Source organism: Octopus bimaculoides, chromosome 1 (genome assembly GCF_046866305.1).
Source record: "Octopus bimaculoides isolate indiv1 chromosome 1, ASM4686630v1, whole genome shotgun sequence".
In the NCBI taxonomy this organism is placed as follows: Eukaryota; Metazoa; Mollusca; class Cephalopoda; order Octopoda; family Octopodidae; genus Octopus; species Octopus bimaculoides.
This window is the reverse complement of record NC_142928.1, coordinates 128,448,725-128,520,813: the sequence shown is the minus strand read 5'-3', so window position 1 is coordinate 128,520,813 and position 72,089 is coordinate 128,448,725. Positions and strand designations below refer to the sequence as shown.

General features: G+C 36.0%; 2 protein-coding genes across 8 annotated transcripts in view; both read right to left on the bottom strand.

The window, feature by feature from the left end:
- The window catches only part of LOC106882197 (transmembrane protein 17B), a 17,458-nt gene extending 3,366 nt beyond the window's left edge, over positions 1–14,092 (bottom strand). Inside the window, exons 1-3 of one of the 2 annotated variants that reach the window (XM_014932789.3) lie at positions 13,513–14,078; positions 5,442–5,545; positions 1,169–1,282 (exon numbers count right to left, since the gene is read on the bottom strand). In XM_014932789.3, the coding sequence (XP_014788275.1) occupies positions 1,169–1,282; positions 5,442–5,545; positions 13,513–13,627 (333 nt within the window). In that variant the 5' untranslated portion in view covers positions 13,628–14,078. Of the gene's footprint in view, positions 1–1,168; positions 1,283–5,441; positions 5,546–13,512 lie in introns of both variants that reach the window. The other variant, XM_014932790.3, reaches the window with a different exon arrangement.
- Positions 14,093–33,715: 19,623 nt separating this feature from the next.
- Positions 33,716–64,454, bottom strand: LOC106882196 (uncharacterized). Of its 6 annotated transcripts, XR_016243200.1 has the most exons (16): positions 64,299–64,443; positions 61,952–62,066; positions 59,444–59,492; positions 56,381–56,525; positions 51,740–52,423; positions 51,003–51,268; positions 50,333–50,423; positions 48,570–48,650; positions 47,884–47,967; positions 46,384–46,518; positions 44,182–44,254; positions 40,194–40,272; positions 39,208–39,376; positions 36,096–36,229; positions 34,881–35,015; positions 33,716–34,425 (listed from the first exon to the last, which is right to left on the bottom strand). XR_016243200.1 is itself a non-coding variant. In XM_089357853.1 (14 exons), the coding sequence occupies exons 2-13, from the start codon at positions 56,522–56,524 to the stop codon at positions 34,937–34,939; spliced, it is 2,019 nt and encodes a 672-aa protein (XP_089213979.1). In that variant the 5' UTR covers position 56,525; positions 64,299–64,454; the 3' UTR covers positions 33,716–34,425; positions 34,926–34,936. The 6 variants fall into 6 exon arrangements, 1 of the variants encoding a protein (XP_089213979.1); XR_008264767.2 differs by lacking the exon at positions 61,952–62,066 and having other exon boundaries at positions 64,299–64,444; XR_016243202.1 differs by lacking the exon at positions 59,444–59,492.
- Positions 64,455–72,089: the final 7,635 nt, after the last annotated feature.

Sequence of the window (72,089 nt, the reverse complement as noted above, 5' to 3'; positions counted from 1 at the left end):
CATATGAGATCATCATCATCATCGTTTAACGTCCGCTTTCCATGCTAGCATGGGTTGGACGATTTGACTGAGGACTGGTGAAACCAGATGGCTACACCAGGCTCCAATCTGATTTGGCAGAGTTTCTACAGCTGGATGCCATTCCTAACGCCAACCACTCTGAGAGTGTAGTGAGTGCTTTTACGTGCCACCAGCACGAAGGCCAGTCAGGCGGAACTGGCAACAGCCACGAGATGTTGTGTAAAACATCACTCTCTACATCCCAACTTTAATCATGAAAAAATACACTAGTTGTGAACTCACAATAATTGTGTTCTTTGTTATACAATTGATATTTCTTTTATTGAAATCTGTGGCAATTAATAAATAGAGAGACTTTAAAAATTATAAACTGAGATAAAGGTGATAATGATGATGATTAAGTTGATAATAATTGTTTCTAACATAGGCAGAAGGCCTGAAGTTTGAAGAAGGGGTTTAGTTGATTACATTGATCTCAGTTTGTGACTTTGATTTGTACCTTATTTTATGGAACTGAAAAGGATGAAAAGCAAAGTAGACCTTGGCAGGATCTGAACTTTGAGCATAAAAGCGAGAACAAATAATGCCAAGCATTTTTTCTGAGATTCTTACAAATAATCTTTTATCTTTTACTTGTTTCAGTCATTTGACTGCAGCTATGCTGGGGAACTACCTTGAAGGGTTTTAGTCAAACAAATCAACTCCAGGGCTCATTTTTTAAAAGCTTATTACTTATTCTATCGGTCTCTTTTTGCCTAACCACTAAGTTACAAGAACTTAGACATATCAACACTGGTTGTCAAGTGGTGGTGGGGGACAAATACAGACACACACACATAGATATATACATATATGTATGATGGGCTTCTTTCAGTTTCTATCTACCAAATCCACTCACAAGGCTTTGGTCAGTCCAACAGTGAAAATGACAAAATTGCTTGGTAAAGATGTGTGTTGTTTACAGTTTAATAGCTTCATCTTACGTAGACTCTTTTACTCACTCTCTGTAAGTATTCTCATGCCACTAAGGTTTCCCTCTATCAAGAAGGATAAGCAAAACTAAGTAAAAGGCAAATTGAAAAAAGAGAAAACAAAACAACAAGGAATCCTCAGAACCATTGTTGTTGTTGCTGTAGTGATTACATACTCTTTCCATTAAGTTTCCAATGTAACCCAAATAAAGCCGGATAATCTCAATAATACCAAACATGATGTAAGCAGCAACCAGGAGGATCTGGTAGACAATACTGAGTTTGGAAAACTGGAAATAGGAAAACAAATGATTAAGAACAATCTGTGCTTGGGCAGCAAATCAACCCCCATAATGCATAAATTATCAATATGCAGAAAAAATTATTACCAAGTCTAAAAAACATGACAGAAAATGTTGCAGCAATTGCTAGGTGTTATAATTGTTTGTATGCACTGATGTCGTCTGAATGTAAAGAAATCTTTAGAGCTCATCTTAATTTTCAATTTTGCCATTGTCTTCCCATAAAAGTTTAGTCTTTTTTTGAAGTGTCAAGAAAGAATTAACAAGAAATTTAAAAGAATGATATGTTATACCAAATACCTTCTGAAATTGAGAAATAATATAGACAAGTTGATTCATTTAACTTCATTATTTCTATTGTAAAAATAGTCTTGTACAGTATTGAATGAAATTTAATATTTCTACTTCTATTTTGTGAGCTCATAGCTAAACTAAAATACCGAGTCCTGCCCAGTCTACTTCCATCTTCTCTCTTCATCCCTATGATGTTTTGTCCTGCAAATCCTATATTAAACATTTCACTTAATCTTCCCTCCCTAGAACTATGGTGTCCTCTAGAACTCCATCCCTACCTACATTTTCCTTACAAGCATGAACTTATAGAAGTTCAAATATCAACCTCACAAGTCTGGAAGGCTGTTTCACTTTCTTGGACTAATTAATAAAAAAAAAAAAACTAGTCCAACAGAACCTCAAAATATTTTCATATAATTTGCCATATTTCACAGTAGTTGTGGTTGTCATTCTATATATTTAAAATCCCCTGATCTGAATCCCTAGACCTATTCCTCTTCTTTTTAACATATGACTTAGCCAGGAGAAGGAATAAGAGCATTGCCCATGGCTTATTTTATAGGACCTACAAGAGTGCTGAGAGAAAGTTATCCTCAGACTGAAGACCTACTCTAAAAATTTGCAAAAGAGTGGACTCTGATGAAGGGCACCCAAGAGACAGGTAGTTGTGTTTAAATTAGGCACACTAACATTCAAAGCCACAATTTCCCAATTTCCTCCTTACTCTCTAAACTAATAAATGCTAATGCTACTTTATATTTTATTATAATAGAAATCGCTATCAAGGCGATTGGTAGCAGAATCATCAGAACATTGGACAAAATGTTTTCTGGATACATTTGGCTGTTTAGGGAGTCAAAGCATCATTCAGATACTGGGGTTGATATAATTGATCATTATCATCTCCTAAATTTCTGATTTTATGTCTATATAAGAAATTATTATCATTGTTATTAACAATAATAATAATAATAATAATAAGGTGGTGAGCTGAAGACTCATTAGTATGCTGGGTGAAATGCTTAGCAGCTTTTCGTCTGTCTGCACATTCTGAGTTCAAATTCCGCTGAGGTAGACTTTACCTGTCATTCTTTCAGGGTCGATAAATTAAGTACTAGTTGAGTACTGGGGTTGATGTAATCAACTTACCCCCTCCACCAAAATTTCAGGCCTTGTGCCTATAGTAGAAAGGATTATTATTATCATTATATTATTTTAAAAGAATTGATGTAACTCTTCACAAAGGTAAATAGACAATACAGAGAGCATGACACTCTTCGTATTGTTTATTATTACTGCTATCACTCTTTGCTTTGCCTAACCATACCACAGTAAGCATGTCCCACGCCTCTTTTTCTTATTCCATCCTGGACCTACATAACCTCTCTTCACCATGGACGTGAAATCCTTGTACATCAGTGGTTTTCAACCATTTTTATCTATGGACTCCTTTGATTACTATTTTATTCTGGTGGACCTTCATAGCCATTTGATATTTAAATTCACTTCCATCGGCATTCTAGATATTCCTGTTATTACTGTTTTTTGTCATAAATACATCCAAAGTAACATTTTTTTCATGGACCCTTCAAATATTACTGTGGATTCCCAATTTACTATTTTGCTTGCATGGACTCCATAAGTTACTTGTGTAGGTTGAACTATTTATACACTCACACACACATGTATATCATCATTATCATTTAACATCTGTTTCCCATGCTGGCATGGGTTTGATGGTTTGACAGGATCCAGCAAGCTGCACGGTTGTGCCAAATTCTAGTGTCAGTTTTGGTATGGTTTCTGTGGCTGGATTGCATTCCTAATGCCAATTACATTACAGTGTGTACTGAGTGCTTTTTTTCCATGCCACCACCACTAGTGAGGTTGCTAAGTAACTTGTAAGATAAAAAGAAAAGGAAACACTTTTCCTACTGAGTGGGTGGTGTGAGTATTTGAGAGGGTGGGGTGGCTTTATATCAGGTGTTGATAGAAAGGACATGCACAGATGTCTTGCTATAAAGGAGATACATGGCTACTCTACATTTTATAGGGGTGGGTAGGAATAATAGAGAGGGAGGTAAAAGAAAGTTGTGATGCAGAGCCAGAGAAAACTCTCAAGATACAAGAAGGTGAGCATACGAGAGGTTAAGGACAGTGGGACATGGGAGGGGCAGAGAGAGAGTGGATACTTTCATAAGAGTGTGAAAGGAGAGTAACAGATGGTTAGAGAGGGGGTGGGGGATAGAGGTGAATGTAGTGAGTGAAGAACAAAGGTGGATGTAATGTTGATGGGGAAATATCAGTATGGAGAGATGTAATGTGGGAGAGATGGAAGTGGCTCAATAAAGATAGATCTGAAGGTAGGGAGGAGCTGAAGTGAAGAAGTGGTGTAGAGGGAGATATAGGGTACAGAAGGGTGGTTAGAGAGAGTGGAGTGTGATGACAGATATGGGAGGGTACTGAGAAAGATAGTGTGTGATATGTTACAATGAGTATGGCAGAGAAGATAACTGAAGGCACAGGTAGGAGGTGACTGCAAAAAAATAGTGAGTGATGAAGCAAGGATAATGGGAATAAGGGATGGAAGTGGCTCCAGCAAGGAGGCTGTAACTGGGGTTGCAAAAAAAGGAGGAGGAATAACATGTGCCAATACCCACCTCAAGTGATTACAGCCACCAAATAGTGCCATGGATAGAGGAGTGATGGAGAGCTGGATGTTAGGGAATGAGATGTGGGACAGAATGGATTACAACCAATCAGAATGCTTTTAGGATATCAGTTTGCTGTTGTGGGTAGGTCTTCTCAAAAACAGCACAACACCTATCATCTTGGTCCTATATCACCTATTCTGTAAGGCTCAGTGTCTTTAGATCAGCCTGCACTACATCATCCCATGTCTTCCTAGGCCTCCCTCTTCCACAAGTTCCATTTACTTTAAGCAACCAGTACTTCTTTTATGCAGCTGTCCTCATCCAAATGCATCACATGACCAAACCAGTGCAGTCTTCTTTCTTTTATACTGCATCTAGTTCCACTTATACCTAACTTTTCTCTCAATACACTAGCACTCTGTTGCACATGTACACTAACTTTACATTAACATTACATCCAGCAGAACATACAAGCTTCATTCCTTCTAGTCTTCCCATGTCCTCTGCATTTAGGGTCCATGTCTTACTACCATGTAGCATTGCAGTTTGTACACAGGCATCATACAGTCTAATTTACCTTTCATTCAGAGAAAGAGAGACCTTTTGTTACCAACAGAGTAGACAACAGACAACAGCTTTTTTTCCATATATATATATATATATATATATATATATATACGCACACACACATACATGCTAGCTATTGTAAATCTATAATCAACTATAACTAAGCTATTTTTCACAAAATGTATGATAATTTATGTCTCAATATACATATATCTGTCTGTCTAGATGGATGGATAGATAGATAGATAGATAAACTTATATATTTATTTCAAAGGGAGGAGGGATTGACCCCATTACTTCATGGTACTTTGTTTTATCAACCCTAAAATGATGAAAGCCAACATTGACTTCATTGGAGTTTGAAATCAGAACAAAAAAAGAATCAGAAGAAATATTGCAACGCATTTCCCCCCAATATTCCAATGCAATGATTCAGCCAATCTGCTGTTTTCATGCATATGTATGTATATATATTCATCAATACATAATAATATATAATGTATATATGTTTATTAATATGCATTCTAAACTCCTCGTTAATGTTTAATTGTAGAAAAAAATTTCAGTAATTCCTGTTTACTTTCCTCAGGAACATCTGGCAAAAAATGTACAATGCTGAGAACAATACCTACCTTGAAAGTAAGAGCTGCAATAACAGAAACAAGCCAAAATGGGAAGAACCAGACATTGAAGTACAGTTCCATCTGGAAAGGTAAGCTGGTTACGTATTCATGACCTGAGAAAAAAAAAATGTATACATCTCTATGGTCGCACACACAGATACGTGCGTATGTATGTATGTGCATGTGTGTGTGTATGTATGTATGTATGCATGGATGGATGGATGCATGCATGTTACATTTACAGTCCTTGGACTGCGACCATGTTAGAGCACCATTTTGAAGGGTTTAGTCAAACAAATCAATCTCAGTACTTACTTTTTAAGCCTGGTACTTATTCTATCAGTTTCTTTTGCCAAACTACTAAGTTATGGGGACATAAACAAACCAACACTAGTTGTCAAGCAGGGATGGGGGACAAACACAAACAGAAAGCACCATGCCGATATACATATATATAATTGTTAAAGAGGACAACAAACGTTTAACGTTTGTCCTCTTTAACAATTATGTATCTGCTATATCAGAAGTCTGCAATGGCTCCATAACTACCGTCTTGGATACAACCTTGGAGCCCTAGTAATCCGTTACAGCACTTACCTAGCGTACCTAATCTTCTAGATCACTTGTGAACTAAACCCCCATAATTTGTATGTATATATATATATATATATATATATATATATATATATATATATTGGTGATTGAGGTAGTCAGAGTGATAGGATTAATAAGTTAAGAATAGTCTTGTATAATATAACAGTGACATTTATCTCTGCATATGCTCCATATGCTGGAATAGCAGATGAACAGATGGACTGTTTCTGTGAGTCTCTTCTGTAGACTACGTCAACAACGAAGGACAATTACCTTATTATTGTAGCTGGTGACTTCAATGGTCATGTTAGGCAGCAAATCAATGGAATTTCATGGTGTACATGAAAGTTTCTGCTTTGGCACTAGAAATGAGGAGAGGACAAGAGTCCTGAAGTTCTGTGATGCAAATAACTTTTTGGTTTGAAACACTAATTTCAGGAAACCAGCCAACCATCTTATCACTTATCAGTCTAGTGGACACTCAAGCCAGATTAACTGTATTCTCACCAGAAACAGGAATAGACAGATGTTTATAAATACAGAGTCCTTTCCCAGTGAGGAATGTACAGCTCAACACAAGTTAGTAGTTAGCAACGTCAGATTTAGGGCTAGATGGATACAGAGATGTAAACCAGTTTGGAAAAGGAAATTATGGAAGCTCAAAGATCCATTAAACCATCAGAGATTTAGAGACATTCTGATTAATGTGTTTGATGAGAAAGAGGAGGAGGTTGGTGACATATAATATAGAGGACAACTGGAAGTTCATACAAGACAACCTACTGAAGGCTGCAGACCAAATCTATGGTTGGGGCAAAGTCTCTACCAGACAGAGAGTAACTTGGTGGCAGAACAGTGTGATAGATAAGGTTATAAAAGTGAAGAGACAAACTTGGAAAGAATGGAGAAAATGGAGGTGGCAAAGAGCTATATCAGGTATACAAGAGGGAAGTTAGGCAACAGGTTTATCTAGCAAGGGCAGAAGTAGAAAGGAGGTGGTTTGCCAATGTTTCACAACGTGAAGATCGGAGGCTTGAAGTGTTCCAGCTCTCTAGACAGTGTGTCAGAGAGAATCAAGATATTGTGGGAGAGAAGTGTGTACAGATAGATAATGGTATGCTTGCACTCAGTGACTCTGAAAAGAAAGAGGTGTGGAAGTGCTATTATGAAAGACTATTAAATGTGGAGAATGAAAGTGAACCTAACAGAATGACTGGGTGTTCATGTCAACAACAGTATGATAAATAAAGCAATTAAGGATATGAAGACAAGGAAAGACCCTTATCCATCAGCAGTAATCACTGAGATGCTTAGGATACAGATTATATATCAATAAAGAACTCATGTATTTTTTCAGTGGTTTAAATAGTTAAAAGGATCACAGGATACATCTGTTATCTTTTACTTTTGCTTGTTTCAGTCATGGACTGTGGCCATACTGGAGCGCTGCCTTGAAGGGCTTTAGTCGACTAAATCAACCCCAGTACTAATTTTTTTTCATTTTTTTTAAAGTCTGGTATTTATTCTGTTGGTCTCCTTGTGCCAAATTGCTAAGTTACAAGGATGTAAACAAACCACCACCGTTTGTCAAGCATTGTGAAGGGGGAGGGAAAAACACAAACACACACATATATGTGTGTGTGTGTGTGTGTGTATGACAGTATGATGCTACCCTGCTGACTAGGTGAGGAGCAGGCCAACATTGCACCTGATCAGAAGGTCAGTGCATCACAGGGGTTACCCATTTACAGCTGAGTGTACTAGAGCAACATGAAATAAATTGTTTTGATCAAGAACACAACACACAACTGGTTTGAGAATTGAAATCATGATATCATGATCGAGAGTGCAACACCTCTAACCACTAGGTCACATGCCTTCACACACACACACACAAATCTCTGTTGATTTACCAGAAATTACAGGACTCAATACAAACGTAGAGTATTTTTTAATGCATAATAACTGAAAGGCTTCATACAGTTTCTAACAACCGAATTCACTCATATGGCTTTGATTAGCTTGGGGCTACAGAAGTTACTTGCTCATGGTGCTGCACAGTGGAACTTAAACCCGAAGCCATGTGTTAGCAAAGCAAGCTTCTTAACCACACAGCTTTCCCTGTTCCTATGAAAAAAAAAATTCTGAAATAACCCCAAAAAACTGGGAAATTGGTTTATAAAATATTTAATTACATCATCTAATACATTTGTAGGAGCTCACTTAGCCTTACCTAACTGAGATTTGAAACTGTGTCTGCACACTTGTTGTTTGTCAGATGACTGTCTGATTCCATTGTGTTTTATTTCCATGCTAGAAGATTAATGAGAAACATCTGGCCTCCTAGGATCTTTTGCTGGTCATTGAAGGGTCAGTCCATTGAGTTTCTTTTCTACTTTAGGCACAAGGCTCAAAATTTTGGGGAGGGGGACCAGTCAATTAGATCGACTCCAGTACGCAACTGGTACTTAATTTATCGACCCTGAAAGGCAAAGTTGACCTTGGCAGAATTTGAACTCAGAACATTAAGATAGATGAAATACTACAAAGCATTGCGCCCGGCATGCTAACGTTTCTCCCAGCATGGAGACAAAGCACAATGGAATCAGACAGTCGTCTGACAAGCAACAAGGGTGTAGATTTGGTTTCAAATCTGTTAGGCAGAGCTAAGCGAGCTCCTACACATGTTTCAGTGAAGATACACACTGGCTGAATTATGCAATCTCGGTCAGGTTAGTTTTCTAGGTTTTCACGTGTCACAGATTCCTACCAAATATGGCAGTATGACTCTCTGACAAGTGAAGACCCAGAAAAGTAACCCAGCCCAGACTGCATAATTCTGCCAACCAGTATCTTCACTGACACAAGCGAACATGAATTCAATAATTCATGATCTGACTCTCCATTTTTCTTCATCATCATCATCGCTTAACATCTGCCTTCCATGCTGGCAGAGAGAAAAGGACATATATACTTTAAACAGGTATTGTTTCCTGTTGTTTCTTTCTTACCCTACTTTGATAAAGGGTTCACCCAAAATGTCTGTCTAGTTCTTTTCCTTTTCTGTACAGTGTACAATTCACTGTGCACAACTCTTTATGTTAAATCGTTTTGTGTTTATATTTTGTCTGCCTTTTGAATTTCTGTCAACAGCAAGGCACCTGTTTGTCCTCTGTCACACACTAACCTCTCATCACCTAACACAAGGCCACCTCCTCCAATAAACCCACCCCACTCAAATGATCTTTGTCTTGCGAGCATCTCCATCAGTGCTGGTGCCACATAAAAAGCATCCAGTTCACACTGTAAAGTTGTTGGCATTTGGAAGGGCATCCAGCTATAAAAACCATGCCAAAACAGACCTTGCTGGTGTTGGTGCCATGTAACAAGCACTGTCCCACTATGTAAGGTGGTTAGTGTTAGGAAGGTCATCCAGCCAATAATAACTATGCCAAAACAGACAGTGAAGCTTGGTAGTCTTCTGGTTCGCCAGCGCCTTGTCAAACCATCCACCCCATGCTGGCATGGAAAATGGATGCTAAATGGTGATGATAATGATGATGTTGTGACTTCTTATGCTGACCAACAATCTGTCTCTTATTCCCCTTGCTCCTTTTGAGTTGTATGTATTTATTCATTCTTCCTTTCACAGATGTACTGTTGTGAATCAGTATGTTTTGGGCATTTTGAATTTAGTAGAGCCTATCCCCCTGTATGGCTGAGAACCATGAGAAAAGAATCAACTCCAGTACAAGAGTGTTACTGCATTTATTAACTCTAAAAGGATGAAAGGCAGGATTTGAATTCATAGCATTGTGAACCAGAACAAATAACATATACATTCTATCTGATGATCTAATGACTTTGTAAACTATATACATGTATGTGAGTGCATGTGCATACACTTGTGTGTGTGTAATCTGCAGGGTGATTCAGAATTCTCTTTACCATTGAAATATTTTAGCCAGCTCACTGACTAATCATGACACCAATACCTGTTCTGGCACTGTTTTTCTATATATCGCTAACCAGGAGATGAATTGCTGCTATCTCTAGCAGTTGAGCGTCCATCATTGACCAGACCAAGAAAGGTCAAAATTATGTGATCTGGTGGTCTTGTCGCTGGAGGTGGCAGGGATTTATCTCCCCACTAGTGCTATAAACAAGAGGGTATTTTGCACCAATAGCCAATATGAGAGTTTCTTTCATGGTATCTACTGCAGTATAGTTTGTTTTAACAGAACATCTACATTTAAGTGAGGATAAATATTACCTTATGGCATCAGTACAGCCTCTGTTGCTTATATACATATTTTAAATGATATGATATAAAGCTTATATTAATTTTGACTTATAAATTTTTAATGTTATCTATGCTATTTCATTGTGAATATCTTTTAACATTATACATGTCATTATTAAACATTTATGTTCTCTGCTGGCATGGGATGGATGGTTTGATAGAATCCAATAGATCCAAGGACTGCATCATGCACCAATGTCTGTTTTGGCATGGATTCTATAACTGGATGCACTTTACAAGGTATACTGGGAGTTTTTTTTCATGCCACCAGTTCAGTTGAGATCACCATGCAGCATGTAAGACTAAGAATTCCAGAGTGGGGATGGCTTTATGCTCAAAGACGAGAGAGAGTTAAAGTATGAGGGAAGGAGGAAAAGCAGGTTTTTATGTTGTAGAAGAACTACATTTAAAAGAGAGGGCGAGAATGATCAGGTGAGCTGGAAAGAGATACATAGTGGTGATAAAGTGTCTAGGTGGCCCCTCAAAGTACAATGTGAGTAGAAAAGGATGGGGACAGAGGAACTAGAAATGTGGGAGAGGGGGGCTGCAAGAGTACATGGGAACATGAACGAAGGATAAAAAGTAGGTAACAACTGTATAGATAGGGTAAGGTTGAAGGGTGGATGTAAGGAATAGTGGATAAAGGCTGGAGTGGGGATGACCAATGATGGTTCAGTTGGGGAAGATAGAGATGTAGAAGAGAGTGGGGGAGAGCAGTAGGATAGTTACACTGATAGTAATGATACAGATTACAGGGAGAAGACAAGAGAGAAATTATGTTTGGTTGAGTAGGCTGCAGGAGTGGAGAAGGAGAGGCAAGTATAGTGCATGATGAGATAATTTGAAGGTTCAGTAGACAGGGGTAACCAATGCAATGTGAGTGGAGAGAACAATGGGTGAAGAATGGCCAACAAGTGAAATAATTGGAGGTAACAAGAAAAATATGTGGGCATCGAGAGAGCTGGAGTGATAGAGATGACAGGTGGAGGGAGTGATAAGAGGAATAGATAGGGTGAAGGGCCTATTTTTGTAAACATATATATATATATATATATATATATATATATATATATATATTATATACATACATACATACACACACACAGTGCTTTCAGAATTCAAGATCTGTGAATAACCATCTGAAATGAGCTTAAGACCTTGTTCAAAGATGTGAGGAAGAATTCTGGCATGCAGACACAGAGTGCTTACTGTGTCCCTTCTTGCCGACCATGGCTTTATAGTTTCTGTAGCAGCTGTCCATGTCATATCTTACAGCCTTTACAGTGTTCACATTGCATGGAGAAGCAGTCTTGATGTTGGCATTTTGATACCTGGTGTGAATCATCAGGATACAAGTAACTCTTTTCCAATAACCAGATGACTTCCAGTCCTCCATTTCATCTAACTTATTCTCAACTACAACTTTAATCTTTATACTCTCCAATGCCATTGACTGTTCACCAATACACCAAGCTGTTCCTGAAAAAATGTGATAAAAAAAAAATCATCAAATTTAGCCCGAACACCCTGTATATATCATCATCATTTAATGTCTATGTTGCCATGGGCTGGACAGTTTGACAAAGATCCAATGAGTTCAGGTACTGCATAATACTCCACTGGCTGCTCTGGCATGATTTCTACAGCTCGATGCCTTTCCTAATCCCAACCATTTTACAGTGTGTACTGGGTGCTTTTTTCATGCCACCAAAACTACTGAGGTCACCATGTAGTCCATAAATCTGCAAACCTGAAGAGATTCTGCATCCTTATGTTAGATGGAGTTTAAAATACGAGTGAAGGGATTGGGGGCAGAGCTGGTTCTTGTCAAAGAGCTACATGGTTGCTCGCATTTAGGAGAGAGAGTGAGAATGAACTAATGGTATCTTTCTTTATGTGTATATTAATGGCAATTTGCTTTAGACAACAAATCAGACAAGTGACTTGGACAAATTCCAAGCGAAACTGATGGTCATATGATGGTGGAATGACATGGCTGATAGGGTTGTAAAAACTAAAAGAAAGGGTTGGAAAACTTGGAAGAGAGGTAGTAGTAAGGGGCATTATCAAATGGCTGGGAGAGCAGTTAGATGACAAGTACACTTGGCTAAGAATGAGACAGAAAGGAAGAGATTTGCACATGTTTTACAATGTGACAATCAGAGGCATGAAGTGCTCAGGATTGCAAGACATGTGAGAGAGAACCAGGACATCATTATAAGAAGTGTATTTGGAAAGTTGAAGGCATAGTCACCATCGGTATGGAAGACAAGAAAGTAGCATGGAAATACTATTATGAGAGGCTGTTATATGTGGAGAATACATAGGATAAAGAGGAGTTACCTTATGCTAAATCTGGAGCAGAACCAGGATTTCAAGTTGACCAGAGCATGGTAGATAATGTGATGAAAAACATGAAAGTTATGAGTCCATCAGGGATAGTTGCAAAGATACTCAAAATATCTGATGAGGTAGGATACATGACAATGGCCTGGATAATTAATCATATTATAGAAAAAAAGTCATACCCAATGACTGGTTAGCAATATCATCATAAACTGCTACAAAGACAAAGGAAAGTCTCTTAAAGAGAAGCAATTATAGATGAATCAAACTACTGGATCAGGTTATGAAGGTTATAGGGAGAGTCATAGCATAACTTATCCATGTCAGAGTAGCGTTAGATGAGATACAATTTGGCTTCATGTACAAAAAAGATACCACAGATGCAATCTTTCTTGTGAGGCAACTGTAGAAAATAATTGCTCAAAGTACTGAGCTGTGAAATTGTACACGGTTGAGAAGTGAACTTCTTAAGCACATAATCATGGATCAACTGGGAGACAGATTTTCTACAGCTTGATGCTCTTCCTATCGCCAACCCTCACCTGTTCCCATGCAAGGTAATCTTTTTCTTCTGCTCTGGACATGTTCATTACAAGAGATCTTAAACCAACAGCACCGCTTCATGACGGTAATATATGTTAGCAAATAAGCGCGCTATTTCAAGACAAGCTGACAGAAACACACCTACGCACACATATATATACGATATGACGTCTGTGTACACACACACACACACATGCAATAACGTAAATTTGTGTGACTGGTGGAAGGGCAAAATATTGTGCGTATATACACACACAGGAAAAAAAGAGAGAGAAAGAAAAAACAACAACCAACCAGAACGTAAAATATTGTGTTGATTCTTTTTGATGTCTTCTCTGGAAACTGGGAATAAGAAATCCGTCATAGTGCTAACAGTCTTACGTAGCGTGGCTTCCACATTAGAAGCCATTGTGCAAAATAAAATGTAGCGAGTTTCAACAAAAGGAATAAGTTCGCAGCGATATTAAAATAAATCGCAGCATTGAAATAAAACACATTTCATTAGCGAATCATTACATTTCCCTTCTTCGATCGGGAACAGACATCATCCTTACAACGGAGAACTGTTTCGTGTGACAACTACTTTAGTTTGACTCCATGTTGCTTGTTGCCATAGTGTATTTGTAAACAACAATAGTTTCGCAAAAAGTAAATAAATAAATAAATAATTAATTAATTAACGAGTGAAAATAAAAATATTCTTATCGCTTAGAACTTAATTTAATATGTATTATATATATATGTGCGAACTTTAGGTTAGTTAAAGTACGGTTGTGACTTATTTCAACTTTTGTAACTACGGAGAATTTGCTTTTAGAAGTTGAAATATGTCACAAATATTTTAACTAACCTAAAGTTTGCATATGCCTAATCACCTGCTTGGCGCTAACACTGTTGAATATATAGATATACTGAAATTATATATATATATATATATATATATATATATATATATATATATGACATTGCATACAACTGTCTAAATTATATATATATATATATAATTTAGACAGTTGTATGCAATGTGTTACCAAAAGGAAAACTATAATTGTCACTAAATATGACTAGGGTGTTAGAACACTTACATTGCTACGAATAAGCTCTTATTTCTAGCAATGTCTGTGTTCTGAGCATTGTATACAATAATTTCATTATTATTATTATTATTATTATTATTATATATATATATATATATATATATATATATATATATATATATATATATATATATATATATATATAATCGGGATTTAGAATATTCAAAAATATAAAGCTTAGAGAAAGTCGTCGCTTAACTCAGTAGTTTCCAAACTTATTTTGTTGTGGAATCCTCTTTCTGATTTTCCAAAGATCACAGACCCCGTTCCTTTATTTAGCATTCCTACACAAGTGTCTCTGCCGATTTTGTTTAGTCATAACTTTCAGCAAAATGGGTATTTTCTATGAAATTTTTCGGTGGAGATGGAGTATATGTAATCTGGGTATACCCCCCCCCCTTTTAAATTTTGTTTTTTTTTTACGGAGTCCTATGTTTCAGACCATGGAGAATGCGATTCTGGAAAAATTTTTTTCAAAAATCTCAATTTCAAAATTTCGGTCATCCCCCCCTCCCCCCGGTTTTTATATAGATCCACAGGGTAAACCTAACCCTAACTCAAACCCTAACACTAGTTTTGTGAGATTTGGCTGTTATTTCTAGCATGTAAATAGCCTGCTTGGGGGGGGGGGAATTAAAATTTTTCAAAAGTTTTTTTTTCAGAATCGGAATCTCCATAGCCTAAAACGTGGGATTCCGTAAAAGAATTAATAAATAAGGGGGGGGGGGTTCAGATTACATATAGCCCATCTCTACCGATTTTTCTACAAATAACTTTAAGGTTTAGTAGATTACGAGTGTATTGGAAGTAATGTGAAAAAAGAACAAAACTGGTTGACGCGCACATACTGTGAAAACATTGTGATATGTGTATACGAATGAGTATACACACAACTATTTTATGTGTGTGAGGTGGGTAGTTTCCACAACATGTTTCTCTATAATCGGAATCTCCGCCATCTGAAAGATTTTTGTAGAAAATTTCACTAAAAAAATATTCATTTTCCCGAAAGCTATAAGGAAGCAAAATCGGTGGGGCACACTTGTGTAGGTCAGCTCTGTTTTTTACGGAACGCTTCCTCTCAGCTACTCCAATTTTAGACATTGTTTCATTATTGGTCTTGAAGTCAACTGATCCAAGCCAGCTGATTGTTCGGCAATTTCCGTAAAGAATTTTTATTTATTTACTTACGTTTTCATATCCTGTTGAAGCCGACATTTGCTTTGAAGTCGGTGAGGGAAGTGAAAAATGAAACACGCGCTTGCAAGCGCTCGCGCGCGTACACCCGCGCCTATTGACTTTCATGTCGATGAGTTGAATAGTGAAACACTCGCACAATGTATGTATGTATATATGTACGTACGCGTATGGTCGGGTTGCTGGCGACTAAACTGGCACCCCCACCAGGCTACCCTGGTGAGGAGGGTTGCTAGAAACCCAGCAGGATTAAAAACAAGACCTGTTGAAAGCTCGGATGGTCCTTATGCAGGCTCAACGGCTATCTAGCAATAGCACGGGTACGCAGAAATTCCGGGATGGTATCCGGCGTGCTGAACGACCACTGGGAGTGAGGCGCCCCTCAGCTTTTGTTGAAGTATGTCTCTAGGAGAAGGTCACTCTGATATAAAACCAGATATGCAGGGAATGGCATTGGACATTTTGGCGATCTTTGGTTTGTGCTAGAGATCAAGGCGCTCCCACATCCCTGAGCCTGCGACTTATATTGGCACCAGACATCTTGCTCCGGCTTGTCTCTGGATAATGTCAATAAAGTGGAGAGGGTCTACGAGGTGTTGCAGAAGCTTTATTGGACCTAAAACTCTGCACTGGCATTGCCAACCTCTGCTCGATGTGTGCGTTTTTTTGCTGTTTTTTTTCCCCCTATTCTTATTTTTAGTATATATATATATATATATATGTATATATATTTTTTTTTTTCGGAAGTCCTGTGGCGATGGGTGGTGACGCATGCAGACCTGACGGGTTGGAAGCATGTAGTCAGCGACCTGCACATAGGCGGCCCATGCTAGATATAAAGTCGTCTCCTTGTCGCCCAAGACAGCGGTAGGATCCGGTTGCTGCATGGGTGTCTGAGCAGCTCCATTTGGAGAGGGCACTGCTCATCCAGAGGCTGAGGAGGTTCTAGAAAAGGTGAACCAAAAATTGCCTGTCTTTCCATATCTGGTCAGTTTAGCGTGACTGATGGATCTCCACCCTGCACTCGAAAAACAAAGAGTCTTTTATTTATAAAATCCGGACGGAACTTAAACATTTCATGTTGGAATGTGCGCACTCTGTTGGACAACAAGAGTGATTGTAGGCCTGAAAGATGCACTGCACTTGTTGCTTGTGAGCTGAACAGTTATAAAATTGATATAGCTGCACTCTCAGAGACTCATAGCTTGAGGAAGTAGGAGGTGGATACACCTTTTTTTGGAAAGGAAGGCAGAAGGAGGAGCGCAGAGAGGCTGGTGTTGGTTTTGCAGTTTGATCTGATATCCTTAAGAAGTTGGAAGAGCTCCCTGTTCCTATAAATGAACGTATAATGACGCTACAGTTGCACTTGAAAGGTAAGTGGTTTGCTACTCTAATATAGTGCCTATGCACCTACTTTGACTAGCTGTGATGAAGATAAAACAACCTTTTATACCCAGCTGAGAGCCATACTTAGAAAAATCCCCAATTCTGATAAAGTCATTCTACTGGGGGATTTTAATGCCAGAGTTGGAACAGACTGGCAAACATGGAACTCTCTAGGACGTTTTGGAGTAGGGAAAATGAATAGCAATGGTCTCATGCTACTGGATCTTTGCGAAGAACATGGACTTTACATCGCAAGCACTCATTTTATGCACAAAGGTGATCACACAACAACATGGATGCATCCAAGGTCCAAAGTTTGGCACTTGCTGGATTATGTCATCATCCGCAAGTGCAACATTTATGACATTTGTAATGTCAAGTCCTTCCATGGATCAGAATGCTGGACAGACCACAGTCTGGTGCAAGCAAAGTTCCAAATGGTAATTAGAGTGAAAGAGAGAAGAGAACCAGTTAGCATTTCCTTGCCGTCTAAATGTCCACAAGGTATATGATGTTGTGGTTAGGAAAGAACTTCAGACTCGCTTGTCCAGCATTGAAATTGCTGCAGCATGGGAGGATTTTCGAGACCAGGTTCTACAATGTGCAGCTAAAACATTGGGATATGTTACTGCAAGACACAGAGACTGGTTTGATGAGAATGATGCTGAAGTTCAGTGACTATTGGTGGTAAAGTGCCATGCTCACAGTGTATTGCTACACAGAGAACTGTCTACTGTGCAACAAAGTCTAGCACTTGCCCACTATAACAGTGTAAAATCACTACTGCAGCAATCTCTCAGGAAGATGCAGAACACTTGGTGGGAGGATCTTGCTCGTGGTGTTCAGGCTGCTGCTGATGCAAATGACAGCAAGAAGCTTTACCATCTTATCAAGCGAGCTTATGGACCTAAGAGCTCCACATCAGCTCCTTTGTTTTCCAAGGAGTCTTCCACTCTGTTTACTAAATCAATAGAAATCACAGGTCGCTAGATCAAACACTTCTCTGAACTCCTAAACCATGAGTCAGTTGTGGATGAAACAGTGATTGATACTATGCAACAAAGACCTATCATTGGCTCCTTAGACTCCTCGCCCTCAATAGATGAAGTAATGACATCAATAAGTAAATTGAATCTTGGTAGGGCATCTGGAAAGGATGGAATTTGTGCTGAGGTCTTGCGATTTGGTGGTGATTGCATCACACAGTCCCTTCATGAACTTATTAGTGCAGTCTAGAGGGATAGTGCAATCCCTAAGGACTGGAAGGATGCAATTATTCTTCCCCTCTATAAAGGAAAAGGAGCCAGAACAATGTGTGGCAACTACAGAGGTATTGCTCTACTATCAGCTGCTGGCAAGGTCCTGGCAAATATTCTTCTTACCCGCCTGAATGGATGTCTCGTAAATGATGTCCTATCTGAATCTCAATGTGGCTTCCAATCTGGTAGAGGGACAATGGATATGATTTTCACAGCAAGACAGATGCAGGAGAAGTGCTATGAGCAGAATATGGATCTTGTCCAAGTATTCATTGATTTAACAAAGGCCTTTGACACTGTAAATAGGGCCTTTCTATGGAAAATACTTGGCATACTTGGATGTCCAGATCACTTTATATCTATAATTAAATCATTTCATGATGGGATGGAGGCTTGGGTCAATGTTGGTGGTGGCATGGCAGGACCCATTCCTGTAGAGAATGGTGCCAAGCAGTATGACATCCTTGCCCCAACTCTCTTTTCTTTGTACTTTGCTGCTGCTTTTACTCATGCTTTTGATAAGGTTAGCTCTCTGGGAATATATGTCAGATATCGATCTTCTGGCTGCCTCTTTAATCTTCGCAGATTTGCTGTCAATTCAAAGGTTCTCCAGTCTATTATTCATGACCTCCTTTATGCAGATGACTGTGACTTAGTCACTCATACAGTGGATGACATGCAAATACTCATGAATTGCATTTCTGCTTCTTGCAAGGCATTTGGACTCAGCCTGGACAAGACTGTTGTAATGTTCCAGCCTGCACCAGGAAATCCATATGTGAAACCAGCTATCTTGGTTGAAGGAACAATTCTGAAGGTAGTAGACAAGTTTGTCTACCTGGGCAGCACACTCAGCCGTTCTTGCTCCCTGGATGAGGAAATATCTTTCAGGTTGCAGAGAGCAACTAATTCCTTCCGGTCTCTTCAGTCTCATGTCTGGTCCCAGCATGGCATTGCAAGGCAAACAAAAGTTGCTGTGTACCTTGCATGTGTACTGACATCGCTCCTCTATTCATGTGAGACATGGACTCTGTACAAACGTCAGGTAAGGGTCTTTAAACGCTTTCATCAGAGATGTCTCAGACACATTCTCAATGTTGGCTGGACGTCAAAAATTCCAGACACACAAGTCCTGAGGACAGCTGATATCTTGAGTATTGAGGCGATGGTGCACAAGCACTGGTTACGTTGAACTGGACACCTTATTAGAATGAAGGATAGCAAGATTCCTAAGCAGATGCTATATGGAGAACTTGTGAATGGAAGGAGACTCCGGCAGAAACCAATGCTGCAATTTAAGGACTGTGTCAAGTCCTCATTAAAGGCCTGTGATATGCAGGACACTGACTGGGAGAACAATGCCTGTCATCGCCACAAATGGAGGAAGCAGGTTAAGGAGGGGATCGACACTTTTGAGAGAGCACATATCCAGCATGAAGAACTTAAGCGAGCTGTGCGAAAGCGCACGGCTCATATAGTGAATGGGGAAAGCTTGGTCTGCAATGTTTGCAGTCGTGTATGCTTGTCAAGAGCAGAGCTCATTAGCCACCAACGGAGCCGCAAATGCAAAATATAAGTTAGTCCTAGAGCGCACAATGTTCTTGAAGGTCGGCAATGGTCTTCCTCGGTCACAAGTGGACGGCCATCATGTACGTGTATATGAAAGATAATGGGGGTATCTGTTTTGCCTGTATTTGTGTGCAAGCATGTTCAGCTTTATGTATTTGTATTCACTCACACACACACACATACATACAAGCAATTATTGGGATAAGCAAATTAGACACATTAATAGTTGCTTCTAAAATCAGCTCACCCTGATCCCTCTTATTGACTTTCTTTACCGTGTGGAATGATCCCCTGTAATGTTATCGGAATCTAAGTTTGAATCTTTTGAGCACTACTGTCTTCTATACAGAGAATATCTGGATCTCATTTGTGAACTATATACATACACACATACAAAAAGATGCATGTGTATGTATATGTACGTGTATATCAAAGAATGGGTGTACTTGTGTTTTTGTGAGTACTAATACATAAAGCTGAACATGCTCGCACATGCACATGCACATACGTACACCCATTATCCTTCATATACATTTACATACTTAAATACACACATACATTGTGCAAGTGTGGTTTCGGGTCTTCGTATGTGTGTGCGTGTGTATGAATACAAATACATGAAGCTGAGCACACTCGTGCACACACACTTTCATATACACGTACATACATAAATACTAAGATACATGCATACATAATGTATGTGTGTGTGGCTGTGTGCGCACATTTGCTAGCATGTTTTTCACTTTTCACCGATTTCGAAGCAAATGTCAGCTTCAACAGGACATGAAAACAAAAGTAAATAAATATTCACCCGCACTATTGTATCTTGAGGGTATGTCCTGAAACATATCCACTACCAACTTTCCCATTCTAAATCTTGTATCTCTTCAACAAAATACTCATCACTATCTCTCGTCAAAAGCCACCTCTCTCAACACTTTGTTTTGTAAGTTACTTCGTGACACTGGTGGTGCTGGTGTCAAATGAAAGCAATCAGTACACTTTGTGAAGTGGTTGGTTTATGAAGGGCTTCCAACTGTAGAAACTATGCCAAAACAGACAATAAAGCTTGGCACAGCCCTCTGGCTCACCAGCATCTGTTAAACCAGCTAACCCATGTCAGCATAGAGAACAGACGTTAAATGATGCTGATGAGGACGATATATTAGAAAAGTAAGTCATCCAATTTTTCATGAGCAGGAAAATGAAGGTACTCCTCTATTTGAAAATAGAGTGGTTATACTATTAAGTATTATGTCATGCCAGCTAATTAATGATGTTATCTGTGTTTAAAACAATTTAAAATATTCAAACAAAATCTTACAGCTGGTTGTTTACTTCAGAATGGTGTAGAAGGAAGAGTAAAACAAAGAAAATTGTAAAACATATTCTCAGAGAGCTAACCTTAGTAAAACAAAGAAAAGTTTTTTTTTTTTTTTTACTTTCATCTATTTATTTTTGTAGAATTATAATCTCCAGAGTGTCTCTGAATTTATGTTCCAAAACAGAAAATTTTCAAAATAATCCCACTCATTTTGTGTTTTGCACATGAACTAAAAAAAAAAAAAAAAAATGAGTTATGTATAAAGAAATTTCAAAACTAAACTAGTTTTCCAACTGTGATCATTCCATTTTTTAAATCCCAACTCGTAACCAAATCCTAACTCATAGCTAAAACCTAACTAGCAATGCATTTATAGTATACTAAATTTTATTCAAAATGTACTGCACATTTGACTGTGTGGTAAGAAGTTTGCTTCTCAACCATATGCTTCTGGGTTCAGTCCTACTGCATGGCACCTTGGGCAAGTGTCTATTATAGGACAAGGCTGACCAAAGCTTTGAGAATGGATTTGTTAGACAGAAATTGAAATAAGTCCATCACATGCACACACACACACACACACACACACACGTGTGTCTTGTCTTGATATCACATGGTAGTTGTAAACGAGTGTCACTGTCATACAAGCAGTGTCAGTCACTTCCAATATTCTGCAAGAACTTGTCTGGCCATGAGAAAACATTACCTTTCTTGGAAAGAGGAATGGGTTGGTGATAGGAAGGACGTCGAATCAGAGAATCTGCCTCATATAAACTCTCTAATCCATGCAAGATAGAAAAATTGGATGTTAAAATGATGTACTGCAAAATGAATCAGATCTTCAGCTATTTGATTTCGAAAAATTTGTTTCAGGCCATAAAATTTGAGATCCCCAATCTTTGGAACAAATTCAAAGAGCATTTAAAATAAGGTTATGGATGAAATTCATAAGGTTATTCTGCTTCATATTTTTGCATAATTTTTTGCTCATGAATTTGCACTTCCCCTAATATAAAATTGCTTGATTTCCTGTAAATGATAGTGGTAGAATTTAGCTAAAATGATTGCTAATACAATTTCATTCTACTATAAGCACAAAACCTGAAATTTTGGTGGAAGGTGGCTAGTTGATTACATTGACATCAATGCTTAACTGGTACTTGTTTTATTGACCCCAAAAGGATGAAAGGTAAAGTTGACCTTGATGGAATTTGAACTCAGAAGAAATGCCACAAAGCATTTTATCCAGCACAGTTATGAGTCTGCTAGCTCGTTACCTTTTGATGTTATAAGGGCTATAGATTATCAGTCAATAGAACATTGAACAAAAAGCCTTGCATCATTTGTTTAAACATTATGTTCAGAGTTCAAATTTGGTCATGATCAATTTTCCCTCAAGAGTTAATAAAATAATGTATCAGGCAAGTACTGGGGTTGATATAATTTGAACTTCCCCACCAAATGTTTGGCATTGTGTCATTAACTCAATAATTTCAATTATTTTACTTCATGACGAAGCCTTGATGTGATTGCTCAATCTACTAGAAACCACAACCAAATTGTAATTATACTCATCTATCTAATAATGAAAATATTGTAAATTATCTGACACACTCATATCTTACCAATCCTTTCTACACTAAGCATAAGGCCTAAAATTTTGGAGTACAGGAATTAGTTGATTGTATTAACCCTGGTACTCAACTGGTACTCATTTCACCAACCTCAAAAGGATGAAAGGCAAAGTTGACCTCAAGGGAATTTAAACTCAGAACATAAAGACAAAGTACTCAAGCATTTTGCCTGGCTTGCTAACAATTCTGCCAGCTCACCACATTAATAAACATAAAACAAAATTCTTAAAAAAAAATAAGAAAAAAAAATTGACAAGCAACCAAAAGGAATCGATAACAAAAATAATTCAATGAAAACACAAACATTCACATATTTTTATTTTAATGTCATTGAAAGTGACAAAAATGTCAATAGATTTAAAGACAGATACAAAGAAGAAACATCAGTGAGAGTTTGATTTGAGTGAGAAGGGAGGCTCTCACTTTGAAATTTTAAAAATAGATCCTAAATATTACACTTTTATGAAGGTTATTGTTGTAAAGTTTACAATAAACATATATATTTTGATGCTTCAACACTTCAGTGGGCATTAACACATTTGCTGTAGTGAATCCAAAAAAGCTTATTTAAATTACACCCATATTAATGAAATAAAAAGTTCATTCTGGTCAAGAAAGCTATGGAATTTGAGTTAAAGTGAAGTGTAAATCTGATCTTTAGCAATACAGTGATAACTCTAGAGCTGTTTGAGTTTTATTTGGTTCATGGCATATTCACTGAAACACTATCTTCATTCCAAAACATGTTTCATAAATAATTTTTTTAGGCTAATGACTATGAAGTTTAAATGGGAAAAAGAGGTGAAGGTTAGTGATGGGAAGGGCATCCCTACTGTAGAAAATCTGCCTCAAACTGTCTAACTCATGCAAGCATGGAAAGGGGATGTAAAATGATATTTACAAAGTCTATATTATCAATTAAAGATTTCCAATGGGACAATCAGTGGTTCATTACATTTCTGAAGGTGAAAGTGAAAGAGGAATGTCTTTAACTTGAATAGAATGAATACAACTTTTTTTTTTTTTTGGCTGTGTGGAGGGGCAGGAGTGGCTGTGTAACAAGTAGCGTTGCTTACCGAAAGGACGTGTTTATTGTCGCTCCGGTTTCACGTCGCTGAATGCCAGCGTCGTGAATTTTTGACGTACAACTACAGGTAAGACTTTTGTGTTTTTTGGGATTTAGTGGGGGTTTGTTGCTCGTGTTTATTTATATTTATGTCGAGCAAGGAGTCTCCACTGAATTCCACGCATTTGTCTGCTTGTGGTTGTGCTTAATGTCTCACTTAGCAGTGAGAAGAGTGTCTTGGAGGTATCACTCCTCCAAAAATTGTGAACTTAGTTTGTAAAAGTTTGTTGTTTTCAAGCCATGATTTGAAAACTACAAATAAATATTGTGAACTTTGCTTAAAAAAGAAAAGGAATTTATTGTTTTCAAACCAAGTTTTGAAAGCTAATAAATTTGAAGAAAAGTCTTCCTCTTGCTTTGAACTACACCACGTGGAACGACGCAAAGGATTTAATTTTTACAAGCAAAGTGACGATTGCAGCGGAGCTGGGATCAAATCGGGCCGGAGTACCGTTGTGGCCTTAAAATTTGTTATTCTGCCTGGAACTTTATATTTTATTTATTCTTTCTGAACTGTTGTATTTCCTTTCTCCTTCTTTTACGAACTGTTTTTAGTACGAACTGTTTATTTTATTTTTTCCGCTTTTTTGGACCGTTTTCTCTTTTTGCCCGTTTTAAAAATTTTCGTTGTTTAATTTTTATGTGGACATCTTTATCATGGCAGAGAACAAAGAAAAATAAGGCCACTGCTGTGGAGTGGGAGATTATCCCACCCAAGAAGTGGTTAAATGATTTCAGGGAAAGAACGGTGGTGTTGCGGACCTACGCTAGGTTACTCGACACCATTACAGTCTTTCCCAAAGTGGAAATTGAAAAAGAGTTAGCAGAATATCTGCCAACTATTAAGTTTATGGCAAGGGGTGTAAAATACGCGACGGTTTGGTTGCTATTTGACACTCCTGAGGTGGCTCGCAAGTTTGCTAGCCAGCCCTTAGAAGGGGAAAAAATTCTGTTTCTTCCCACATACTGTGGGAAGAAATTAACTAGAGCTTGGATCTGTGAGCTGCCACCCGGTATAGAACCTGATTGGATAGAGGATACTATCTGACGGGGGCTGGGGGGTAGTGGAGCCAAGCTCTTAAATGTGAAAATGTTACCTACAGCTGATTGGGTTGGGGCAAAAGCGGTTTTGACCCTGTGGACCCAATCAGCCAGGGATCTGGTATTTCCGGATTTTTTGAGGATGGCCGGCCAGAAATATCCGGTAATTCTTGAGGGACGTAAACCCAAGTGCCACCGGTGTCTGAAGCCCGGTCATATCAAGAAAGACTGTCCCCAGGACCAGAGTAAGGTCCTGGAACAGTTAACAAATGTTGTTACCCCCCGCTCCCCCAGTGGAGGGAGAGACAGTGGAAGTCGAGGAGGTGGAAACCTCCTCGAAAAAAGGAAAAAAAAAGGTGGGCAACAATGGTTGGCCACCAAAAATCGTGGGGGAGGAGGAGGACCTTCCGGCAAAGGCGGAAGTATGCCCTACTCCAGTGGCCCCAAAGAAAAAGAAAAAAAAAGAACGAGGCACGGCCGGTGCTCGATAGTGCACCGTTGGCGTGTCCCGACACTCCGTTGGTGGGAATTGTGCCACCAACGGAGGAAAGCAAGTCGGCGGGAATTGTGCCACCGACAGTAGCTGTGGGCTCACCCTGTGAGGAAAAGGATCGGCTAATCCTATTCCGAAAGGGAGGGGCCCTGCAGAAATTTGTGAATAAAAGGAAGCGTCAGAGAGAGGGAGTCCTCAACTGCACTAAGGATCCGGACTGGCCTCCGCAGGTGTCTGCGGCGGTCGTGTCGAGTAGGCACTTAAGTGCATTGGTGAATTCCTTCCCCCTCGGCGAATTCAGTATTGAAAAGTGGCCCGACCCAGACCCATCGTTTTGCTTGAGAGAAGCGAAGGCTATATCGGGCGAAAAAACCTAAGAGGACGAGTGCCTCATATTGTGTAATGAAAAATCATAAGAAGCAAATGCCTTAATTTATGACTTTTTATGTACGAGGTTCAGAGCCTCAATGTGAAAATTTAATTTTATAAAGAACAGTGTTATAGAAAAGCAAAGTTTGGCAGGCAGCTTTTGCCTTCTCTCATAATATCATCATATTTATCATCCATTTCATCTCATTAATGTTTTTGTCCAGCCCGTAGCTACTCTCTGTGTACTGCCTTTATGGCAAATTGAAATGAAATAAAGTAGCTTGCTGACCAACCACATGGTTCCGGGTTCAGTCCCACTGTGTGGCACCTTGGGCAAGTGTCTTCTACTATAGCCTCGGGTCGACCAAAGCCTTGTGAGTGGATTTGGTAGATGGAAACTGAAAGAAGCCCGTCGTATATATATATATATATATATATATATATATGTCAGGTCGCTCTTATAAGTATTCCTGAGCGCTACTGGTAACATGTAATCCAGTACAACCTGTCTCATGGTCGGGTCGTCGGTGACTAAACTAGCAACCCCACCAAGCTCGCTTGGTGAGGGTGATTGTTGGCATCCTGCGGTATGAAAAATAAGACTTGTCGAAAGGACGTAAGAACTACTGTGTAGTAACGTCCACCCAACAATGTTTGTTTCTGTGTGTGTTTAAATTCTGTGTGCGCGTGTTGTTGTGCTGTGTGTGTGTATATTTTTATATGCATTTCTTTATATATATATATATATTTTTTTATATTTACTTTTTATATATTTTTATATTTACTTTTTATGTATCTTTATGTGTTTTTACACATCGTAATTGTGTTTTTTACACATCGTTTTTATATATATTTTATATGTATCTCCATTGCATTTACTTTTCTCCTTTCATATCTACATCTTTTATATTGACTTTTCTATGTATTTTTTTTTTTTTTTTTTTTTTTAATATGTGGGGTAGACGAGGCCCATTAGCCAAGTGAAGGCAACTCTTCTAGGAGAAGGACACTCCAACATAGAACCAGGTCCATGACTTCTGTGGGAGCAGACTGGGCTCTTTTTTTTTTTATTTTTTTTATGAGGTCGTGGTTGGGATAACCAGTATAGGAGAATAAAACTCCGAATTCAAATTGATCTACCACTGCTGGCTTGCAGTCTCCTTTTGAGGAAAAGCCTAGGAGAGGATACTCTGATATAAAACCTACAGTCAACTTAGTACTAGTCATCTTGCTCTCGCTTGTCACTGGATTATACTATTTTGACCTAGATAGTTGCAAAGGTGTTGCACAAGCGCTTGTCACTAAAATCCAATGAAGTACAGATGTCCCCAACAAGACAAAACACTGTCAAATCACAGTCATCTTAGTATGACCCGAGAAAAAATTAGGGAAAAGGAGAGAGAGAGGAGGGGGAAGGATGGATGGGGGGGAGGAAGGAAAAAGGAGTGAGAAGGGCAAGAGAGGAGAGGAAGAAAGAAGAAAGGAGGAGAGAAAAGTCCTGTGGCGACGTATGCAGACTTGACCAGTTGGAAGCATACAGTTACAAATCTGCACATATGGCGGCAGGGTTCTCATCTTAACATCGCTAACGTGTCTTCATGGACAGGGGCTGTTTTCGGTGGAGAATCCTGTGTCTGAACAGCCCTTTTAAGGAGAACACTGCTCACCTGGATATACTGGGAAGGTGCTAGAAAAGGTGCATTAAAAATTGTCTGTCCGCACTCTGCTGGTTAGTTTACTGCGGCTAACGGTGGTTCAATATAGCAGGAACAAACGAAGAAATATAAGCAATAATAAAAAGTATGCGAAGAAAAAGGTTTTACTTAACTTGGCATGCTGGAATGTGAGAACTCTCTTGGATTGAGCGGATAGGCCTGAAAGAAGAACAGCTCTAATAACTAAGGAGCTGAGACGTCTTAATGTTGATATTGCAGCTCTATCTGAAACAAGATGTTCAGGTGAAGATCATCTTGAAAGAGCAACCGGCTTCACAGTGTTCTGGGTTGGGAGGCCAAAGGGAGAGAAAAGGGAGGGTGGTGTTGGGTTTGCAATTAGAGGTAATTTACTGAAAGACCTAGAACAACCACAAAGTATAAATGACCGCATGATGAAACTCCGGATCCCTCTCTCTTGTGGACGCTTTGTGACTGTTTTCTCCATCTATGCTCCCACACTCAGCAAATGAAGAAAATATCCATGCATTCTATGAGGAACTTAGAAGTAGTATCCTCTCAGTCCCTCTGAATGAGAAGTTGGTTGTGCTCGGCAACTTCAATGCACGTGTTGGCAGGGACAATAGTGCTTGGAATGTACTTGGGCGGTATGGAATAGGTAAGGTGAACAAAAATGGTTTACACCTGCTACAAATGTGCTCTGAACTAGGGTTGGCTATTGGGAACACATTCTTTCACCATAAGCTGAAACATAAAGTCACCTGGATTCATCCAAGATCAAAGCAAGGTCACATAATTGACCTTGTATTAACTCGGAAATCTGACCTACAGGATTTGTGTAGTCTCAGAGTATTGCGAGGAGCTGATTGTGATACTGATCACAAAATGGTTAGGGCTAAGTTCAAATTCAGGGTTCGTACAAGAAAGCGCAGTGCAGGTGTGCAAGTCGCCCCAAAAATTGATGTAGGACAACTTAAACAGCCACAAGTCTCACAGCTATTTCGGGATAGATGCAGTAATATTTATTTTGAAGGTTCATGGCAATCTTTTTGAGAAGGATTATATAAGGCTGGAGTGGATGTGCTGGGTTTTAAGAGGAGACAACATAGAGATTGGTTTGACTCCAATGATGCAATGGTAAATGAGCTACTGGCAACAAAGAGGTCTACTTATGAAAAACTTCTTAACCCAAACATTAAGGGCAAAGAAAAACTAGAAAAGGTATACAGAGCGCAGAAAGCAGAACTGCAAAAGGAATTAAGGAGGCTCAAAGATACCTGGTGGAGTAATTTGTCTGAGGAAATACAGGCATCTTATGAAAGGAAAGACATTAAAAACTTGTACGACTTATTGCGACAAGCTTTTGGACCGCAGTCCTCAACGTATGTTCCCTTGAAATCAAAAGACAGAAATGAGGTTATTAAGGATCCTCCTGGAATAATGAGCAGATGGAGGGAGCATTTTGCGGAACTTTTCCATCATCCATCTGTAGTGAACATGGATGTCATAAATAATATCCCCCAAAGAGTGATAATGCAACACATGGACGATGCGTCCATTGAAGAAGTAAAACTGGCAATACGGAAACTGAGATCCAACAAAGCTCCTGGGCTGGATGGTATTCCAGCTGAAATTCTGAAAGCAGGTGGGGCTCACATCTCCTCCGAAATTCATAGCCTGTTGTGTCAAGTTTGGACTGAGTCCTCTGTGCCACAGGAATGGATAAACGGCATTCTAATCCCTATATACAAAGGTAAAGGACCCAAATCAGTGTGTGGTAATTCCAGAGGAATAACTCTCCTGGCACATACTGGGAAGATACTTTCGAGGATCATGTTAGAACGTCTCGTGGAGAATGTGTGTCCACATGTGATTCCTGAGGAACAGTGTGGTTTCAGACCCGAGCGGGGAACAATGGATATGATATTTTCTGCAAGGCAGGTTCAGGAGAAATGTTTAGAGGAACAAATGCCACTATACCAGGTTTTTATAGATCTAACTAAGGCATTTGACACGGTAAACAGAGACGCACTGTGGATTGTTTTGTGCAAACTTGGTTGCCCGACACATTTTGTGAGCCTCTTCAAGAAATTGCACAGCAACATGAAAGCTCAGGTAGATTTTAATGGTAATCTATCTGATGAATTTTCAGTGGACAACTGTGTAAAACGGAGATATTCCTGCCCCTACACTTTTCTCTATATATTTTGCCACATTGCTTTGGTATGCATTTGAGGATTGTAACAGGGGAATTGGAATCAGATTCCGGACATCTGGTAGCATATTTAATCTGACCAGGTTTAAATGTAAGGCAAAGGTTTTCAGAGTACTTGTCAGAGAATTGCTCTATGCTGACTTGCTGGCACATACAGAGGAAGATATGCAACATTTAATGGATAGATTTTCCACTGCATGTACATATTTTGGACTCACAGTAAGTCTGAGAAAAACCAAGGTAATGTTTACCCCCACACCTGGACAAATATACACTGAACCAAACATCTTCATGAATGGAACAAGATTAGAAGTCATTGACACCTTCGTTTACCTTGGAACCACACTGTCAAGAGATGGTGGTCTTGATGCAGAAATATACCATCGAATAGCGAAGGGAAGTGCTGCATTTGGAAAGCTTGAAAAGCGAGTATGGGCTGATAGAGATATCTCCCTGCAGACAAAAATCAGCATCTACAAAGCGTGTGTATTGACTGCACTTCTTTATTCAGGCGAAACATGGACCACTTACAAGCGTCATGTAAAGATGCTAGATAGGTTTCATCAAAAGTGCCTAAGACGCATCCTAGGAGTAAAATGGAAGAGTTTCGTAGCAGATACAGAGGTTTTGTGCAGGGCGCACTGTAGCTCAATTGAAAAACATATTATCCTGGCCCAAATGAGATGGACTGGGCATGTAATTAGAATGAAGGATGATCGTTTGCCGAAGCGCTTATTTTATGGTGAGCTCAGCTCTGGTGAGCGACCGCGGCAGAAACCGAGAAAGAGGTATAAAGATTGCATTAAACAAAACCTAAAAAAACTAGATATGTATGAAAGTGATTGGGAAGGAGATGTTCTGGATCGAAGCAAGTGGAGAGCTGTTGTCAGGACGAGCTGTGATGTCTGGGAGGAAAAGATGCTTCAGCAACTTGAGCTTAAGCGGGCCTGTCGAAAGGGAAAAATTGTAATCAGTGGAGAGTATAGGATGTGCACTGTATGCGATCGCGTTCTTCTGTCAAAAGCAGGATATGTGAATCACATGAAAACACATGAGGGTAGAAATTCCAGACACCCTAAATACCAACCGCCTTCTGCGACCTGTGGCATATGTCACAAGGTTTGTAAAACAATACCCGGACTTAAGAGACATATGCTGGTTCACAGAGGAGTTTCCTTAGAATCAGATACCAGCGAGCAAGGATCAAGAGGCTTGAACATTTGTCATCTGTGCTGTAGACCTTGTCGCTCAGCAGCCGGACTTCAAAGTCACTTGAGGGCTCACCAACGGAGTGATTGTACTGCGTGATGATATGTGTGGATTGTTGATGGGATGGCTATCGTCTGTCAAGATGGAGCGGTTGTCATATGTCTATGTGTGTTTGTCCCCTTAGCATTGCTTGACAACCGATGCTGGTGTGTTTATGTCCCCGTCACTTAGCGGTTCGGCAAAAGAGACCGATAGAATAAGTACTAGGCTTACAAAGAATAAGTCCCGGGGTTGATTTGCTCGACTAAAGGCGGTGCTCCAGCATGGCCGCAGTCAAATGACTGAAACAAGTAAAAGAGTAAAGAGTAATTTATAGGTTTTTCTCACCAATGTGGTTACCTTTTCCAGCATGCAGATTTGAGAGATATTTATCAGGTATAAGAGGTTTTGATACAGTCTGTTTGGTATCATTAATTTATTACTGACTTATTTGACATCAGACAAGTAAAAGATAAAAAAGATACCAAGTATGTAAAGTTAGCAAACATACAGAATTTACATAAAAATACTTCTACAGTAATTGTTTACATCATTATATTTGGTTATATAATTATACATGCTGAAGCCAGCCAGATTCCACACTCTTACAGATATTTGAGAATGTATAAATTTCTACTAATAGAAAATAGAGGGGTGGGGAGAGGAGAAAAAATGGGCGAGTCCATAAAACTTGTTTATTTAAGCTAGTTTCATAGAATATCAAATCAATTTTACCAACTAGATCTTGAAAGAAAAAAACTTATTTAATAATAACAAGGCCAGTTTTTTTTTTTTAGCAAAGAGGTAGGCTTCTTCAAATTAAATTTAGTGTTCTAGTTGAGGCTTATTTTATTGATTCTAGAAGAGTGAAAGGTAAAGTTAATTACGGAAGAATCTGAATATTATACACACACACACACACAGACAGAAACAAGGCTTAGAATTAAATTTATTGTTCTAGTTGAGGCTTATGTTATTAATTCTAGAAGAATGAGAGGTAAAATTACCAACCAAGAAGAATTTGAACATTATTTATATATATATATACATACATATACATATATATATATACATATACATATATACATATACATATATACATATATACATATACATATATACATATACATATATATACATATATATATATATATATATATATATATATATATATACATATACACACACACACTGGCAGTGCCCCAGCATGTAAAAGAATATATATATATATAATTATATGTATTTATTTTCTCTTAGTTAATAATTAACTCCGCCAAAATAAATTGGTTAATAGATACCAGGGTAGCAAAGATCACAAAATGACTGTGGTGTAACTCCTGTCTATGAGGTAGAAACTCCGTTATTTTGGGCAATTGAGTAAATATAAAAATTTAATAAATGGAGTAATACACACATATATACACACACACACACACACACACATGCAAACATATATACATATTCACATACTAATAACCATTTGTTAAAACTCAGTATGCATATGCTTTAGAGTAAAAGCATTAGATGAGTACAGTGTAATATCAATGAATGACGTGATTATGTAACTCCTATCCTTTTTCAGTCATTCAAAATTGGAAATAAAGGTTTTAGAAGTGAAATTTTTATAATGCCGCTTCTTTAATAGTTCTTGATGCTTCAAACGCTATGCTCTTACAGGAAAGAACCTGCAAACAAGCAAGCATTATATCACGTAGTTGTTGCAGAATTATTACACACGCACGCTTTCATACATGTGAGAAAGACCTCAAGTCCTGAAGGTATTGTGTGATTGAACTTTGTCAGGTTTTAAAAGAATTTCTAAAACATCAGTACTGCTGGACTGGCTCCTGTGCAGGTGGCACGTAAAAGCACCCACTACACTCTCAGAGTGGTTGGCGTTAGGAAGGGCATCCAGCTGTAGAAACTCTGCCAAATCAGATTGGAGCCTGGTGTAGCCATCTAGTTCACCAGTCCTCAGTCAAATCGTCCAACCCATGCTAGCATGGAAAGCGGACGTTAAACGATGATGATGATTCATCTCCAAGTCTGAAAGCGAACAATTTCTTCCCAAGAGAGAAAACTATAGAAAGAAGAATCGACCCCAGTATTGGTATTTTATGCATCTGCCCCAAAAGGATGAAAGGTAATTTGCTGATTTCAAATCTCACAGAAGTTGTAGTGCAGGGAGCCTGAATAAATACTGCAGGGCATTCTACCTAGTACTCTAATGACTCAATATGCTCTCTTTACAGAGACATACAATCATGGCCTCTTCTGTTAGATGACATATGAGGATTCTGCAATTTCTGGCTGAACAACCACACAGATATGTTTATAGCAATCAAGTGTCTGTGTTCACATAAGCTCACTTCCTCAATCAAATCAACATTACCTGTACAGGTGCACAGTGTGCTACATGTCAAATGATGAATTGATTGCAGGGCAACATGAAAGATTTTTGCTCAAGCAAACAATACCCAGTCTGGAAATTGGAACCACGATTTTGCAGTCATGAGTAACACCCTAACCACTAAGCCATGTGACATACACACACACACACACACACACACCAATTCAACTTCCCTTGTGCCTTGTGGGGCTATCTAAGTACCTCATCACCATTTTCACTCAGCTCCTACAATTCATTTGTCTTTCTCTCCCCTTCCCCTACTGGATGTGAGTAGCTATGTAGATCCTCTACAAGAACCTGTACTATACCCATACACACTTCAGTTCAACTCCCCCCTCATCTACTAGCATGAAGCTGACCCCTACACCCTACCCTAGGGTTTATAGTTCTGTAAGCTGCATGGTGACCTCAGTAGAGCAAGTGGCATGTAAAAAGCAACCAGTCCATGCAGTAAAGTAGTTGGCATTAGGAAGAGCATCCAGCTGTAGAAACCATACCAAAACAGACATGGAGCCCTATGGATTAAGGATGCTAAATGTTTATACATATATATATTCAAATTTCTTATAAACTTATAAGCAGAAAATGGTGAACTTTTTTCTACAGAATGTGAATTTAGATATTATATGGTTGTATTTCTTTTCGTTATGTGGGATATATGCAAAAATACTTTGAATATAAAAAAATTTTAACTATAAAAAAATTTTAACTATAAAAAAATTTTAACTATAAAAAAATTTTAAATAAAATAAAAACTGAGTATTTATAAATTAAAATGTCAGTTGAATTTGTAGAAAAATGTTATGCTTGAATTTTATTCTGACTTGTTTCTATTTTATTTCAGGTCTTCACAATAAAGTTTACGCTATTTTATTTAAAAAATGAAAGGTGTGAACAATGAGGAAGAGTCTTAGATGAAAGAACTGCAAAGTATGAATTTTTTTTTTGTTTTAAATCTTGGGGCAATTTACATGAAATCATGTAACATAAATCTTCAGTTAATTTTAATATCTTCTTTGTCTAATGAAGAAAATATTTAAAGAGTCTTAAAAAAGAATCCCACTGGAAACATTTGAAAAAAGGTGTTCATGATAATTCTTCTGGGGCTGCCAATTCTTTTTTTTTTTCTCACTTTCAGTTTCAAGTATTGTATTTCTGTTATAAATCTTCAGTTTTTGTTTTAAGAAAAAAAAAGAAAAAAAGATACAAAAATGCAATACATAAAAAATATAAAAAGTATATATAAATATACTTCATAAATATATGTATACAAATGAGTCTTTAAATTTCATAAAAAACAAAATTCAAATGATTTCATGGCTCAAGATGGACAGGAGGGAATAGAAATTTTAAATTAGAACATTGTGCAGTAATATCAAAAAATTAACTCATTCTTATATAACTAAAAAATAGTTATAATTTTGAAAAACTACCCGGTGTTTTATCTCTTGTTAAATGTTGTTTTCCAAAGTAACAAAACCCTCTCTATATATATGTTTATACATATTACCCCATGTTATATATACCCACAAACGGCATTGTTTTTGTTTGGTTCCAGTTGAGAACATATATTATGATGTTAGACTTGTGTCAAATTGTTATGTATTACCTCATAACTCACCTTCTCTATCTCAAAGAGATTGCCAGTAAAACAATTTATTCCTACCATTTATTTCATCAATAGCAGTTTCCCTTCCATAACACAGTTTCCTTTTGGAATTTGTTTTGTTTATACATTTGTTGACTGACACTCATCCTGTAAGAATAAAACAAAAGAAGTTAGCAAGAATGACTGTGCAAGACTGTGTGGTTAAGAAATTCACTTTGCAACCATGTAGGTCTTCATTCAAGTCCACTGAGCAGCACCTTGGGCAAAAGTTTTTTATGATAGCCTTGGTTTAACTGAAACCTTGTAAGTGGAATTTGGTAGATGATAACTTGCAGAAGCCCACTATTGTATGTATGTAAGTATGTATGTATGTATGTATGTAAGTATGTATGTATGTATGTATGTATGTATGTATGTATGTAAGTATGTATGTATGTAAGTATGTATGTATGTATGTAAGTATGTATGTGTGTGTCCTTATATTGGCAATAGATGTAAATATCAATTAACTGATTATTTTTTGAGCAAAGTCTACCCAAGTTACACATTTTCCCTTATCACTCATTACAGAAAACTAGTGATTGGTGCATTGGGAACCTGTAACCAATGACATTTGTTCATTAATTGGGATTTAAAATACAAATAATACACAACAGTCCCATTTCAGTTAGTAGTTGTTGTTTAGCACCAGACCAGTCCTAACTGAGCTGGTCTAAGATCAAAAAGCATTCCAGCTGTGACCATCTCATTTTTCAGACACAGCATGTCTAGAATTACGTTATTTAATATAGTTTTTTTTTTTAAAAATAAATAGAGCAAGATTTTGCTATTCTTTTTAGCAGGCTGAGCAATTACATAAAAACTCAACTTCAATTTAGTCCTTAACATTAGCAGATCATATCTTTCTATATGAAAGTAAAAAAAAAATTTCTTGAAAGAAATTCAGTGTTGTGATACAAAACAGTGATAATCAAATTTCAACGTAATCCTTGAATCAAATCTTTGGCAAAATTGTCACATCTGAACTTCATTGAGCCACAACCAATCTCTCATTCTACATCTTGAGTATATTTCAGCTTGTATGAGTCACAAAAATATATAAAACTTAAAGCCATGTCTCAATGTGAATCTTGTGGCTATTCACTTCTTACATCAAAATTAAACAGCATTATATATATCTGTCAATAATAATGATCTCTAAGAACAGTATGAACAATAAGTACTTACTTTGATAATTTGTTTATTTTCTCTAATTGATAAATCTTCTGATGTGCCATTTTTAAATCATCTTCAAGTTGGCTTTTCTCCCTTACTATTTGCATCAGTTTAGAATTTTTAGTTTCAATTACATCTTCCAGATTCTATAAATAAAACCCAGAAGCAAAAATGTTTATGAATCTGGAATCAAAATAATAACTTGTATGAAAATTAATTCCACTGGTATGAATTATTTAAATTGGATTGAGTTTTTTTTTTTTTTTTTTTTTTACAAACCAATAAAGTTAAAAAATAGCAAAGATAATTTATGTTTATACCAATCAAGGCTGTGATATAATTTATATTTATGAAAAATAGTTTACACTGTTTATCCATATAATATCCTGATATTAAAACATAGGACTTCCATTTTATCAAACAGTGTTTAAGTTTCTTGTATTAGAACAGACAGTACATCATCTTCATAGCCTGTTAATCATGGCAAGAGAGATTTGAAAAGTTTAGAACAGTGAGCTGATATGACATTATCTCTCTAAAATTCTTATTCAGAAGATGTCTTAATTCTTTAATGTTTGTAATAACACTAAAATTTTTAAAAAATTGTAATGATAAAATATATTTAAGTGAATGGTATTTTAACCAGATTTGGATCCGTCAGTATTTTGTTGTCGGTATAGAAATGCTTAGAATGGTTGAAAATTTTGTATTTTTTGTCACCCTCCCTGTAATTCTTCCCATTATTTCTAATATCAATATTGTGTAAAATCTATATTCTCAATGCTTCCAAATCCTTTTAGTCTATAATAACTGATTTAAGACCACCCTGTTAAATTACTTCATCTATTATTGTTATCCATAATTTTCCATTAAAATGATTTAAAAATGAAACAAGTCATATCTGTAAAAATCCTTAAGGCACTTGATCAAAACCTATTTTCTTGAAGTGCACTAGGGACACACTTCATTTTATCACATCTCACCGTCATCAATCTATAAAGGCAAGTTGCCTGCTTGTGCTGCATCATGCATCAACCTGGTTGTTAAAATTACTAAGTGGTTCAATGCAAGAAATGTTTATTTCTAAAATAAACAATACTTTGATCATTCCGTTTACAATATTTTCAAATTATAATGGAATAAATAATTGAAATAAACCTTGTAGTTTTAAATTAATGGATCTTGTTTGTTTTTATTTCTATGCATCAACACATACAACAAGCCCCAAAATACAAAAATATTCATCATGTTAGCAAAATCAAATATTCCTTTAACTCTTTAGCATTCAAACCAGCCATGTCTGGCCAAAATAACCTATTTTATATTGAAACTGGCTAGATCCAGCTTCTCACCTCAATCCTACAATTTCATCTAAAACTAAATCACATTATTGGAATGTCAAAGCTATAAGATAATGTATGATTAATTCAAAACAATATAAATAAACATATTCAACAGAGTAACCTGAATCCTATCATGACATTGATCTCACAAATTACATTTCTAAATCTGCACCTCCAAAACCGTTTTGTTGTTATAGTCAAGCACTAAGCCTGACCAACTGCTAAGCTTATACAAGGCCTTGCATTATAGTATTGCTCCTATATATGGATGACATCACTGCTGCATGTACATTGTTGACTATAGCCAAAGGGAGAGCGACTAATCAAATCTTCACTCATCAATACACTACGACTATTTGCATTAATGAACTATAACCACCTTTACTCTTTTCTGTCATTAATACTGTACAATGGTTCAGAAAGTTGTGTAATCCAGTTCATTTGCTTTTCTTCTGTATTTTTGAGCCCCAAATACTTTGTTCAAACCTATTTCTCGAATTGCATACCTCTGGAATTCCTTCCTTACTCAAATTTTTTTCTATTGATATCACTACAGAAATTCAAACTGAACATCAATTTTCTTAACTTAACTACTCTGGAAGGGTCTTCAAGGGGCTTCCAGATCAGCTCTTTCCTACTGGAAGGGCCTTCAAAAGGCTCTCAGATTAGTTCCTCTTTCTCAAACTAAATTTCTTTTTATTTAAAAAAAAAAACAAAAAAACCCTTCCTCCCACAATTCTCAAAGTTGAAATATAAATCAAATGATAATACTCCATCCACACAATCAACACCCAGGTTTGATGTGCACCTCTAGATTGTAAGAGGGGCTGTAATTCAATGTAGAGGAAGTCAATGAACCAGATTATCTATTTGAGAGTCATTGAATAAGTTTGTTTTGAAAAATTTCAGTTTCCCCACATTAACATACTAACTACATTCTAACTTCAGATATCATCACAGTTGAAGACGTACTAGACAACACTATATATATCTATAACTGACCATTGTATACCTATCATCTATCAAACCATAAGTGGTTTCACTGAAACAATACTATATTATGTAAATTTACAGCAAATCTGTACCAGTTAATCCTATTCTTACTCTGGTGGTTCTCAACCTATAGTAGCTCATCATTCCTTTTCAGAGAATGGTGTTTTACAAATGATACCTCCCAGGTTTTGAAAGAGAGAAAGAAGAAAAAAAAAGCACATTAAATTAAACAGAAGTTAAGGTTATACATTGGTATATCACCCATATTTTATTTATAGTATCCCATCCAGCATGTTGTTCTTTTTAAATATTTGTGTGCATTAGTGTCTCCTATGTTATGAAGATGCAAAATGAGAATTTATATTGCGAAATATTGGATCTTGGTGCATCATTAATTATGCCTTCTGCTCACAGATAATATCTGACCCCCTCTTAATTCTGAGATTTTTTTGAAAAGGTCTTTAAAACAATTGTACTTTATTTTTCTTTGAAATAAAATATTAAGACTACAATCCCTTTTAACATTCTCACAAAACCCCTCAGCATTTGTGTTTGTGAGCTTACACTGTCCCAAAGGTGGCATTATTGCCCAAGTTAAAAACCACTGATCTCACACTATTCTTCTTTGTTGCATGAATCATAAAAATTTAAACTGCCTTGGCATATATCCAACAAAATTTGTATAAATTATCCAGAGAACAATGTCTTTATTCTGCAATTTAAAAAGGCACTATACATCAGTCTTTACAGGGTAGCATCTTAAAACTTTTAGAAATATCAAAATTTACCATAATTTCTTCTGTAAGATGTTTAATTTGTCTTTGTTTTTCATTTTCAGAGCTTTTGTTGAAACTATCTTGTGTGTCTTGATAGTGCATATAATGTACATTTCTAATGCTTCCGTTCATTTTTTGCAGATAATGCCTATGTTTAATGTCTTTAATCTGTTTTAGAAACCTGAAAAGAAAGCATATGTTATTGACAAAAAAGACCTTGTATTTAAAAAAATAAAAAATTCGAAATATAGCTTTGTGTATCTAGGGCATATTCTGTCAAGTCATTTATCTTAAAAGAATTTAATATTAAATATGTTGGAGTTATTTCTGAAAATATTCATATTGTTAGTTAACAAATCAGTTATGACAGCTCAGTAGTAGCTAAAAATGATTATTCAATGTCAAAAAGGATTCAGATAATATATAGCTACAATATCCAGTAAATTCTAGAACTTTAGTGAGATATCACAGTGTATCTTCAATAAACTGTTTTCAACCAAACTGTTTAGTCCCTGTAGTTGCAGACAACCCCTGCGATTAGTGGTTGAGGAAGATACTGACACTAGTTTTCAACAAGATAAACTTACCATAAAATTTTAAAAATCAATTTCACATTCAAATGATATAAATTCAAAATAGCTAATATTTGGTATTTTCCTCTCCAAATTATTTGTTATTGGCAATATTCCTTTATGTGCTGAAGAAATTAATGTTGTGACGTTCTCGACCTTCTTGAGAAAATAAAGGAGTAACTATAACTAAAAATAGAATCTCTCTCCTCTGATTAATCCTTGGAAATATATCTACAGCAGTTACCATCACGGTATATTTATTGGAAATTACATTACAAAGTCTAGAAGAAGCAAAGTATGTTTGCCTTGGTACAACTTGGATCTGAAACAAGATTCTTTGTCTGGAAATATACTCAACTATCACAGCATTTATGTGAACACGAGATTTGTGTGTAATTATTTCACATCAAAAGAAGCAGTACTCACTTTTTTTCAGTTGCCTGTAATTCTACTTTTAAGAGTGTATTCACTAATTGAAAAAGTGTCATGTCAGAAGTATGAGAATCTGAAGAAGAATATTTCAAATAATGTAGACAAGATAGAGAACATTAAATTGATTATATGTGTGTGTGTGTGCGTGTGATAGATAGATAGATAGATAGATATAGACAGACAGATAGGTAGATATAGATATAGGTAGATATAGATAGGTAGATAGATATAGGTAGGTAGATAGATATATATAGGTAGATAGATATATATAGGTAGATAGATATATATAGGTAGATAGATATATATAGGTAGATAGATATATATAGGTAGATAGATATATATAGGTAGATAGATATATATAGGTAGATAGATATATATAGGTAGATAGATATATATAGGTAGATAGATATATATAGGTAGATAGATATATATAGGTAGATAGATATATATAGGTAGATAGATATATATAGGTAGATAGATATATATAGGTAGATAGATATATATAGGTAGATAGATATATATAGGTAGATAGATATATATAGGTAGATAGATATATATAGGTAGATAGATATATATAGGTAGATAGATATATATAGGTAGATAGATATATATAGGTAGATAGATATATATAGGTAGATAGATATATATAGGTAGATAGATATATATAGGTAGATAGATATATATAGGTAGATAGATATATATAGGTAGATAGATATATATAGGTAGATAGATATATATAGGTAGATAGATATATATAGGTAGATAGATATATATAGGTAGATAGATATATATAGGTAGATAGATATATATAGGTAGATAGATATATATAGGTAGATAGATATATATAGGTAGATAGATATATATAGGTAGATAGATATATATAGGTAGATAGATAGATATAGGTAGATAGATATAGGTAGATAGATATAGGTAGATAGATATAGGTAGATAGATATAGGTAGATAGATATAGGTAGATAGATATAGGTAGATAGATATAGATAGATAGATATAGATAGATAGATATAGATAGATAGATATAGATAGATAGATATAGATAGATAGATATAGATAGATAGATATAGATAGATAGATATAGATAGATAGATATAGATAGATAGATATAGATAGATAGATATAGATAGATAGATATAGATAGATAGATATAGATAGATAGATATAGATAGATAGATATAGATACATAGATGTAGATACATAGATATAGATACATAGATATAGATACATAGATATAGATACATAGATATTTCATCATTTTAACATCTACTTTTCTATGTTTGCAGAGTCAGATAGGAGTAGTTTGCAGTACACTAACCCCTACTTGTTTCCAAATGAAGTAGTAATTTCCCAGTTCCAACAAACACAAAAATGAGCTTTTTTGTTTCCAAAAACTGTGCAACATGTCAAGACATACCAAGAAGCCCAGCCATGCTTTCATAGTGAACTGCAGGCAAATGACATTGTTAGCAAAGCAATTGCTTCCAGCCAATGAATGAAATGCACATTAGGACACTAGGGAAATAGGATAGTTATATAGGTATATATATATGGACTTCTTTCAGTTTTCAGCAGCGAAATCCATTCCAAAGGAATAGAGACATGTATACAAGTACAAAGGTAAGTATTGGAAATATATACACACGAATTTGTGCATAGATGCACAAACATGTAAATATACATATGTATTCACATGCCACAAAAGTAAAGCCTAGTAATTTGCATGTCTCATAATGGTAACGAAAAGAATATATTAGTGAATAGGATGTTAGTGTTAAGCTATATATTTTTACATTGATACAAAAACCATAGAAAATGAACTTTAGTTGACTGAATCAAACCTAGTGGTAGATGGTCACTTCATGTATCAACCTTGGATAGATGGGACTCCAGAGTTACACATCCCAATCTTGGGATTTTAACCCAGAATATAGATGTATGAAACTATGTTTATTGCTTTGCTATTTCTGCCATTTCATTGCTTTTAAATGTAACTGACAATAAGGAAGGCATTTGGCATTATGAAACCATGCCAAATCAGATTGGAATTCCAGTTTTCAGTCAAACCATCCAACCCATGCCTGCATGGAAAAATGGATGTTAAATGATGATGATGAATTACTAAAAGCTGTTTTTCATAATTTAAACATTTCATAAACTAACAGAGCAAAAAAGCAAATCAATTAAATAGTTCAGACTTATCCTTTATCTTTTACTTGTCTCAGTCACTGGACTGCAGCCATTCTGGGGGATCACCTTGAAAGGTGAAGTCAAATCAACCCCAGTACTTTTTTTTTTTAAACTGGTACTTATTTTATTGGCACTAAGTTATGGAGATGTAAACGCACCAACACCAGTTGTCAAGCAGTGTGGGGAGACAACCACAGCTACATACATACATGCACACAGTGGGACTGAACCCAGAACCATGTGGTTAGGAAACAACTTACCACTCAGACATCTTTAAAAATTGTGATATTCCCTAATTTATGGGGCCCACTATGCAACTCTTAAGGGATCAACACTTTTTTCCCCAATATTTAAAATAAAGTATATTGGTGCAGGGGTAGCTGTGTGATTAAGAAGTTTACTTCTCAACTATGTGGTCTAGTTATTGAATTCAGTCCCACTGTATGTCACTTTGGGGAAGTACCTTCTATAGACCCCAGGCCTTGCAAGTGGACTTGGTAAATTGAAAGAAACTCATCATAATGTGTGTGTCTGTGTGTATACATGTCACATGGTTGTTGTAAATGAACATCATTTGTTTTCAATGTCTGGCCATGGGGAAATATTACCTTGCTTGGAAATAGGTAAGGGTTGGTGTTGGAAAATGGCATCCGGCCATTAGAAAAATCTGCCTCAATGAACTCCTGTCAACCCATGCAAGCATCAGAAAGTCAGCATGAAAATGAAATAATTATCAAAATTATATCATCATTAAAATGATGATATAATTAACATCCAAACTATTTTTATGACACACCATAAAAATAATTCATAACTAACTAAAGAGCATTGTTTTCTATTCTTGTCTAGGTCACATGATATGACATCTAGGATATTTTCATCGTTATAGGATATAAATACAATTAAAAGGGAATGAAATGTTATTGTTAGGAATGAGGTAATACTAGGAAGGGTTATAGAGCTCCATGAATCAACCCAATTATCTGACAATAGGGAAGTACATGATTCCAACTGGAGAGAGGGTGCCAAACTAATTGAAGAAATTTAGTTTTAACAATTTGGCTGTAAATTTATTTGTTTTATAATACAGACCATTCCAAGTAATCTAATTGTGATAACAGGTAAACACCTAAGTAAAACAATGTTGATTTATGTTAAGATAAAACTGAATAAAACAAAAGTTTCTGTGAAAATGTTTTGCAATACCTCTTTAGCTAGGTTTCTCTCTCTCCATGTTTACCTTACATTTCTTTATCTTTTGCTTTCACCTCTTCTAGTTTCTCACAAACTAGAAGTAAAAATAAAGACGTACCTATAACTAAGAACAGAATCTCTCTCTTCAGATTAATTCCTGGAAATATACCAGTACAGTAGTTACCATCACAGTATTCTTACTGAAATTTATTTTACTAAGTCTAGAAAAAAACAAAGCTTCAACACTAAAAAGAAAACACTTTTTACTAAGCAATAACTATACCTTGTTCCTACTAAGTGGGTACAACAGTGAATTCTGACAAGGGCACTCATTTTTAGCAACCTTAAGATCTGAAATTTTGTTTTGTTGGGTGGGATGGGGGGTTAGTCGATTACATCGACCCTAGTATGCAACTGGTACTTAATTCACCAATCCCTAAAGGATGAAAGGCAAAGTTGGGCAGAATTTGAACTCAAAATGTAAAGACAGGCAAAATACCACTAAGTATTTTGCCTGGCATACTAATGATTCTGCCAGCTTGCTACAATAATAATAAAAATGATACAATGCTTTGAGTACTTACTGTCCTGTAAATGATTTATTCGTTTAATGAGAATTGCTTTCATCTGTTCCATTTGGGAATCACGGTCACTTAGCTGGAGAGAATCATGTAAGATAAATATTTTTAAGAACAAATCAAATCAGCAATAAATATTTTAGTAAATTTATTTTGTAACTAGATTCTATGATAATAACTGGGAACAAATAGTCTTTCATACCTTATAACATTCAAGCTTCTTTTATAAAATCTAGAATTATATTTCTATATATTTATGATGTAAGCAGAATTTTGTAATATTTTTGCCCCAACTATACAATTTATTGGTCAGTTGAAATATTACAAATGTGAGATGTTTTTTTCAGTCTAGTAATTTTTCAGTAGTTTTTGTCAATGGACTGCAGCCATGCTGGGGTAATACCTTGAAGGGTTTTAGTTGAACACATTGACCCTAGTACTTTAAAAAAAAAAAAAAAAAATTGATACTTATTCTAACAGTCTTTTTGGCCAAGCTGCTAAGTTATAAGAGTGAAGGAGCATGGTTCAGTGGTTAGAGCATCAGGCTCACAATCATGAGGTAGTGAGTTCAATTCCTGGACTGGGCTGTGTTGCATTCTTGAGCAAGGCACTTTATTTCACATCGTTTCAGTTCACTCAGCAGTAGAAATGAGATGAGACGTCACTGGTGCCAAGCTGTATCGGCCTTTGCCTTTCCCTTGGATAACATCAGTGGCGTGGAGAGGGACGGCTGGTATGCATGGGTGACCGCTGGTCTTCCATAAACAACCTTGCCTGGACTTGTGCCTCAGAGGGGAACTTTCTCGGTGCAATCTGATGGTCATTCATGACTGAAGGGGGTCTTTACTCTAAGTTCTGAGAACATAAACAAACACCTGCTGTCAAGCAGTGGCAGAGGCGACAAACACAGACATACACACACATTTATATATATCCCCTCTACAATTCACTCATAAGGTATTGGTTAGTCCAAGGTTTTGTGGATGATGAAAAAATTTTCATATGAAACAACTACAATTAAAGGAAGGCAATTAACAAATGTTATTGCTAGGAATGAAGTAATACAAGGAAGGGTTATTTATTTCAGTGAATCAACCCAAGTATATAAATAGAGATGAAAAATACTCAACTTAGACTGGAGCGAGAACCACCAGATAAATTAAGGAAATGAATTTTCAGCAAATGACTTGTTATAGTTTCTAAATATAGTTTCTATTTTGACTGACTAATCTAACTGAAATTATAAATTGCGACAACAGTAGTATTTGTTGGGAAATATTAGTTGAATAAATTTAGAAAACTAAGTTTCTATAAGAGTACTTTAACCAGGATAGTCAGGAAAATAATATGATTCCAGGTCAGTGAGAATTGGTTTATGATAAGTAAAAAGCAGTCATTCCTAAAATACGAGGCAAATAATGAAGAGAGAGAAAATAGACAAATATTAGTGTTAAAGCAAAATTGGTAAATTTGTTTTGTTAAAATGAGAATTTTTTAAAATTGAATATTTAACAAATGTATGTGTTGTGTCACATGAACAGTTAAATCTACAACTTCCAAGCGAGGTCATTCTATCTTTATCATCATTTATCCATGCTGACATGGGTTGGCTGGTTTGACAGGAGCTGGCAAGCCAGAGAGCAGCAAACAGGCTCTAACTTTGTTTTGGCAAGGTTTCTATGACTGGATGCTCTTCCTAACACCAACTGTTTTAAAGAGTATATTGGGTGCCTCTTACATGGCACCAGCACCTGCTGGGTTGCTAAGTAGCTTGCAAGACAAAGACTTCTCAGCTGAGAGAAGGAGTGGACCAGAGAGAAGTGGCCATGTGCCAGGTGAGCAGTTGGAGTATGATAGAGGGACAGGGATAGCTGTCTTACTACAGAGGAGTTACTTGAGCTAAGAAAAACATTTTCTTTGTAAGCCCTGAACATTAAGAGTTATCTTCATGGCACAGAAATTTATTAAATTTTGTGAATGTTAATGTTCAGGATGACATTTGCTGGACACTTGTAGAGAAAGGATGATTATGTTGAAGAGTAGACCAAATTAAAGTCCCCTAGCAAATAAAACTTGTAAACTTTAATAAACACTGAGTGGAAAATATTTATTTGTATCTTAACCAGGTGAAAAAATGGTTTTGTTTATATATAAAAAATGGTTTTGTTTATACATTAATAGATAAATATAAATCTTGGTAAAACTGACCTCAACAAGTTTTAAATTATCTTTAATGGACTGGGAATGAAGTCTGCTATATTTAGCTTGTAATTCTTTCATATGCTTCCAAATGATCTTCATTTCTGTTTTATTTTCCTCAAAAAGCTCTGCTGTATTTTTCCCCTGTAAAAATGTTTATTTGCCACAGTGGCATCAGATGAAGGAGACATTACAAAGATAGGTTACATAAAGTGTGAAAGTTTACACAAGAATTCAACAAGAAAAAAAACAAATTAGATAAAAAGCATACAGAGCTGACAAATAGTCCTCTCATAGGACCTCAACTTGAGTAAATAAAAAACATCATGGATGTAAGATCACCTTGACCACCTGGAGCAGTCTCAATTGTCAGTCTCCCAGCTGTCATTTTCCAACATACAGGTTTATGCTGCAAGTAGACCCATTCACTATTTTCACCAATCACCCATTGTTTAACAAATTTATCAGATGATAGCATCTACCTCTTCACCTTCAGTTTCTTTTCTAAGTGGAACTTGAAAAATTTGATGAAATCTTCCATCCCCTCAGCTTTGTCCATTATACAACCTCTTTCACCATAACCACTTGACAGGAGAACTACTTATCCTTCTGGGTTAAAGAACAACGAGGTGATCTCCAAAACAGATTATCAATTGTTGGATCTATCCGACATGCCATAGCAGCTTTTCATAATAACTCCATGCTTGCAGAATTTGTTGTAAGGCAGAATTTGTTGAAATTTTCTATGATTTGATGCCCTTCTTGTCAGTGCATAAAATGATAGTGAATGGTAGTGAAATACTGGTCATTCAATACAGAAGATCAGTGAGAACTGGAAAGAAGTAAGATTAGCATGCTGCACTAGATATGAAAGCACAGTGAACTAACAAAAGGGGAATTCCTTGTTCCGAGCAAAGAGAGAAAACTGGTGTCTATAGAGGATGGTGGTTTGGTTAAGTGCCAAGTGAGGCATGTGAAAGCAAATTATGACCAAGGAAGAACATGAGAAGAAGTAGTGAAGGTTAATCTCAAGAACTTCATGAAGGTGATGACAAAGGACTGCCACAAGTGATAAAGTGCTGTTCTGGAAAAGATCCATCAAATTCATGCAATAATGGGGAAAATAAACATAAATAGTGATGATAAAGAAATATGAGAACAATATTAATTATATTATCACAACATTTCTTTTTCACAACCATCACAGCATAAAATTGTCCTCATGATTGTGTGTTCATAAGGTGTATGATCTAAACATTTTGGAGTAGGAACTAAAAAGAGACGTATGAACATGCAATGCACATGTGCGCACTGAATTCGTAAAATGGAAGAGATGAATAAAAATGTAATTTGTATGTCAAACTAAAACAGAAAAGAATAAAACTGCAATGTCAAACAAGTTATAGGATGGTTGCATGCCACGTCTGACACCACTGACACCACTAACACACAGCTTTGCTGTAAGTTTGTTTGAAACATGACCTACTGAAGAAACCAAAGATAACTTACATCATCCTTGAGAGAAGACACAAGTCTTTTGAGATCATCAAATGCCTTCATCAGTTTTAATATAGCAGACTTTTCATTAGGATCCTATTTGAATAAAAAAAAAGATTGTCTTAGCTTAATTAGCAATAAGTAAGGATTATTCATGAATTCACGCTTAATACTATGTCAGCTTTAAAAATGTAGTGTAGCTATCAAACCCCTTAGTAAAGCAATGATCTAAGAGATTGCTTTATATTTGGGAAATTTCTTCAGCCTGAAACATTCACTCGACAGACTCAATATTAGTTATACAAAAAAAAAAGGGTGGGGGACACTGGCCAGGCTATGTACCTTTCTCTACTGGAGGTATAGGGAAAATCTCATGAGCTTAATGTTTTAGAAGATACAAATATGTGCCAGTGAGCATTGTATTGAATTAAAGACCAGAAACCATTGTAGTATTGTTAGAAAAGACAAAGAAAGAGACACGGCTTAACAATAAACTAGTGTCTGAAGCCTGTTAGGAACTGAAAGGCTTGGTTATCAGTTAAAAGATTTGGTTTTGTTATGATATGGTATGGTATGTTAGTGTATGAACACATGGGCTAAATGCACTGATATCAAATTAACTTTTAAATGTACAAAATATTAGCTTCTGTTTAAATCTTACAGTCAGTGATTTGTATGGAACAAAAAGAAGACCTTACATAATCTATTTGTAATTCAGGGCAAATACAGTTAAGTTCTGTAACAATCCATTTTGAAGAAATGCAATTTTTATGAACATTCTGGAAAAAAAAAAAGAAAATTAATCTTGAATATAACATTACTGTGAAATTTTTAAAAAGGAGTAAAATATCTAACTTTTTTTTACACAAGAATTTTTAATAAAAATAGTGTATAGCTATGAAAACAAGACTTTCAAAATGAACAGAATATTTCTTATTAATCAAAACAGTTCCATTTCAAAACAAAAAAGACTGACATTTAAAAAAAAGCCCATTTCATTGTTGATTATAGAAGCACTAACCATTATTCTCAGTCCTTTCTTCCTAAAGCAATGACCATCTCTTGTCTGCTTCTCCTACAGCTATCAACAAGCAACTATTTAAGAGAAACAACACTGCCAAAACTGCATCATCAAAACTATGCTTCACTTCAAAATCAGAACATACTTCTATTCTGATCAATTTCTGAATCTCTACAAAGTGACAGATGTTAAACTTCTTACTACACACTATCTCCCAACCAATAAAAAAATAAAAGACCATTACACTGCACATTACAGCTGGTGGTTCATGAATATACAGTGCCTTCTCTATCTCATCTACAATTATTACAGTAACATCTGCTCTTCTGAAGAAGTAAGCTGTGTATATCATTTCCACCCAATCCTTTCCATGCACTTGCCTTTCCAATGGTCAACCCTCTTTCGTGGTATCCTATCCTCAAATCATACTCTAAGCACTTTATCTGACTAATTCCTGAAAATGCAGCCATTCTTCTGAAATACTTTTTCTGCTCACATCTCAATGGATATTAACATACAAGTAATTCAAGTTGAACAACAATTGCATCAGCCTCCTCAATCTTGAGAGACACTCTAAATATAAAACATCCTTCCAACTAATTAGCAAAAGGAAAAAAAACAAAAAAACAAAAACAAAATAAAAAAACTCCAACCGTAGGTTTGAATTTTGGTCAAGTCAATTTACAATATGTTTGGCCTAATTTACAGAGCTGCAGTTTGTCTCAAAACATTATATAATTCAAATATACAGCTTTTATGTCAAAATACTATTCAGCTTCATATGCAAGACAGTGAATCAGCCTCTACATGGTTACTTAGTCTGCTAGAAGTAGTAGCCAATTCTCAATTCACACTAGCATCTTAAATAAGAGAAGGATACATTAGATAATATGCTTCATATTCAAGCCAATGATGCAGCTTTTACATGGTTACTTGATCTGCTAGGAATGACAATTGGATAATGTACTCCCTAATATGTTAAAGGATGGGTAAGCCTATAAACTAAGCAGACCTTGATCACAAGTCTGCTTGATAAGGTCTAACTAGGAAGTGGCTGAATAACAATGTTCAAACATCTCATTTCAGTACCCATGAAATGTAAATCAATGCATCAGATAAGAGTTAAACAAGTATATATTAGCAACAGAGGCAGTATTAATGAGGTAATGTTTATCCACACTTAAACATGGATGTTCTTATTAGAACAATCTTTACTGTGGTAGTTGCCACGAGAGAATCTCTCATACTAACGTTTTGGTGCACACTTGTTTATATCAAGAGTGCATTTTGGCACTAAAAAGCCAATATGAGAGTTTTTCTCATGGCAACTACTGCTGTAAAGATTGTTCTAATAAGAACATCCATGTTCTTATTAGGGGATAAATATTAAACATAAATGATCTAGATTTAATAAAGGCTAAAACATATACAAAACCTTACTTTTGAAGGATTATGTTCTGGACTTATAGGTGAAACATCGAGGCTAAAATAATCACTAAGAGTTGGAACTCTCTTAGCATCAGCATCTTGACTAAAAAAGAAAAAAAAAAGGACATTAATAACAAAAATTTTTTTATTCATTTGACAGGATATGGTGAACCCCAAGTTTGTGTCGAGCTCCATTCTCAGCTTTAGTACGGTTTCTATGGATGGATGCCCTTCCTCATGTCAACCACTTTACAGTGTGCACTGTGCTTTTTTTCATGCTAGCAGCATCAGTAGGTCACCAAGTAATTTGCAAGATAAGGAAAAAACAGGAGAAAGGAATACAATTTAGTTTGCAGCTTCCTGTTATGTATATACCAATTCATGTGGAGGTAACTTTACTTACTACACCCTTTCATTGGTTTTTAATCTATAGATTTTGAAAGTTCCAACCAAATGAACTCTGTATTTCCTATAGTCAGCAGAAGAATAGCTGTGTTGGATGGTAAGCAAGGGGGCAGTTCACTCAAGGCAACACTTATGGGGATGGCATTTTTTGGGTCTACTGTATAAGCCTATATAGGCTGCGGGGTGGGAACAATCAAAGACTGTCACAGGCAGCACACTCTAGCTTCACCACTGACAACTAGCCCCACACATAAAAAAAAATAAATGTTCAAATTACCCATATGAAAATGCAGTGATCAGGTTATCAACTGAAGACCTCTTCAGGATTTCCTCTTCACTCTTGGTTTGTATTTCAGCTGTTTGTGTAGCAGATTGATTAAAGTTGGTATGTTGTTCTTGAGTCTTGACAGGAACTATATAACTTGCATCAGAAAATTCTCTATGCGTAGAAGTTTCAGAAACAGCACAATTAAATTGGTTATCAAGTTGAAATAATTGGAAGGAGTCGGCCATTTCATCATGTACAGTTTTATTACCATTGCACTGAAAATAATATATACATATTAGGATTATTTTTTTTAATTATATAACGCAATCATTGCTTACAGGCTGCTAAAGGGCCAATAATTAACACAATTTATTATAGAGAGTAACAAGTGAGTGGATAACTCAAAGCAGAACAAATATCACAAGAAACTTCATTCAAAGAGCAACAGCTTTGCAGTTGCTTCACCAATGGTTACATCCCTCAATACTATATCCCATTCAGAGAGGGACAATTTAGATACTAGAGGGTTAATATATTGAACCAGCTAAAAGGCAACATCAAAATTTGGAGACAAAACTAAATATTACAATGTAATTAGCTTACCTCTGTTTTCTAGATAAATTTCAATCCCATTATTAGGCAATAATTTAGTGATTCAAGTGATTCAGTTAGACAAGATTAACACCTGGATCTGTGAAAATTTTAATATCAAAACAAAAAAGGTCAAGAAACTCCTCTTTACTTACTTCATCATTTTTAGTTTCTGTTCTAGTGTGCTCCAAGAGTTTGTGGAAGCTTTCTTTCATTTCAGAAACTGATGAATTCAAATTTTCTGGATAAAGCTGAACAATAGTGGTGTTAACATTAGAGTTTGTAATAATAAGGCCAGGTACAGGTGTGGACATGGTAATATCTTTTGTTTGATTGCTGAACGGCATCCATTCATTAAATGTTTGGTGATTTATTAAACTATAGCGAGTAGAAGCTGTTGGATTATCTTGCTTGACATATTTTGTAAATGTACAGAATCCGAAATCAGGATTGCTCACATTCCAGTCTATGGATTTCTTTGTGTCAAACTGTGATTCATATTCATTATGGGAAGTATTCACTGGATACTTTTCCAAATTGTTTGGTGTTTTAAAAGTCATTGATTCTTGACTACAGTTTGCCATTGTCTCCTCTTTGCTTTGAAACAAAGGAGTGGTGAAACACAAACTGTATTGATGACCAATATTACAATCTGAATTACTCGTAAAATCAATGCCGTTCAATTTAGATGAAAGACTTTGACATATCTTTGATTCAAATTGTTGCACCATGGATTTCACTTTATCTTTTACATCGGTGACAGATTCTTCAGGAGATTCGTTATCTGTTGGTGACTGCATTATTTTCTTGGTGCTTGAAGTGTTAACACTTTTATTCAGCTTATAAATAACAAAAAGTAAAATAAAAATAGAAAGTTAAAAAATAACAAGAGCAAAATGAATCAACAAACTGAAACAGTACTCATTTAATATATGCTTCGCAAATACATAGCCTTATTATTGATTTCTAGCAGTGGCACAAAACCATACATTTCGGGAAGGAAGTAAAGTAATTTAATTGACATTAGTACATAAGCATTATTTTAACATCATCTTTCACAGCTGTGGTTCTCAACCTTATGTAGCTCAGTGTGCTCTTTCACTGAATCATATTTACAAACACCCTTTCCTCATGCTTAGCATAGAAAAGGTAAGATATTTTAATCAAACAGAAGCTAATTTTCTTGTAGTCTGCCATCTTGCATGTTCTCCTTTTAAGATATTTCTATAGACTAGTACATCCCGACTTAACATTTTTCAGAAAATTACTAAAAGGCAAAGGCTTGTACTGGAATTTGGTGTTTCATAAATTCTGTTCATTCATTATTTTAATCCCTAGGAAGTTTTTTTTTTCTTTCTGAAGCATATTTTATTTTGCTTGTAAACAGGTGAGTGTTAGTGACAGTAAGAGCATCCAGGTACAGAAAATTTGTCTCAAATTGTCTGGCCCATACAAGCATGGAAAAATGGATGTTGAAACAATAAGAAAAATCACAACTCCTCTGAGCATCCAACGTCTCCCACATCCACCTTATGAACTCTCAAAATTAAGAACCACTGCTTTAGAGGGATCTGAACTAAAAACAAAGGATATGCAAACACAAGGTATTTGTATTAGTAGTAGTATTTTGTGCTTATACCAGATCTTATTTCTTGAGTCCTCAAAACAAGGAATTGTGAATCTGATTGTTGTTTATTAGACAGCAAATTTTGAAAGACTAATTATTGTCAGCTGAATTTGTCAAAAAATGACAGTTGAGCTGTAAACACTTGTGTTTGATTGAAGACATTTAATCCAACACACTACAATTTTTGCCACTCTACTGCCCTTAATCTTTGTTTATTACAGATATTCACAGGTTATCAAGCAGATAGTATGTCAGACTACCAACTGCAGTCTCAGTTCATGTCTTGGCTTGTATAGAACCTTGCTGTTGGTAACTATATCTCAAAGTCAGTTCACATACCTATAAAGAGGTACCACAATGTATTGAAGTAATTACTAAGTAACAAGGCAGCATCTATGCAATACCAATTTGCTAAAAATAACAGAGTCCAAATCTCCATTAAAAATAGAAAAGATACACTGGATAATGTACAGGAGGGTCATGGTTAGACTGCTTTAACATAGGTTTGCCTGATCAGGTCCAATCAAACACTTAATTGTATCAATGACTTTCATTTGTTTGCAGTGTTGAGTTCAAGGTTACTCATAAAGAGAGGTCCTTCATGACTGGTTTATCCTAATCTACATTAGATGCAATGCATTATGGGACTCCTCCCAGTACTCGAGTAAAAAAAAAAAAGGATTACACAAAGCTAAAATTTATGACTGATGAAAGAACCCCCCCCCCCACACACACTTAATTCCTAGCTCCATATACATTGTAGATTAAGGCACAGACATAGTAAGAAGTTTGATTTCCAACCACATAGTTTCCAGTTAAGTCCCACTGTGTGTATACCTTGGGCAAGAATCTTCTACTATAGCCTTGGCCTAACTAAAGCCTTTGGTAGATGGCAACTGCGTGCGTGCGTGTGTATGATAAACCACAAGTGATAACAAAAGAGACAGACCTCATATCGGAAACAGAACTATTATTGAATGATACAAGCATAGAGACTTGCATTTTGGACTTGAAGTTTCTGAATCAACAATTCAATGATCATTACAAGTCATCAGCTATTGTAAGTCCAGTGTACATGGTACTATTGATTATGGAAACACTATGCATGTGTGGGGGTATGCATTTTGTCATCTCAACATCATGAAATAGTTGTGTCATTATCATACAAGCAGTCTCTGGTGACAATTTTCCATGGAAGCATGTCTGGTCATAGAGAAACATTACTTTGTGTGGAAACAGGTGATGGCTGGTGACAGGAAGGGCATCCAGCCATAGAAAATTTGCCTTAAATTCTGTCTGACCCATACAAGTATGGAACACTAGATGTTAAAATACATAATGATGAGTAGCTTCTAAATTAATGACTCATTTGAAAAAGCTATCTCAAATATGATTTCTATAAGTGATAATTCCAAATTGTTTAAATAAAGTAAAACGAGTACCTTCCAAGAAAGGTTTGAAGTCCTTCTCTGTTAGGAGGCACAAGCACTTACACACACACACACACACACACACACACACTCGGCAGTAACTTTCACCTACCAAATTCAATTACAAAGCTTTGGTTGGCCTGGGGCTATAGCAGAAGACACTTGGCCAAGGTGCCATGCAGTGGGACCGAACCAGAAACAATGTAGCTGGAAAGCAAGCTTCTTAACCACACAGCCATGCCTGTGCCTGTCAATAAAAATATAAATGATGTATAGCTGAATCACCATTGTTTTGACATTCTTCAATGATTGCATGAATCAGAAGGGATTTGTTGAAGCAGATATTCTATGCCAGGGTGCCTTTCTTATTGCCAACCCTCATCTATTTTCAGGAAAGGTAATACTACTTACAAATACTGCACAATATCATAAGATGTCTATCTCTGTCTGTCTGTCTGTCTGTCTCTCTCTCACACACACACACAACAGAATTGAGATCCAAGGTGCTACATAGAAAATGCTGGTGTAAGTGCTGATGCCATGTAAAAAGCACCCAGTACACTGGAGTGGTTGACATTAGGAAGGACATCCAGCTATAGAACAAAGCCAAAACAGACTATGGAACCTAGTGTGGCCCCTGACCTTGCCAGCTTCTGTCATGCTGCCCAACCCATGCCAACATGGAAAACTAACATTAAATGCTGCCGTGTGTATGTACACACACACACATCTACATATGCATGTATACCAATATCCAGATGCATGCATATATACCATGGTCTTCTTTCAGTTGCCATTTACCAAATCCACTCACAGGGCTTTGATATGTACAAGGCTATAGTAGAAAACACTTGCTTAAAATGTCATGCAGCAGGACTGAACCTGAAATCATATAGTTGGGGGGCAAACTTCTCAACAATACACCCATGTCTGTAAAAGTCAGTTTAGCACTTTCCTGCTTCCGATAATGAGCAGTCACTAAATATACACAATTTCTAACATAAATACAAGATCAGAACTTTTGTATGTAGATAGGAGTAATAAAATCAACTTTGCACTGGATTGGTATTTCATTTTATCAGTCTTGGAAGAAAGAAAAGCAAAGTTAACCTAGGCAGAGTTTGAACTTAGAATGTACAGGGTAGGAACAAATAGTCTAATCATTCTGCTAATCCATCGCCCTCTCATTAACACACACATTAAAGTACTTTTGTTAAATTTTGTGTCATGATCAGAAAATACATTTTCTACATTACTCAGATGAATAGCAATGTCTAGTGATATATTTTTGTAATACTTGTCATGGAGGGAATGTAAACCTCTATGATCCTTTATTTTACAAGGTTTTTGAAACTGGTGGAGAGAAAGGAAGTTATCGAACCCTTTTGATACCAACCCATCTGAAACTACCCGTAATTCTATGATATACTGTTTTAAAATTATCTAAAACTAAACCATCCATCAGAACTTCATGTTAATTTATGCTCCAAACACCACCTTAATAATGACAAAGTGATTTTAGTAAATTTATTTTCAAAATTTATTGAAACTAAGGCAATGTAATGTAACAGAAATATGGTAACAAAAGGGTTAAATAGTTGCAATAGAGTGAATTCTGCTAAAGGCACCCAAGGATTGACAATGGTGTTAAACCAGACAACAGATTAAATGTCACCTAATGTAATGAAAAAAAAAAAAAAAAGATTGTAAACTTTAATCTTAAAGTAAGAAAATATTACCTTTTCTCTTTGACGGATCATCTCACGTACTGACTGAATGCTATTTTCAAATGAGGAATGGCCTTCATTTGTAGGAGTCAATGAATTGTGGAGATCAGTGTAAGTTTTGTAACTAAATGAAGCATCTTCATCATGAAGACTCATCCTAAAAAGAACATTAGAGATAAATTTGGTATTAATATGCAGAGTATGGTCACCAGTGAAATAAAGAGTGTACTTATGATGATCTTTCTGATATACTTCAATTCCTATTGTGGCTATTTCATTTAAACACTTAAAACAGTGGTTCTCAACTGGGGTCCATATAAGATTGTTAAAATTTATGTGCAATAGTTTATACTTTTACAATACACAAAATATTAAAATTTTTTTTATACAATTTCTAATAGTATTTCATTATAAAAATACAGTAGGATTTATTTATACTGAATGGCTATGGAAGTCCAGTAGAATAAAATAGGAATCAAAGGGGTCCATTGGCAAAAAAATGGTTGAGAAACATGGTCTTAAAATAACCTGACATTATGCTCACTGAAAAAATAAAAAACAAAAATAAACACTTAAAATATATTGTCAAATGCCATGCAGAGTGAGACCTTCTAGGCAAACCTCCAACTCGAGTATAATATTCATTCCATCAACCACTCTACATTGTGGGATTCTTTCCTCAGATGCAAACCTTCATCCCAATTTGATGGGAAAGTGCAGTAAGTAATCTGGGAACAAAAGACACTAAAGGTCTCAAAAACAGCCAGTGCAAGAAAGAATCTGTTTATCAATGAACTGCATGTAGCCATCTTCTGATACTCTGAACTGCAAGCAGCTCCCAGGTTTCTGGCTGAAGTGACAAGGTTAGCACAGGAGAATGTGTCAACATGTGGCAGCCCAGACAAGTGACTTTCTTCACTGAATGGGGAAAAGAGTTAACCCATCTGGACACCTACCACTGCTATGGTCAATTCCAACAGACTAGTTGCATCTGGAAACCAGTAGTATTGAGGCTCCTTTTAGTAATATCATTTAGTCAGAGAATGGTGAGGGGAACCCACTGCATTGTGGTGATGAAGTATGTGCAGTCCAAACTGATTGACAGTAACTCAACTTTTATGTAGCAATGTAGCTCTCACACAGAGACCAAGGCACAGAGTAAATCTATACATGTACACTCATAGTCGAAAAGAGTGCTAGTTACTGAAAGGAGTAACACATTGAGCCAAAAACCAGTTCGGCTGTGAGGTAGTCTGGGGGCAGGTGGGACAGTACTGGTTGTAAGATAGCAGAATTCTCAACTGATATTGTTCCAGTCACTTGATTGGCTGCTTCCTGGGAGGCAGTAAAGGCATTGTTAACCTATCTCATACTCACAGTCCACATTAGGCTTAGATGTATTAGAGAACTTTAGGCAGTGCAGGATAAATGGACCAGTAATGCTGAGTTAGATAAATGGTGGCCAAGACAGCCAAACCAAGTTTCATTTGCTGCTAGTGGCAGGTAAATTCCATACACAAATGATGGCATCCAGATGTTCTTTTTGTATGAACTGTGCAGCAAAAAGGAAAACAGAAAGTGGGTATTTTGGGAGAGTAAAAGTAATTCTTCAACAGAAAGAAGTGTTGAACAAGAGTCAATCAGGAGTAATCTGTTGGTCATACTTGCCAGTACTAATTATAAGCAGCCAATGGTTATATTTATATCACATGTATGAGAAAGCATCAAATAGTCTGCCTTAACTGCAGAACTAAAACAATCTATTTGAGATATTTATATTTTCATTGAGAAAGACAGAGACTAGTGTGGTTTATCTGCTGCAGTCTACATATAGGTACGATTTTATACAAGAAGGGAAATAAGGTAAAGGACCATGAGGTATATGGAAAGTGAAATTCAGCCTAGGTATAGAACTGAATTTGCTGCTGCTACTTCAACATTTACAATTCACAAAGCTTGCAATTAGTCTATTTGTATGAGCATTTAGAGAGATATTAAACCTAAATTAGTTACAGCAACAGTGTGACAGTGAATAATATAGAGAGGTTGACCACAGGTTTTAAAGTTAGCAAAAGTTATCTAACAGCTTGCTATGGATTATTAAGAACAGTTATGACGAGCTTATTTCACTAGCATCTGGGCAGTATTGATCAAAAAGACCATAGCTCCACAACCACAAGTCAAATTAGTACAGCAGCAACGAAGCAGTTATTAAAGTTGATTTGACTAGTTAATAAGAAACATGTTTACTTGTTTGCAAAAAAATGTATTGATCTGGACCTTTGTTTGCATTTTGCGTCTGGATTTTCTTAGGGGGAAAAAATCTATTATTTATTAGTCAAGAATGTAGGAAAATATATACTTTGAACAGTTTCTTAGTTGACCTAAATACTAATTAATTAAACAAATGGTATCAACAGAAGGGGTAGCGTGTGCACGAACTGGTTTTCTGAAAGCAAGCAAAATGAAATAACTAAAGCCGAGAATCAAAACAATATCACCAGACTATGGTGCCCGTAACTATGTGGAGCTATGTTCATCGGTTTTAACTATTGATTTCTCAAATATAACAAAACCACACATTCAAGAGGAGAAATGAACAAAACTGATGTACGTGCCCTCTTCAAAGTCTATTAACCAAAGAACTGATGTGTACATACAAACTCACATAGAAGGGTGTCTTTTGATGTTGAATAAAGATATGTTTTAAAAAATAGGAAGATAGGGCGTTTATGTCCTTTATAGTATTTGTATTATATATGAAGTGTTTTCAGTTAGAAGTGGTAACTAGAGGCATTTACCACTTAATTGACTTTTGCTTAATAAAACAACTTCACACTTAAGTTTAGAGACATTATCAAACACATACTTAATGCATGTGCTTTGCTCGTTCATATTTGAATTTAAGTTTATAGGGTTAGTTATTTAACCGCAGGTCAGCCTTAGCAGTCCTATGATCAAAGGCGTTGAAGCTGTAACCAATGTCATTCTTTTATGGTGTAAAGAGGACGGCACCATATGACACGACCTTAAAAGGAACAATTGTAGGGCATCATATAAAGATGTTTGACTTACTTTTAGTAAAGTTGAGCAACTAATGTTCTGGCTTTATTTTTGACTTGACCTTGTTTCATATTTCAGTAATAAAGAAAAGAAACAAAAAAAAAAAATTACTTTTATTCTCTGCATACTGCTGACTATAGTTTAAAGAAATCCTGAAAGGAATTAGATCATTATTGCCAGGAATGTAATGGGCAGATTTAAGACCCTCAACGGCCAGAGAAAAGTTCAAAAGGTCAGCTCATTCTCATTAATCTGTAAGCGCAGAGAAGAAAATAAAAGACTTTAAATTTTAAAATGCTGATTTTTCTGCGACTAAAAATTCAAGGCAGTGCCCCAGAATGGTTGCAGTCTAATAAGTAAAAATGAAAAAAATTCTGGCATTGATACATTCGGCTAAAAATTCAAAGTGGTGCTCTAGCATGGCCGCAGTCTAATAACTGCAGCAACAAATAAAAATAATAAAAAATTCTGGCATCGATACATTTGACTAATAATCAAGGTGGTGCCCCAGCATAACCGCAGTCTAATAACTGCAACAAGGGAAAGACTTCCTCCCGTCCCCCACCCCATTTTCTTGCAATTAAAACAAATTTTTTTTCCAAAAACCCCCGTTTTCGGAAACGGAGATTCCAGAAAATTGCCAAAAATCAGCAATTTTGAAATATCGCCCCCACCCCATTTTCTTCATTTTTCACCCTAACTGTAACCCTAAAACCCTAACTACATAAGTTTTTTTGAAATTTGTTTCCAGAATCATAATCTCCGTATTTTTTCGCATATTTTGAAAAAAGAAAAAAAAAAAGAAAAAAAAAAGTCTGAAAAAAGTTTAAAATGAAGAAATTTGTGGGGAGGGGTAATTTCAAAATGCCGATTTTTGCCAATTTTTTTTGCAGATTCGTATTCTCTGTAGCTGAAAAACGGGAGTTTGTGTAGAAAATTTTTTTTTTAAAGGGGAGTTTTTTTGGAGTGGGTGGGGTACAAAAGGAAGTCTTGCTGCAACAAGTAAAAAAAATTCTAGCGTTAATATGTTCAACTAAAAAGTCAAGGCGGTGCTCCATCATGGCCACAGTCTAATGACTGAAACAAGTAAAAGGTGAAAAAAACAATAACCGAAAAATATAACTGGGGTTTTTGTACACTTTCACACTATTGGGCTTTTGTCGGCAAGACTTCCTTTTGTACGCCCCACCAAAAAAAAAAAAAACCCTTTTTTTCTTTATTTTTTTTTTCTACACAAACCCTCGTTTTCGGCTACAGAGAATACGAATCTGCAAAAAATTGGCAAAAATCGGCATTTTGAAATTAATAAATGAAAGGTATACCTATACAAGTGTCCCCTTCCTCATTAACTGTTTTCCCATAACTTAGGACAAAATGGATATTTTCTAATGAAATTTTCTAAAAATACCTTTCAGATGTTATAGAATAACTATGAAATTTCAACTCAGAATAGTGAGGTGACACAAATTTCACATCCAACCACAAATATCGGAATGTAATTAAAAAAAGAAAAAGGACGTATAAACGTGCATACTGTCACACATCACATATCTACAAAGTAAAACAAAATTTTGAAACGGAATTCCAATTTTTCCTCAAGAATTCAAATCGAAGTCAGGACCTCAAACTCTAACACGTCGCTAAAAAAAATCAGTTATCTAGAAAATCCTGCTATCACTATATTCAAAGCGAGATTTGACAAATATATCCCAAAATAATTTATGATTTACCTGAAGTTGACAATCACGCAAAACTCAAAAGAAAAATCTAAAAATTTAAAAGGGATTGACAAAGACCAAGCCTTAGAAGATTCTAATAAAAATTAGAAATGCTAAAGAAATAAATTTCTATAAACATTCACAGCAAATTGATTTTCACTGGAAATCAAAAGTAGCTCGCAAACTTCCTTGATTGAGAACACTTATCTCTCGTTCTACGTACCCAGAACTCAGATTTAATATTAAATTAGAAACAAATTCAGCCGAGATTCACTTTGCTTTTCATTCTTTTGGGGTTGATGAAATTAGTACCAATTGAGTACTGGGGTCGATGTAATTGGCTTACACCCTCACCTGAAATTCCTGGCCTTGTGCCAAAATTTGAAACCAATATGAAATAAAAAAACGACAGAATTGTTAGCGTGTCGGGCAATATGCTAAGCGGCATTTCTAACTCAATACGTTCAAATCCTGTTGAGACAAACTTTGCTCTCATCCTTCGGGGTCGATAAGATAGGAATACCACTCAGGCAGCAGTAATCGACTTTCTTTCTTTCCTCAAAATTGCTGGCCTTGTGCCAACGTTTGAAACAATATTAGAGACAGAGTTGCTGCAAATGATGGCAACCAGATTTAATGATTTGTACTAAATTCCACATAGGCCAACATCGTTTTTCATTCTTTTGTAGTCGATAAAATCATTCAAGATATTATTTTCCTGGAAATAAATAGCTTCGGTACGACTGGAAGAATTATTTGTAATGTGTATGAAACGCAATGGCTTAGAAAAAGTATTGCATACTCAGCTTGTAATGGTAGAGAAGAGCGAAAGTTTGATCATAACGTTACTTCGCCGAGAACATGCTTCGTTGCCATCGTTCAATATTTTAAGAGAATGCCTGGTTACCAGATTATTGCTGTGAAAATGGGACAAAAAGAGAAATATAAAGAACCTGGTCGTTAAGCCTTATGGAGATGCTTGGACGAGGTTAAGCACTTGAAGACAATAGTGACTTTGAAGTTACTCTTGTTTTCTATTAACGTTGCTTAAACGAAAGCATAAAACTTCCTTTAGAAACGAGTTCATAAGAGCCTGTGGATGGTCACTCCACCTGCTAGAAACAGTCAAATCTTCCTCAAATACATTGTATTTAAAAATAAAAGCAATAGACAATGTAGTCCTAGATACTCAGAAAAAAGACTGGATTGTTAAATGTGGAATGCCTTTGATCATAGGTCCATTCAGAGATGTCCTGGAGGTCAATAAACTATGGATGAGTACACAGTATTATATATTTTCCTGTAAATCAAGATTAATGTTCTTCAGGTCATGCAATAAAAAAAATACTTAGGCGGACGTAAAGAATGTGGACCGCATCTCCTTTGTTTTTTTTTACAGAATTCCCCATTTTCGAGTACGGAGATTCTGCAAAAAATTTTTTTATCCCCCCCCCCAATTCAATTTTTTCACTTTTTTTTAGAAATTCTTTTTTACGAAATACGTAGAAAAATACGGAGGAGATTACTCCGTATTTTGCAAATTTCTGAAAAATGTGAAAATTGAAGAATTTGGGAGGAGGGGGGAAATTAATATTTTAAAATGCTGTTTTTTTTTTTTTGAAGAATCAGAATCTCCGCTAGATAGTTATAGGGGAGTCTTTTAACCAGACATTATTTTTAAAAGGAAGAGCATGTTGTAAATATGCTCCAGCATGATCGCAGCCACTTGGCTGAAACCCATAAATAAATAAATTGTTTTAACTGTTAATGTGTTTCTACAAGGACATAAAAAGGTAGGGGTTAAAACAGTGTTATAGGGTAACTATGAAATTTGAACTCAGAATAGCTCTATGATTCCCAATTTCAACCAAATTTCACATCAATCCACAAATATCTTTCTGGCAGTGGGAAGTTAGACGTAGCCCCAAATGCTTTTCACGAATTAGTTTTGTCACCGAATTAGTTTTGAGAGTCGTTAACTAGGCTCACAATTTTACTCATTGTCACACGGCTTTCATTACAAGTACTATTTTAGATTCAAATAGTAAGAACATTCTTCTAGCATTCACTGATTTTGGCTAATGAATTTTTAAAATTTTTTTATAAGAATACGTACAAAGTATAAATTTTATTTCTGTGACTATCTTGTGTATATTTTTGGTCAGTTGAATCACCAGAAATTTGATCTTTTTAAAAGGAAATTCTTAACTGAAAACCAGCAAATTTTAATGAATTATTTTTCTACAAGGAATAAAAATTAGTTAATTTTATAGATGAATGATACAAACTTTTTGGGTGATAATATGGAGAAATTATTTTAGAACACTGGTGTGAGGAGAGGGAGGCTGGTTCGTAGTTCTCTATTAAATGTTCAACTTCCTTAAACTTTAAAATGGAATACAATTTTGGTGGGGGCTAATGCAGTTTCGTACCTCTCCTTGAAAAATGTATTGTTTTGAAAATATTTTTTTCGAATTTCCATGTTTTAGATGTCGGAGATTATGAATATGCGGGAAAAAAAAAAATTAGATTTCACCTCCACCCCGAATTTGAAATATTGTAGCGAATTGACGAACATACGCAAATCGAAATTAAATATAGAGAAGTGAAAAAGATTTGCGTTTTACTTATTTGCCTTGATCGTTAATCTTTTTCAGCCATTTATTTATTTGTCCGTGTATCTATTTATACCTATCCGTTTATATCTTTCTCTTTATACACATAACTATATACTTATTGAATTTAAAATTTTGAAAACGTGGTTTCTTGCATATTCAGAATCTGTCATCGAAAACATAGGAACCCGCTGAAAAAAAAAAAGTCGGAAATGTCTGAGTGACTGTGCGTGAAGTCCGCCGGAGAGGCGAACTGAAAGTTGAAAATTTTAAAATTTGGGAGGTTGAGGTGGGCATTTTAAATTTGGAAAAAGTTTAAGATTTTTGTTTTTTGTGCATATTCGTAATCTCTGACATCTAAAAAACGTAGGAATCCGACAAAATATCTTTTAAAAAATGCATTTTTCAAGATGTACGAAACTGTATTAGCCCCAATTTTTTTTTTACCAATAGACAATAAGAAAACAACATAAATGGAAAAAAAAGTCAATTTTTTTAGCGCCCCCTTCGTTAACGTAACAATGGTTTTCCTACCTGTATTGCTATTGTCTCGAATAGGTCTATAAAATTTCTAAGAATAATAATGAATAATTAGTTTTATGTTAACGTGTGGTAGATATATTTACTGATAAAAGTGCGGTTAAATATCATCCTTCATACATATATGTTACATTAATTGATTACTCTTTATTAGTCTTGTGACAAATTCTTTAAATGCACGTGCAACACATGACTATTGGGGAATGGTCGATGTTTTCAGAAGGAGAATAGAAAGCAGCCGGTAAGAAAAGGAAAAGGAAGAAGTCAGGTAAAACACATAATCCCACCCCTCCCCCTACAAACGCTGAACCTACTCGCTCCCCTCAGACACAAGCATTTCAACTTCCCCACCGGAAGTGGAAAAATCAGTAGACACGAATGAAATTTGATAATGAAGAAGGGTGGCATTGCTGCTTGTTATTAAATGAGGAGCCATAAGAAAAAAAATCAAACATTTTAAAAGTGGACTTGAAATGTGGATATCGAAAAAATTACCATGGATTACGTACATCTATTGAATCAGTACGGTGTCGAGCGCGCAGTCGCGCGTCCGCGCTAGCTAGTCCTGAGTGGTCGATCCTAGCCCTGACTCTGTCCCTAACCCTAACCCTATCCCTAACCCGCGTGTGCAATGAATACGTGTTTAGGGTTAGGGTTAGGGACAGGGTCAGGGCTAGGATCAACCACTCACGACTAGCTAGCGCGGACGCGCGACTAGTAGTACCCAAGTTCGATGTCTTGGCAGGAACCAAATATAAAAAAATGAAAAAAAAAAAGTATAAATGAAGTGACTGAGAGAGAACTTCATTCCATTTCTCATTTTTCATCCATTATAACATACGTTTCTGAAATTTTGTTTCTTTTTTCGTTTTCCTGTCTGTTATATGTCTATGTAATGTCCCCTCTCCGTTAGCCCCTTGTGGGCAATAAAGAAACAGCGTAATTAAAAATCAAGGGGTCGTTTCTACTGCAAAAATTTGGTGAGTTAAAGTTATTATTTACTGGCGTTATATTGTTGTTTAAAATTAGTTGTTTAAGACAAGACTTCCTTTTGTACCCACCCAAAACACCCCCTTTTTTTAAATTTAATTTTTTTTTTTCTACACGAACCCCCGTTTTCAGCTACGGAGAATACGAATCTGCAAAAAAATTGGCAAAAATCGGCATTTTGAAATTAACCCCACCCCCACCCACCCACACACACACACTTCAATTCTTCATGCAGGAAAATACGGAGATTATGATTCTGAAAAAAAAATTCTAAAAATTTTTCTACTTATGGTTAGGGTTACGGAAAGAAGTGAAAAATGAAAAAATTGCTACAGAGGGAACTCTGCTAAAAGCAACTAAGACTTGTGATGGTATTAAAAAAAAGACAAGTAAAAAGGCCATAGCATTTTATTATGGCATCCACACCAGAGAGAGAGAGAGAGAGAGAGAGAGTCCTATTGATCTGATAGTGATCATTTGCAATTCAAAATAATCAAGACCTTTATGTTATGTTGCCTTTGTCGAGGTTGTAGAAGCCATGTCACTTTTGAAATTGTTCTTGAATCAATGATTGCAAATTTGCAAAACTATCAGGAGACTAGATACTCAGTAAGAGTGACTGATTTAGGAGTTGTAAATGACAGTAAAATGGAATGAGGAGGGATATGGAGAGATTAGAAGAATAGATATAAAAAAAGAACTGGTTGAAAGGAAAGAAAATTTGGAGTAAGATTGAGGTTTAGTGGACTAAGGAATGGTTAATATTGTGAGTACTTTTGACAAGCTTAAAAATACAAAGCATTTAGGATATATAGCTAATAATGGGAAATTCTTGAATGTGTATTGTAAAAGGGAACTTTTGAGTTGGGAGTCAGTCATAAAATTTTGAGGTTCTATGCACTGTCTATACCTACAATTCAATGGTATCTCTATTTCAATGTTAAACATTTTCAGAATTGTTGTATACTCCAGTGGATACAACCATGTCATGTTTACAGAAGACATGTCCCACAAGTAGTTTTTTTTCTCCCATCCAAGGTTTTTTTTTCTAATCCAATATTCTATATGTTATTTATAGTTTGATACCTTTGGGGTCCACTGTAAAATATACTTCATTTCATGTCACTTGAAGTTTCTATATTCTTATATAAATAGCTTACAATTCTCATTGGTAAAAACAGTTTCTAAAGTGGATGGAGAAAATTTGAAATTTTGCTTTGGTATAATGGTTAGCACATCTGTCCTGTAAATGTGGGTTTGCCTTCAATTTGTTTTTCCTCCAAAGAGTTTTTTAAGCTAATGTTTTACATACTAATATTTATAGATTTATCTACTTTGGGTTCCATTCATCATCATAAATGTCTGTCTTCTATGTTGGCATGGTTTGACAGGAGCTGGCCAGATAGGAAACTGCACCAAACATCTGTCTGTTTTGGCATGGTTTTTATGGTTGGATGCCTTTCCTAACACCAACCACCTAGCAGAGTGGACACAGTGCTTTTTATGCTGCATGAGTACAGGCTCGGTCAGTTTTGGCATGGCTTTTACAGCAGGATGCCCTTCAAAACACCAACCACTTTAGAGTTGTAATTTACTCTATATATCAAATAAAACAGAATTCAAGGAGGCTGATAGTGGTTAGCATCAACAAAACTTATAGTGTATGGAAAAAGCAACAAAAGGTGTACAGTGTAAGCCGTGTTTCCTATCAACTGCAGCCAGTTTCTCAAATGTATAGAATGTAAAACTCTTCATTCCTCTCCTGTCAACTTTATCCTGAAGAAAGATTTTATCTGAAATATTAGATGTCCACTCCTCGTGGTAATTTTCACTGCATTTTTTCTGTTGCTTTTCCTACAAAATATGCTTTATATCGTCTATTTTCATATTGAAATTGATAAAATTCCTTGTAGTGTTTGAAAGATCTACTCCATCAAGGCCTAAACTGTTTGCTATCACAGGCTTTAACAGAACTAATTATGTTACCTAAACAATTAATATTACCTATTATCTGAAAAAGTCACAAGCAAGAGATAACAACAGAACTCTACATGGTTGATCAGCTGACTAAAATAACATCCAAATATCCCTCAAATTGCACCCTAACACCTTAATAAAGGAAGAACAAATGTAGTCCTAGATACAGTCTGGAATAAAGATGGGATAGTCACAGCTAATAGCTAGTATAACTGGTATCTTAGTATAAAACTTCCAGATCAGGGCTGACCTTGGACTGAACAGCACGTCGTTTATCTTCAATCCATTGCTAATTATGCTGATATCTTCACCAGAAGTTCTATTCTCCTATTAGTCTCTCGCTACATTTTGGTGTGCACCTATATAGTGTATGACCATTCAACTGAATTGATTGAATCATTAACAGTGTTTTATTAGCTAGCAGTGCTAGATTCAAATGGTTATACAAAGACATGTTAGGAAATTACACACACTAACATTTATTAATGGAATAGTAGAATCCCAAAACATTGCTGATGATCTGCTTTACATTTCAGTACAAAAGTTTTTACAAGAACTTGTGAATTTTATATAATTTTAATTAACCCCAATCTAATAGATCTGTAATTAAAGTCCTTCTTGCTCTGATTATCACATCTTTTCATTTCATACCATATCTAATATAACCTATTTTTTTTTTTTTAAGATTGTTGGATGTGATTTGGTTGTTTTGAGCAGGTTGCATGCTATTTTCCCATTGTTTTGATAGGCCTATCTTTTAAGGGAAGGTAAATGAAATAGTAAGGCATTAGCAGCAAGAACATTTAACTGTTAAATCCACCAGTCTTAGAGGACCTGCAAGAGCCAGTCATGCAACCTCTTCCAGAACAAGCCAATAAAATAAATAAATAGACTAGTTTGAGCTGACAAGTTAAAATTGTGCCTTTGTTTTCTCTTTGCTAAGTCAAACTAAATGATTTTACTTTACAATTTAATTAATGTATGGAGTTTGTATTCCACTTGTACTAACTTTGCCCTTAATCTTTGTAGTAATTGCGGTATAGGCCCAGGTCAGCCTTGATTGAGCAGACCTATGATTAAAGGCATTTCAGCTATGAGCATCTTATCCTTTATGAGGCTCTTAAACAAAGGACACATACAGATAAAATATACAAAGAATATGCTTTCCCACTCAACAACTCTCTCTCCTTTCTTGTACTTGCTCTTTTTCCTACCTTTTCACCACCATTGTACACTCATCCAGCAATCAGTCAGTTGTCACATACACATGTACAGGTGGTAAACTGTAATACAGCTGTGCAGTATGGACTTACACGGTATAATTGACACAAATTTATATAGTTTTCATCACAACTTCGGCTTGAATATGTAGTTAATTTTTAATGTAAGAATACTAAATCCAGATATTTTCTGACCTTGGAAAATTTAACATCAAATTAATATTATAACCTGGTTAAGACATTAAACTACATCTAGTAGTGAGGCTCCAGTTATGGGGAGTATGGAGTCGCCCCATTATCATTACTTCAGGTCTGTCTGACTCAGGACAGTAGTACCTGTCAGTCCCATCTATGGATTAAATACACTTTTGTAAGGGTAGATTGAGCTTGTAAGCTGTGGTGAAAGCAATTAATCTAGGAGAAGGAAAACTCCAAGATCAATACCTTCTTCCAACATGCTCTAAGCCAGCACAGAAGAGTATAGCAGATGGAACTAATGTAATGTACAATAACATAGGTTCATACTATAGCAACAACTGTCTCCTGTTAGTGTGCATTCTGCCACAGGCAGAGATAGCAGGAATTGAAATGTTACTTGATGATTTTCAATTGCTACTGTTAATAGAATTATAGCGCAATTCAAAAGCCAAGGCAAAAAATCAACAAATTCTCGTCCTGGCTGGAAAACGAAGCCTTCTGACATTGCAAAACAGCTAGAAGTTAGTCCAAGAATGTGTGTTACATATCTGCAAAAGCTTGGGTATTATGGATGAGCAGCTAGAAGAAAACCTCTCCTTCAACCAATTAATATCATGAAAAGAAAGAAATGGGCTAAGGAGATGTCAGAAAAATTCAGTTCATTTTGGGATAGTGATTTTCTCAGATGAATCCAGATTTGCACTATTTTCAGACAGTGGACATGTTTGGATCTGGAGGCTTCCCAATTAAGAATTTGATTTAAAACGACTCCAACCAACTGTGAAACATGGTAGTATCTCTGTAATGGTATGGGGAGCTGTCACCTGCAATGGTTGTTCTGAGCTGATAGAATGTGTTGGAACCATAAACTCTGAAAAATACATCAAAATACTTAAGCAAGGACTACTTCCAATGTATTCACATGATAACATAACGAAAAATGAGTTTTTATTCATGGAAGATGGAGCTCCATGCCACACAGCGAAAAGGAATCAACAATGGCTGACTGAAAATGGGATAAAAAAGCTTCCTTGGCCAAACCAATCTCCTGACATGAACCCAATTGAAAATCTTTGGAGCATACTAGATAGAGCTGTACGAAAAACTCTACAGAAATCTAAATCTAAAGATGAATTGTTTCGATTGTTGCGGGAAAAGTGGGCAGAAATTCCACAAGTGACAATCACAAAGCATCAGTTCAATGCGAAAAAGAGTTTCTGAACTAAAAACTGCAAAGGGAATGTCAACTAAATACTAAAGTATGTAGTCCTACCTATCGATTACATTTCAATTGTTTGCTTTGCGTATTGAATAAAAGATTTTGAAAATTAAAGGTGTCTATTTACTTCCTGCATATGTGTGTGTGTGTATAAATATATATATATAATGGGCTTCTTTCAGTTTCTGTCTACCATATCCACTCACAAGGCTTTGGTTGGCTTGAAACTATAGTAGAAGACACTTGCCCAAGGTGCCACACAGAACTGAACCCAGAACCATGTGACCCAGGCATAGCTGTGTGCTAAGCTTCTTATCACACAGCCATGCCTGCACCTATGGTTGCAAATCAATAATAAATCAAAACTCAAGAAATGTAAATGAGGTGTTACTCTACTTGAGCTTACAGCAAGTTCATCTTCAAACACAACATCATTAGAAGATGAGAAAAGTAAAACTAAGACAATATGAAGACCCTTTTATTGCTTACAATTCTAATTGGACTGACGATATGATTGAATCAAGATCATCTACTGAATGTAGAAAGGTTTTAAATCTAATTGAATTAAAGCAGTATTTAGGGAATTTTTAAAATTCCAAGTGAAAAAATTTTAAAGGAAAGTACATCTATCCTCATTCGTCGTGGGTGTTTGGTTCCAAAAGAAAAAATACTGTTTCATGAATCTATGATAAATAAATAATAGAACATATGGCAAAAATAGGTTTCATTCTGAGACACCAAGTTGTCTTGAGCATTGTGGATGATCACCAGAGCATACTTTTGCAGTTCAAGAATTTTTGACTACTTGCAGGCCAATGTTGTCATAGATCAATTTTTGAGAAGCATAACCTGCTACACAATTGAGTGTTTGTTATCCTGGATTAGTGATGAATAAATTAGTGATAAGTGAGGATATATTATCATCATCCTTTAACATCTGTTTTCCATGCTGACTTGGGTTGGATGGTTTGATTAGAGCTGCACAAGGTTCCAGTTTGATTTGGTTTGGTTTCTGCTGCTGGATGTCCTTCCTAATGCCAACCACTTTACAGTGGTGTATATATGGTACCGAAAGAAAAGCTACATTTTGATCAATATATATAAAAAGAAAATGCTTTACTAGCTTCACAATTCATTAGTTGTTGGAAAAGCATTTGCAATTTCAGAAACCTAAAAAACAAACAAAAAACCTGTGCTAAAAGAGTTGATGAAATGCATAGTGAATTGAATATCTTCAAATATATTGGTAACAAATGACTTTCTAATGACACAATTTCAAGGCATATTTATGAAGTGTCAAATTTTTGCAAAACTGAGCTAAGACAGGTTAAAACCAGTTCAATATTCTTCAAATGGATGAATCAAAGGACATTGCTAGTTTAGCAATTTACCTTATGCTTGTATGTTATAGTTATGAAAGTAATATTGAAGAAGATTTAGTAACCTGGTAGCTTTTGCAGAGTCATGCTACAGGGGGTAAAAAATGAAATTTTGTGGAGAATTTGTTCATGTATTTGCACTGATTGAGAGGGATCTATGATGAGGAGGATTTCTGGTTCTGTTGCAAAAATAAAAAAGAATCTGAATATAAAAGTATCTGCTGATGTCTTCATTGCCAAGTTTTAACAGTGAGGCTGTAAAATTGATTCAGTTTTATTAAATCAAGATCACTAGTTGCAACAACCTTCAGTTTATTCTATGAAAATGTTGGAAGACTGCAAGCAGCTTTATTACAAGATGCTAAAGATATTGCTTACCATGCATAAAAAAAAAATTTTGGTATGGGTTTCCAAACCACAAGAAATAATTAGGGTATTTCCAATTGAAATTCCTTTTGAAGTTTTAGCCAAAACTACAACTGTTTTTTTTTACTTTGACTACTAAGCAAAATTTCTGAAAGCTATTTTTAACTGTTATTTTCTTAATTATATTTCACAGAATAAAAGTTTTTTCTGCAGTCCATAATACAAAGATATAAATGGTGTTGTCACTGTCTTAATCAACCAGTCAATATCTATGATTAGTAAGGGATCCTATATGTGGTCACTTGAAATGTTAGAAATAAAAACCAGATCTCTCAAATAATGTCCTGTCTCAACTCTTAAAGTACTACATGTAACTATAACAGTCACTGAGTTCTGGACCATACACAAGTGATTCAAATTGCAGATAAGGGCCAAA

Bases quoted from the DNA above. Each gene is read 5' to 3' on its own strand.
- LOC106882196 (XM_089357853.1), bottom strand. From the start codon at position 56,524: ATGAGTCTTCATGATGAAGATGCTTCATTTAGTTACAAAACTTACACT. The intron at 50,424-51,002 runs GTAATTTGAACA...TTTCTTTTTTAG, and splicing joins ATCACTGCATTTTCATATGG to TCAAGATGCTGATGCTAAGA. The intron at 44,255-46,383 runs GTCAGTTTTACC...GATTCTCTCCAG, and splicing joins ATAATTTAAAACTTGTTGAG to CTAAGTGACCGTGATTCCCA.